This window comes from Falco rusticolus, chromosome 3 (assembly GCF_015220075.1).
Source record: "Falco rusticolus isolate bFalRus1 chromosome 3, bFalRus1.pri, whole genome shotgun sequence".
Taxonomy (NCBI): Eukaryota; Metazoa; Chordata; class Aves; order Falconiformes; family Falconidae; genus Falco; species Falco rusticolus.
Genome location: NC_051189.1, coordinates 39638511 through 39710326, shown reverse-complemented (window position 1 = coordinate 39710326; position 71816 = coordinate 39638511). Strand labels below are relative to the sequence as shown.

Genomic DNA, 71816 nt, shown 5'->3' with positions numbered 1-71816 from the left:
CGGATTTTAACCATGTCCCAGACACAGAGCTGGTGCAATTAAGAGCCAGCCTGTTTCTGGCTGTGCTTACTGGTGCAGCACTCACATGAACTACTACAGTTGTTCAGCTTTCAGCACCATCATGGTTACAGACTAACTGTCCCTGGAGCTGGTTCCATACACAGCCAGAGAAGGATACTGCAGAGGTAGACTGTCAGTGTAGAAGGGTTCTGCATGAGCCTGGTTTGGTTGCATTGAGCTCTAACAAGTCAGTCTCAGCATCAACCCAAGTGAGAGTCATTCTGCGAGAGACCTCTCTGTTCATCATCTTTGGTCTTTAGTTTCCCAGAAAGCTTATTTACTCGTGACCTCCATTGTGTGCATTTCTAAGCCAGCCCTAGTCTGGGATTCTGCATAAACCACTAAATCTTCCCTGAAGTACTGGGGAGCATGAGGAAGAGCCAGCAGGGCTTCTGTATAACATCTACTTCCAAGTAGCAATGTTAAGCCAGAGCCAACGCTAAAAAGATCAGCTCAGCTTGAACCACCTCCATGCAGAACTACACACTATCCATAACCTCTCTCTTGAATACCAAGTTTTCAAAGTTTTTTCTCTTCATGATTTGAAGTAAAGGAGCCCTTATTGCTCTAGAGACTCAGAGGTCATTGTATGTCTCAGCACAAAAACGTCAAATTTTACAATTTTTTAGGAATATTTTGTAAATACTGAACATTTCCTGTGTAAAGTAATGTAGTTTTTAAAAGAAAACACTGAACAAGTAAAAGGAGTTAACCTGATTCCGCTGAGGGAGAATATGCCTGTGAGAAATCTCTACAGCAGACTGAAATCTAGCTGCTGTTAGTTTATTTGCTGGATGAAAACCAGACCAAGATTTTGCCCACTTCCCAGAAGAGACTGTCTGTGGGTGTTCTCTTTTCTTTCTTACCAGTAATAGATGAAATCTTGCAACAAGACCTGACTGCTAGAAAGACTACCTCAAGAAAACTATTGTCATGGGAAACACTGACATCAGCCCAAGATCTCTGTTGTTGCTCTTGCACTCTTCCTGTGGTGCAACATCAGTAAAGAATCAGTTGTTTATTTCTTGGAACAGGAAATACAGCAAGAATTACCAAAGTTAGCTCTAAGGTTTTGCTGGATTGTTTTGCTTGCTAGAGCCTTCTTTATCCTAACTTCTAATTAAATTTCTTCTGTGTAAATATGGATAAGGGAAAAAAATGTTTACAAATACTGAGATCTCCAGGAGCATGTGGTGTAAGATGATGGGAAGTGGCTCCTCTTACTTGCAATTGTGTGCCCCAAAATACTAGGTTTTGGAAAAAGACAATTACAATGTATATTATTCCTTTATCCATAGGACAGGGAGCCAGCAGAAACCCCACAGCACTGTGATCCTGAGTGCTAAAGGAAACCTGGATTCATGAGTCTTTGTAACACTCACTATAGTAGCTGGATACCTGACATTAGCAGGTAAATGCATTCAGTTCCTGTCTTTGGATTGTTATGAATCCATTAAGAAAGAACACACAGTCTAAACTGGTTTTCTATTCCCTGTACAGTTTATTCTGCTTCCTACCAGTAGAAAGGGCCATCTTTAAAAGATCATTGCTATAAATCCTTAGAAAAATGCCCATTTTCAGCTCTAGTGGTAGTGCCCTTTGGTGCATCACTGACCACCATCTGAAGGTTACTACCTCTACAGGTTCCTGCAAAAGTAAGTGTAAGCCCTATTCCCCTGGCAAACTTAAGTAGGTTAGTTGAAACCACCACCACTGACAGATTAAACTGAACCGGTCCACTTTGCTTGAAGTGATAAAGGATTGATTACATGCTTCCTTGCATCAGCAGACTTAGGTTGATGACATGGAAAAAGAACAAGGTCTTAAAAAAGAAAGATTAGTCAGGATGACTTTGGTACAATGCTCTGAGTGATGCTCTGTTTGTGTTGAGAAAGGAATATACTCTGAATAATTAGAAAAGGTTCCACTGAATGGACTCTGAATAATTAGAAAAGATAAGGTGGGCACCTGAAGGAGATAAGGAGACCATCAAGTCAGGAAATCATTGAACAAAGAAAATTGAAAGGTCTACCCCACCTAGATCCCCCCTATTGTGAATGGAATGATTAGGTGTCAAAATCAAATGAGCATGCATGTAAAGATGTTGCGTAACCTCTCCCGAAAACTGTATAAAATACCTGACTTTTCACTGAAACTTTGGAGCTAGTTTGTCCGGTGTGAATCGGCTAGCTCCCCAACGCTACGCGAAATGAATACCTTTGCTGCTTGGAGACAGAATTGGTCTCTGAGCAGTTACTCTGTGCCGGTTTGGCATCAATTGGGCGAGCCAGGCAGGAGAACTCTCCTCCGGTGCTGGAATCCAGGGGCCTGGGGACCCTCGGGGCCACCGACTGGATCTTCTGTCGGTGAGACTCGCCTGCCCCTCGGCTTCGCACACAGGTGGACAGGGACTTCTGTACAACATAAAAGGTATTTATATTTATTCTCTGGTTTGAATATTTGATTGTCTTAAGATTTGGGAAGCCAAAAACTTCCTTTAGGGTGTCTTCAGATTTGGTTTTACCCCATAAGACAAAACATGGGACCCGTCTTGCAGGGCTGAGAGAAGGGACATCTTCTGAAAAGGGTAATAGCCCTTTTTGATTGTCTTAAGATTTGGGAAGCCAAAAACTTCCTTTAGGGTGTCTTAAGATTTGGGGAATTCCTAGAACGTAACAACTGAAATAGCGCTCTGTGTCTTGTTTGTTTTATGTGTTGTCTTGTTACATATTCAAAATTAAGAGTTGTGAATCGTGTGTAAAAAAAAAAGAGAGAAAAAAATATTCTGGTAATTCTAGGCAAATAACTGAAAACTTAACATGCTGCTTAAGGCCAGAAAAAAATTAGAATTTGGGTTTTGGCAATTGTTCATTGAAATACGTACTTTGTGTGATAACACGAACTGTCAGCGTTACTAGAGCTGTATGTAAGTGCACGGTACCGTGTAACACCACCTGTGACCGGGGGCTGCCCGGAGGGTGCGGTGGGTCTCAGAGACGCGGTGTCACTGCCAAGAGTGGGGAGCCCCGCTCTGCGTGTCCGTGTTCCCCGCGAGGGGCCAGCCAGAGACGGACGGAGTGATTGAAAAATCCATTTATGAAGTGTTGGAATGCATAATTAGAAATTAGAGCGGGAGACTGTGGACAAATCATTAGAACTAACATCATTTGGGAAAAGCATGAACTAGCCTCTGCCCTTAGTGTCGTAGGTGCTGTCTGTGTATTCAAGCAAAGGGTGGCAAGTGTCTAAGATATATTATCTCCTTCCTCACCCCCCCCCAAAAAAAAACCCCCAAAACCCACAACCCCAAACAAAACCCAAAAAGACCAAGAAATAAGGTTAAATCGAGGTCTTGAACTGTGGTGTATGTTCTGATATAAGTACGGTGTCTCCAGTAATAACATTGTAGACAAAAATAACAGACTTATTAGGGAGATGGGGGGGCGGACCGAGCAAAGAAATAAATACCTAAACACCCCTGGGATGTATTTTGAAGCACTGAAAAGAATTTGGCAGAATTACCAGTGGAATTTTGAACAAAAAGACATTTTTAAAATATTGTCAGATTTGGTGGCCTCTGTATACATTAGGTGATGGTGAAAAAGGTGGCTGCCCGAAGGAAGTCTTAATTACAACACAATTTTACAGCTTATGCGGTTTCTCTGTAGAGAACAAAAGTGGGATGAAGTAATGCGTGCAGATATGTTTGTGTGGCAGAAGGAGTGAGGGATTAACACCACCTGATCCTTTGATTATGGCTCTAGAAAAGGATAGGGGAAAACTGAGACCTAAACTAGAAAGATGTTCTTGTTGAAATTTTTGTGTAATGTATGATTGCTATGTATTGTAAAAAAAAAAGAGCTGAGGTTGTGGTTCCTCCTGTGGAGCAACCAGAATGAAGCACGTTGTAAGACAAAAACTTGCACTAATGTAGGACCTGAAGCGGAGGGCTGGGAGTCAAGGACCCTGTGAAAGTGTGAAAGTATTGGGGTGAGTTTGTACAAACCCCCGCACCCGCTCGAAGTGCGACTGGGTCCTGCTGGACAGACGGCAGGGTGTTTGCTGGTTGCCTGCAAAGGCATCATATGCAAGAGCACAGGCTTAAAGCAACAAGTAGCAGATTTGCATTCAGGGTAAGAAAGAGTTAAAGCAGAAGTGCTGTTGCAGAGGCAGGCATTTGTAACCAGCAGAGCAGGAAGAGCATCTCCTGCCCTGAATCCTTCTGGTGGTGAGGAGGAGGGGGTTGCTGTTGCTGACAATGGAACAGAAGGACCTGAAAATATCACCCCAATTGCTGCACGAATTTGCAGTACAACAGGACAGGTAACTGGCCCCTTTAGGGCAGGCAATGGGGCCGGGGGTCAGACATCTTTGATGGGGAAATTTAGATGCTTGGAAGTTGGTTGTGAAAGACTATAAGGATGATCTAATAAGACTAGAAAAAGGTTTGAGTTGCTTTGCCTGTTACAGTAAAAATGAAAAGGGGGAGGCCTGCCTAGCTTGGATAAAACAATATCCCTTGGTCAGCAGGGCTGTGGGGGATATTGGCACAAAAACTCTGTAGTAGTTCTACTACTAATGTAAATCTGTGTTTTGCCATGACAGTGACTTGTTATGGGATGCACAGATGAAACTCTGCATTGACAACGAAGTACAAGGAATAATGGTCAAGTGCCTCCTACCATAGTCAAGGGCAAGACTGGGTTGGCCTCTGTGTTTGCCACCAAGAAGAATCTTCAGCTCTGCTGTTGGCTGCAACCCAGTAGGTGTTGAGCGGTGGGAACATATGCCATGCCAGACCTTGATGTGAGGAATGACCCCCTCTGTTATAAGAGGGTCATCCAGGAAGGAAGAACATTATAAGACCCACTGGGGCACTGAGTCATAGTATAAATATTTAGACTGACAAAATTGTAGGGAGTGAATCAACTGGGACAATTGGAAAAGGAAATTAACCAGGAGCAAAGCCAGTGGCCAAGAAACAATATCCATTGAGGTTAGAAGATAGAAAAGGAATTGAACCAATAATTGAAAACTTCTTGAAATTGGGACTTAGAATGTGAATCAGACTTTAACACCCCTATTCTCCTGGTCAAAAAAAAAAAAACAAAACAAACAAAAAGAAATGGAACTTATAGACTAGTCCAAGATTTAAGGGCAGTAAATGAAATAACTAAAACTTTGCACTCCATAGCAGCAAACACATACAGGCTTTTAACAAAACGAAGGGATAACTTGATTTGGTTTACAGTGTTAGACTTAAAAGATGCCTTTTTCTGTCTACCCCTAGCTCAGGAAAGTCAAAATATTTTTGCTTTTGAATGGGAATCTGTCAATAGAGGAAGAAAGATGCAACTAAGCTGGATGGTTTTACCACAGGGGTTTAAAAATAGTCCCACTTTGTTTGGTAACCAACTAGCCAAAGAATTGGAACAATGGGAACAACTATTGGGACATGGCATTCTTCTACAATATGTAGATGACTTAATAGCAACCGAAACAGAAGAAGAATGTGTACAATGAACAATCTCTCTTTTAAACTTCTTGGGTTTAAGTGGTTATAGAGTCTCCCAACAGAAAGCACAACTGGTGCAAGAAAAAGTGGTATACCTGGGATATGAAGTCTCTGGTGGACAACATTCCCTGGGAATGAGAAGGAAGGAAGCTATCTGCCAGACACCCAGACCAGAAATGGTGAGAGATCTACGAACCTTTCTAGGAATGACAGTTGATGGCATTTGCAATTAGGACCATACAAAAGAGCCGTAGCATACTTCTCCGTGCAGTTGGATGAAGTAAGCAAAGGATGGCCTACCTGCCCGAGGGCAGTGGCTGCAGTAGTAAAGAATATAGAAGAAGCTAGGGAACTTACGATGGGACAGAAAATGACTGTATTGGTGTCCCATACTGTATCAGCAGTATTGGAGCAAAAAGGCAACCACTGGTTGTCACCTTCCCGGTTCCTAATCAGATGACGTGACCATACAGGTAACTAACATTGTCAAACCAGCTTCATTCCTAGAAGGAAGAATTCCAGCTAAACCGGTTGTCCATGACTGCTTGGAGACCATTGAAGCAGTATACTCCAGGCACCCACACCTTAAAGAAGAACCATTCAAGGATACAGACAACTGGTTCTCAGATAGCAGCAGCTTTGTAAGACAAGGTATAAGGATGGCTGGCTACGCTGTAACCACCACCAAACAGGTAATTGAATAAAATCCTTTGCCTCCTGGGACTTCAGCTCAGAAAGAAGAACTGATAGCCCTCACCCGAGCTCTTGAACTGGCAAAGGGAAGACAAATAAATATATGGACTGATTCCAAGTATGCCTTCACTATCATCCATGCCCATGAAGCAATCTGGAAAGAATGAGGACTATTGACTGCCCAAGGAAAAGCTATAAAACATGCAAAGGAAATCCTACAGTTGTTAGAAGCCGTCCAACTCCCAACGCAAGTGGCTATAATGCATTGTAAGGGACACCTGAAGGGTAACACCATTCCAGAAATAGGTAACAGGAAAGCTGATGGAGAAGGTAAACTAGCTGCTGCAAGAAGCAAAGAATTATCAATAGCAGCTCTAGTACCAGAAAAACTAGACATAAATTTCCAGCCAGGATATCAAGAAACAGACTATAAGTGGATACGTGAAAATGAAGGTAAGCTATTGGACAATGGGTGGGGTCAACTGAAAACGGGACAATTAGTATTGCCAGGAAAACTAGTATGGCAATTTGTAAAAGCAGAACACGATAAGACTCATTGGGGCTTAGACCCACTTTATCAGCATTTAAGAGTCAGAGTGGCAGGACCAAACCCATTTACCACAACTAAACAGGTCACATCTCGATGCGAACTCTGTCTGAAAAATAACCCAAATATTGGAACCAAAATACAACAAGGGGCAATAAGCAAGGGACAACTCACAGGTGAAATTTGGCAAATTGATTTCTCTGAACTTCCAAGAAAAGGGGGGTACCGTTATCCCTTGGTTTTAACTGATACATTTTCTGGATGGCCTGAAGCTTTCCAAATAAGTCAAGGGAAGTCATTAAAGTTCTGTTGAACAAAATCATACCACAATTTGGGGTACCTAAGAGCATCTCTTCAGACAGGGGCTCACATTTTTGTGCACAAGTTGTACGAGCAATAAGTAAAGCATTAAAAATAATTGGCAACTGCATACACCCTACAGACCCCAAGCAAGTGGGCAAGTAGAAAAAATGAACCATCTTATTAAAACAACAAATTGCCAAAATATGCCAAGAAACAAATTTATATTGGTATCAAGCTTTACCTATTGCTCTAGTCAGACTGAGGGTCAAACCAAGATCAAAAGAGAAGCTAAGCCCATTTGAAATCTTGTATGGCAGACCCTATGTGATACAAGTTATAAATAGTGAAGTTCTAGATCATATAGGTAACCAGTATGTGTATGATTATGTTGTAACTGTAGGGAAACAATTAAATAAAAATGCTACAGTAGTATTAGAACACCAGCCTAAGCAACCTGATTATAAAATACATCCATTTAGTCCTGGTGATTTGGTATATATTAAGAATTTTTCAGGAGACCCTCTGCAAGAAAAGTGGGACAGACCCTTCCAGGTGTTACTGACTACCTTCACAGCAGTACGGATAAAAGAGTGACTCACTTGGATTCACTATTCCTGAGCCAAGAAGGCTCCTGAGAAACCACGGACTTCTGAATGAGGAGCACCTGTTCTCAAGCCTTCCCAATGCTGATTCTTGGACTTTTGATAAGTATAACTTCATCTCAAGCTCCCATTTTAGAATGGCCGTGGTCTGATGCACAAATTATCGAATCACTTCCATGAGTTGGCACGCTGCTCTCAATGAACCTAGAGCCTAACCCAGGTCTAGCCATTTATGTTTTATCTAATAACAAATCGTATATGCAACAAGACTGGAATAAGACTTAGAATACATTAAATACCATAATAGGAAAAATGGAAGATGAGATTCAGGCGGGGTGTAAAGGTGTTAATTTAATAGGACAAGAGACAAAACATGTCAAGCATTTAATAGTAACATCTATGAAGAACCGGTCACTTACATTTAGTCATATGGAAGATATAGACAATAATGTTTGGCAAAAAAGGGAAGGACCAGTTTAAACAAAGCCCAGTGTGAGCTTAAACTATTGCTAGATCAATCAGTTTCAATTATCATTAAACTGAAAGAAAGTCCTACTACTAAGCCACCTATTAAAACAACTGTCAAACCATTTATTGGGACAACTGACACACCTACAACTCATTACATAAGACGTGAAATTATCCATAATCTAACCTTCATTGGACCTTATGAGCAAAAGCTACTATTGAATCCTACTTCACCTACAACCCACAACATGAACAAATTGAGGCGTATGTGCTCACAATTAGTGCAGCAAAAGAACAGACAATCTTTCCTGTATTGACATTAGGAGCCATACACCAAAAAGTCATTGTCAGACCCATGGACCATAATGTTTGGGCAAGTTATGATCAGACCAAAGGCAAATGGCAATCAATTAGCACTGAGGCATGTATCCCCAGAGAACAACTGGGATACAACTGTGAAAATGCAGTAATAGAGAATGAAGATCCATGTCTAGAAATTAAAAAGGGTACGTGTACTTTTGAAATGTTTCCACATATTGAAGCCCAATCACAAGTGTTTTACGTAGGAAATGGATGTGCATGTGTTAGAACTTCTTGTGTTAACATTACTATCGATAATTATCATGAAAAAGCCAAAGGTACTAATTTTTGTGTATGTAATTTTACTAGAATTGTAGGCCGTGACTGATTATGTTGTTCCTGTAACTACTAGACAGTTAATTGAAGCTGATTATACCCTGTATCATGATGTACCTAAATTACAGATAGGCATGAACATTAGTCTCTTTAAAGCAATGCTCAGACACCCTGACATAGAAAAACTGGTCCAAGAAGTAAACAGAACAGCTCAATGCATGCTTTGGCAGGTAAAACATGACTCTGAAATAAAAAAAATCTATCGTAGCCAATGTAGAACAAGTAAAAGAACATTATTGGTGGGGCATCTTCGCAGGACATTGCCCTAAAGCAACACAAGTATTCCACTATTTAATACATCCCATACTAATCACATTGGGAGGAATGATCCTATTATCCCTCTTGAACGTCTGTCTGTGGTATAAACTAAATGCCATAGTTAAAAGAACACAAATAATATGGACAATGACACATGTCTACCAAAGCCCTCTGTCTTTGAAACTTGACGAAAGAATTCATAAGTCTTAAGAAAAGGGGGGAATGAAACAGAACAAGGTCTTAAAAAAAAAAAAAAAAAGATTAGTCAGGATGACTTTGGTACAATGCTCTGAGTGATGCTCTGTTTGTGTTGAGAAAGGAATATACTCTGAATAATTAGAAAAGGTTCTACTGAATGGACTCTGAATAATTAGAAAAGATAAGGTGGGCACCTGAAGGAGATAAGGAGACCATCAAGTTAGGAAATCATTGAACAAAGAAAATTGAAAGGTCTACCCCACCTAGATCCCCCCTATTGTAAATGGAATGATTAGGTGTCAAAATCAAATGAGCATGTATGTAAAGATGTTGCGTAACCTCTCCCGAAAACTGTATAAAATACCTGACTTTTCACTGAAACTTTGGAGCTAGTTTGTCCGGTGTGAATCGGCTAGCTCCCCAACGCTGCGCGAAATGAATACCTTTGCTGCTTAAAGACAAAATTGGCCTCTGAGCAGTTACTCTGTGCCGGTTTGGCATCAACATATACTAGTGTAACACTATTTTAATCTACCATGCAATGTCACACAGCAGTTACCTTTGTGGGTACTTTGATACAACATTATGCCTCCATCCATGAAGGCTGCATTCCTAAAAAGTGCAGTGATTAGCAAATCAGCAGACAGCAAAGCAGTTTTTCCCGTAAGAATGAATGTAATAGAAGGGAGATGCATACAGGGAGTAAGTGCAATTTAAATACATGAGTACAGTGTATATGGTATGGAAGGTGAAGAGTCAGAAGCTGGACCATCAACTGAGGGAGATGCTGGCTGTTTGACAGCTGAGATGTTTCAGTATGATCTGTCACAGATTGCCAACTGTCATCATTACCTCCTTTCTCCACCCTTCATCCTTGATAGAAAACTCAAATTCATTCAAGTTAGAGAAAGATTATGACAATGATGAAAATATAACCATTCAGAAATAGGCAGCAAGAAGGCAGAAAAGATTAAGGTCAGGCTTTTGGCCTCATAAAGCGACCAAATTTGACAGACACAAAGCCACAGATGCTAGCCCCCAAAAAGCCAGCATCTCCTCCAGCTGACAAGCCTGATAATCTCACTGCCTCCTTTTGAATAGTTATGTTTTCATCACTGTCATCATCTTCCTCAGACAAATTAAGGTGACTAAAGCATGAAGGCTGGAAAAACAAATGGGGAAATGGTGGTGAGCTGGGGAGGCTGGTAAACAATTAGTGATGTAACTCTGAAATGATAACTAAAAAAGTGACAGTGCAGAGTATTGTTGCGCTGTATATAGAGTAGGTGGTATGAGACATTATGAGGTTGGTCTGCATTCAGCAAAAAGGTAAACCGTTTCCTGATGGTAACTGTGATGGGAAGTTCATGTCTAGCTTAAGCTCTCCATAATGTGCTAATACTAGAGTTCATACCACAGAAGTCATGCTCTTCCTTCACTGACCCTTAGAATAAGCTGTAGCATCATTATATAGTCAACGGACTTTTTATTCAGCAGCCCCCCTGCCTCCTTTGGTGCATCAGATGAATGATGCTCACTTAACGAACAACAGTTCAGTATTGTTTTCCCTTTGTTATTCAGTGTGTGGCCCTCAAGATGATGTATTACATATTATTCTGAAGCCAGAGCTACGAATTCTCTTAGGAGTTTTCCTCAATACAGTGCACACATCTCAAAAAGTTTCACAAAGCAAGTTATTTTACTGTTGTTGTAGAAGACGGGCTGCTCCACACAGAGAGTACATTTCAAAACACTTGCTGATTTTGGTTGCCTTATCTGAGGCGTTCTGGATCTGGTTTGTTCAAGGTACTTCTAATGAATAACACTTCATATACAAAAATGCAAATCCCACTGCTCTTACTGTGAGTTCTCAAGGCTTTTGCAAGTAATAGACTGAGATTTCTGGCCAGGCACAGAAAATTGGGAAACATACAGTTGCAACCATTTAAATGCAGTGGAATTCAATTATTCACAGTAGTATGAACCTCTCTTCTCCCAGCATCCCCTTATCTCACTCATTGTCATTAAGCTTCAGCAATAAACCACATAGTGATTCTGAAAACAAAATTCTCTTTGTCTACACAAACTTGATTCATTCCTAGAGGCAAGGGCTAGGGCTTAGAACAAAATAGAAGGATGAGAAGAGAAGACATGAGGAAAAAGAGCAGGAGGCCACACAGCAGAAATCTGAGGTCCCTTTGACACACAATGGCAAGCCACTGCATGTAGTGCTGGGTGCTCCTCCCTGAGAACATAGGTGGGGCTACAGCAGTGTCACCTGCTGGAAATGGGCCCTGGTCAAGTCACCAGGTAAGCAAGCAGTTGAAGGAACAACAGAGGAGCTGAGCATTCAGTAGTATCAGAGAGGATGAAGAGAAGATGGGACCTTTGCAGAGAGAGACAAGAGCCCAAGCTCCACAGTGTGCATGAGGAGGAACAGTAAGACCAGTTGTTCTTTGGGTACCCAGCCTCCTGAGCAGGAAGACAGGGACAAGAAGAATGAAGCCCCAGTAATCCAAGGGGAAATGGTCAGCGACCTGCTACACCACTTAGACACACAGAAGTCTATGGAGCCAGATAGGATCCACCCAAGGGTGCTGAGGGAGCCGGGGGAAGTGCTCATCGAGCCACTTCCCATCATTTATCAACAGTCCTGGCTCACTGGGGAAGCCCCTGTTGACTAGATGTTTGCCACTGTGATGCCCACCTACAAGGGGTTTTATGGAGCAGATCATCATGAGTTCCATCAAGCAGCACATACAAGAAAACCAGGTGGTCAGGCCCAGCCAGCATGGGTTTATGAAAGGCAGGCTCTAATTGACTCACCTGATCTCCTTCTATGACAAGGTGACCTGCCTAGTGGATGAGGGAAAGGCTGTGGATGTTGTCTACCTTGACTTTATTAAAGCCTTTGACGCCGTTCCCCACAACATTCTCCTGGAGAAACTGGCTGCTCATGGCTTGGATGGGTGTACTCTACGCTGGGTAAGAAAGCTGGCTGGATGGCCAAGCCCAGAGAGTGGTGGTGACTGGAGTCACATCCAGCTGGTGACCAGTCACAGGTGGTGTTCCCAGGGCCCAGTGTCAGGGCCAGTCCTGTTTAATATTTTTATCAATGATCTGGATGGGGGGATTGAGTGCACTCTCAACGAGTTTGCAGGTGACACCAAGCTGGGTGGGAATGTCGATCTGCTTGAGGGCAGGAGGCTCTGCAGAGGGATCTGGACAGGCTGGACCGATGGGCCGAGGCCGAGTGTGTGAGGTTCAACAAGGCTCAGTGCCGGGTCCTGCACTTGGGTCACACCAACCCCACGCAGCGCTACAGGCTGGGGCAGAGCGGCTGGGAAGCTGCCCAGAGGAAAAGGACCTGGGAGTGCTGGTCGGCAGCCGGCTGAACGTGAGCCAGCAGTGTGCCCAGGTGGCCAGGAAGGCCAACAGCCCCCTGGCTTCTGTCAGAAACAGTGTGGCCAGCAGGACCAGGGCAGTGACCGTCCCCCTGCACTGGTGAGGCCGCCCCTCGAATGCCGTGTTCAGGTTCGGGCCCCTCACTGCAGGAGGGACATTGAGGGGCTGGAGCGTGTCCAGAGACGGGCAGCGAAGCTGGTGGAGGGGCTGGAGCACAAGGCTTATGAGAAGCCGCTGAGGGAACTGGGGTGGTTTAGTCTGGAGAAAAGAAGGTCGAGGGGAGACCTTTTCGCTCTCTACAACTACCTGCAAGGTGACTGTACAAAGTGGCTGTTGGTCTCTTCTCCCAAGTAACAGGTGATAGCACAAGAGGAAGCAGCCTCAAGTCACATCAGGGGAGGTTTAGAGTGGGTATTGGGGAAAAAATTCTTCACCAAAAGGGCTGTCAAGCACTGGAACAGGCTGCCCAGGGAAGTGGTTGTGTCACCATCCCTGGAGGTATTTAAAAGATGTGAAGATGTGGCACTTAGGGACATGGTTTAGTGGTGGACTTGGCAGTGCTGGGTTAGTGGCTGTACTCAATGATCTTAAAGGCCTTTTCCAACTTGAATGATTCTATGATTCGCCATGCTTCTAGTAGAAGACAGGATGGATACTGGTGACTTCCACAACCAGATAGAGCTCTTTTTCCAACTGCAGCTATTCAGCTGGAGAGCAATGACAGGGCCCTGACAAGAGGAGGAGCAATGTCTGGCAGAAGGGGCATCCAGGCCAGCCATGCCTGACTGGCAGATGGGAACCAGGGCTAAAAATGGAAGCAATGGATGATAGTGCTTCTGTGGGAGACAGAAGCACCCATCTGTTGCATGAAGCTGCTGTCTCTAAGAGAGTTGCTGCTTGCCCAGGGCCTGGATTTGGGACACTGTGGGTAAATTGCTGAGTAAATCTAGTCTTTGATGTTCTTCTACATGGGCACTAATGGTACTATACTACTAGTGCAGGCCTTGAGAAGACTACTGCTGTCCTCTGGGGACAAGGGTGAAGGGTATGGAGCTCCAGATGGTATTCCTTGCAACCCTGCTGATCAAGGGGAACAGTTCAGGCCCAAGTAAAAGTACAGCTCAGTATCCATCTGCTTGTTTAGCGTCATCAGAAGGAATTTGGCCTCTATGAGCATGGGAGTCTGAAGAATGAGAAATGCCAAGGAAAGACAGGATCCATCTGAAAAAGTAGCGCAAAGGCATATTTGCCAACAGATGGGCTAACCAATCGAGGAGGGCTTTAAACTGGATTTAAGAAGCATTTCTTCAGAAAAAGATGTGAGGATCCTGGTAGACATAAGCCCGTCAATGTGGCCTTGCAACGGTAAAGGCTAATTGCATACTGACCTATGTTAGCTAGAGCATGATAAGCTCTACCTAGCACTGGTAAACCTACATCTGGCATACTGTGTCCAGTTTGGGGCTTTCCAAGAGATATGTCAACAAAACACAAAATCTAGAGGGCTATTAAGGTGTTCGGGGAGAAGGGATATACATGATGAGAGGCTGAAGGAACTGGGTTTGTTTAGCCCAGAGAAAGAACAGAAGGCTAAAGGACAAGAGAGAAGGGGACTCTTAACTGCAGTCTTGAATTACCTAAATGGAGGTTACAGAGAGTAGAACCTGACTCCATCATCATGGAGGCACACAGCAAAAGGAACAAGAGGCAACTGCCATAATCTCCAAGAGAGAAAATTAGTTACATAAGAGTAATTAGGTATCACGGAGAAATGACTGTAGCATCTCCAGCCCTGTAGAATTTCAAAACTCAAGGGACTGAGCAACTGCTGCTCTGAGCAACCCAACCTAACTTTGAAGTTAGGGTACTTTAAGCAGGTGACTGACTTCAAGATCTTCCTTCTAACCTGGTTTTTTTCATGATTCATCTCTCTTACCAAAGTTCTCATTTACTTCAAAGCTAGCTCCTTGTCACAACAGAGCACACTTTTCTGTTCACATAAATCACATTTCGTTGTTGCTCTGGGGCTAGAGATACAGTTCTACTATTTTGACATTTCACTATGAATGTTTATCTGGCTCTTGGTGCTTTGCCAGGGATCACAGAGGAATATCGTGCTAGAACTATACTGCCATATCACTGCTATCCACATTCAACAGCAGATAGTGGCAAAGATGTTTTCTACATACATTAACCAGATCTACATCATTCTCTCTTTGCAGGTCACTAGGAAAAGTGTAAATCACTGAAAACAGAGTGTGGTTTTATTACCTTAACAAAGCCAGAGTGGTTTTATTACCTTGACAAAGTTCCCATAGTTGCTTTCACATTTTTTGTCTAATGGACACCCTTCATCAACAACACACTGAGCAAAGGCAGGTACTTCCCTGCAACTGAGTCCACAGAGAGATGGATGCACTTGCGGTTCTTCCACCAGTCACATGGTTTGAGTAAAGATCACCTACTAAATGGTGCAAAAAGTTTCTGGGTCACTCAACATATGAGTGCTGCTGTCTGAAAAGAGAGTTATCTCATTCAGTGAAATCAAAAATAAAATGAGGTGGCGTGGAACTTTTAGCTGAGCAACTAAGGGTTACTTGCAGTCTTTGTAAGAGCTCTTGCTGAGGACCAGTTGCAACATCCACAGGCAATTACTGTGAACTAGTACCAGCTGAGTTCCATGCCACACAATGCTCATGGTTCTCACCTTGCTTCACTGCATATTCTGCAGGATCTGTGAGCACAGTCACTGCTGGGATCTTATTTTTTTGCCAAGGTAGAAAGCAATCGCGACGCTGGGAACATCCACCCAAGATCATGTAGTCTAAGCAGCTGTTCAGGGAGAACAGTGCAGAAAACTCAGATGTAGTTTTCTCCTAGTCTTCACATAATATGGCACAAACTCACCATGTTTTGTTACAAGATTGTCTGGAAACGGGCTGTCCCATGGTGCAGCTAACTTCGGCTCCAGTGAGACAGCAGGATAGAGGATGTTCTGTGCCAAAAAGGACCTTGATAACTCACAAAGCTGGTTATAATTTGGTCACTTTTAACATACATGCTTTCCTACTCTTCCAGGTATAGCAGTTACCACTGAGAGCCTGTGAAACCACGCTTTCCTATAAACAGGAAAAATGAAAGCAAAATGAAAAAAAAATGTATGCGGGAAAAATGAAAGCAAAAGCAACTTCAAACAGTCTCTTTATTCTGATATGGTCTACATTATGGAAATAATAAAAAGTAATATATAAAACTAACCAAGGGTTATTTTTACTTAGGGTTACATTTCACTCTGCAAATTTTTTTCTCAATGACAAGAAGGATTTCAAGCATTGGTCTATCCTAAACTACCAATAGGCACTTCAGGCAACAACAGTTAGGATTCTTAAGCCTGTGCATACAACATGGCTGGTATATGCTTCTCTAGAGCAGTTGGCAAGTAAATGACTGGCAAACCAGACATCACACCACAAATACAGCACCAAAAGGGAACATGTGTGACAGGCACTTATCAGTGCTGACAATTCAGGAAATCATTAACGTGGAGGCAGATACTGGAGGACACACCACAAGATTGTCATACTGATTTTGTAAAGTAATTGATGCATAGGTGCAGAATTACTGTGAGATTAATGGATTCGAGCATTACATTAGCCATTAATGTGTAGTAAAATGCCCTGATACGCAATTATTTAGACTACAAGCACTGCAACTCTTTAGACTTTAAATCCTAAAAAGATCAGTAAGAAACCTCAGTATTTTTGAGGTGGATATAAAAACCTGTTTTGGAATTAGATGTCTTCTCAGAGCTGTAGGCCTTCAGTAGAAAATCCTAAGGTCATTTCTTTGTCTGGAAAACTCATACATTAGATCTGTTTTGGCTCCATCTAGAGATTCATTTACAAATTGACCTGCCATGTCCCTACAGGCTTTGTTTAAGAGACCAAAAAGTGCATGGAGTTGAGTACCTACAACTATTTGTAATGCTTAATTACCACTGGTTGTAAACCATGTCCCGTCTTTCCCAGCCATTCCTAGGATGTGGACCCCACGAAACGTGCATGCTTAAAAGGCCTCTCTTTGCCTAAGCGAACTTTCAGAAAGTGACCAAAACTTTTTGCAGAGGTTATAGCTTGACATGTGCTCTGATACATCCTACCTCATAGGTATTCAGCAGCATGCAAAACCATACATTGATTACAGGAACTGTACTTCACTTGTGAAGGCTCCAGCTAGATAATGGGCAGCTTTTGGACTGGGGGCTATTTTTTCTTCCCAACCAAAGCCTGCTCTGGATGTAATTTTAATGAAATTTCATGTAACTAATAGTAGTATTGTTGGGTTCCAGTCTAAGCACAATTGCTTGAAACAAAATAGCTTCAACACACTAGAGCAATTGCCTCTCTATAGCCTTCAGCTATGTGTAGCTTTGTAAAGGGACGTTACCAGGAGGAACATTTCCACAGGATGTTACTGCAAAAGGAGCCTTTCTGTCTGATAGAGCTGTCAGCACCATTAAATTTGGCATCTCAATAGGATCTGAAGGTCCTAAAGACCCAAAAGCTACTAATGGTACTTCCGTACTACAAATATACAGGTTTAAGCTCAGAATCTCAAGAAGAGACATTGCAAATGGTCAAGTAACAGGAGTCCTTGGGAAAAAGGAGTTCTCTTCCTATGGAGGGAGAACATCATCCTGATTCCTAGCTGGAGAAAAGTCCTGCTTTTCTTCAGGGATACACAGACTTTTCCTACAGATTTCCTTCCATTTCCCATGCATACCAACTGTAACCCACACACTTATACTGTTAAAACATGTCATATAACAAATAGGAAGAAAAATTTAGTATTTTTACTGTTTTTTTTCAGAATTGTCAGCTTATCGTTAAAAAAAAAAGTATTATATTCACGTCAGAAGCTCAGCTTCTGAGCAAAAGTTAAGAGAAGTTTATTCCCATTGCAAAATCTTGGTTTGGAACACTCAGATTGAAAACATGGTAAGAAACTAAATACTAGAATCAAGATCTGCATTCTGAAAAGCATAACTCAGGCAGAAATAGCCCCTTTTGCTCAAGCATGCATGTTTTGTGAGAGAAGGCAAAAAAGCAACAAGTGAACAAAAAACCCCAGTAATAATTTAGGCATTTAACAAAAAGTGAATTTAAATTTAACTATATATCAGTGTTTTTAATGTAACATGATTCACTGAGATCATATTTGAAAGATCACATGTATATACCATCACTTGAATTACAAACTTCATTCATTTTAGTTTATAGTTTCCTCAGTACAACAAAAGTCTTCTGCGAAGTGCTAGTACAGCATCCAGAACAAAAACTCTGCAAATTTATCTCAGGTCTTGGCTTGCTACTCCAACACAACCAATTACTAATCTAGATTGCTTGTGTAGTGGAGAATGAATGGGCTTGGTGAAAAGCAGCACACTAAGGGAAGAGATAGAAATTAAAGTGTTATTGCATTCCCATTCCCTGTTTTTTCACAGCTTAAGCTTTCACAGCACCCAAGGGTAAATATGGTAAGAAAAGAAGCAAGTAGTGAGTGACTTTCAGAAGAAGGCCTTGCTCATTTGAATACATGAAAAAGAGCAGACCTAAGGGAGTAGTCCATGGATATTGCCCCTCTGACCGCCCAGCCCAGCCCTCACTCCAGCTGAAAACTGCTGGTTCAAGACCTGGCTCTGGACCCAGTTCCCTTTGCAGATAGGTACCTGAACTGGTATTTAAAGTGTGCCTACAAGCTTAGTCCTGCAGGAGCCAAAACTGTCTCCTAAAATTTTCCTACTGTGGCTGTCCAGAGTAATGAACATTTTGGCAGGGCAAAGAAATCTCTGTAATTATATCAAGTCTAGATTTATTTAACATCCATGATAGATGTATATAGATTAAAAGATACTCGAGCCAGTAGGATAACTCAGACCATATGTCATGCAGAGTTCAAAAGAAAGCGTAGCCATTACTCAGAAAAACTCAATTTCTAAGAAGTGTAGGTTGCCATTTTTGCTGCAGACTGATATACATGAATTTGAACCTGTCTGTGTCACCAAAAATTACTGAGTACACACAGGCAACCTCTTTAGAGGTAAGTGTGCTAGACTAATCTGCTAACAAGAGCAATGAGCATTACCACCTTTCCCGAGTCAGGGATTCAAGTTCAGGAAGACTAAATCCAGGACAGGATTCTGGAGGGTAAGTCCCAAGCCTGTCTGCAAGGATCGCTCAGCTGGGGAGTTGTGGGGAGGACGACAGCAATCACGGTTTTATAATGGTAGTTTCTCAGGTACACCTTCCCCAATTTGTGATCACAAAGACCTGGCTTCAGAGCCCTACCTGGTCACAGTACAGTGGCTGGCACAAATCCCATTCCCAGCCACAGCCACTGGCTCCCGACACCGCTCAGAGGCTTCCTTCCAGGCTGTAGATTCCCCTCCTGTTCCTGTGGGCTGAGTCTTGGCTCAGCTACCAGTTTGCTAGGTAAACCTTGGCACGTCATGTCTCCGTAGGTCTGTTCTTCCAGCAGAAAGAAAAGTGTAGCACTGATGTCAATGGTGAAGTACTTCAAAGTCTACTAAGAATGCTGTCACACTAAACCTTTAGAAATGGAAGCTGTAGAACAGTAGTTAGAAATATTTACCCTTCATTTGGGAAAGCCAGGGACTGCGATCCAGCAGAGCAGAAATGAATACCGTGACAGAAAGCCAGATGTTAGTACTGTGAGGCTAGAAGGTAATTAACTCAGTCCTTCATAAGGTATCCGATACAAGCTAGACTGGAAGTACAGTTTAAAATACATATTCTCTGGAGTCACTCACTTCATTCTACATTGAGCCAGCTAATTTTTAGCTTTACACAGTAAGTAAAAGCAAATAAAAGGATTAAAGGAGTATTGTGGGTTTTTTTCCAGAACTTTTGTCTACCAAGTTTCATGTCCTCAAAACACTTACTTGAGATAGTCATAAAAAGTGGAAGAGCAAAGATCATGTAGAAGCTTCAAAGAACCACCAGGCTCTAAACTGAAATAAACCACAATAATAATAATAATAATAAAAGTAACATCGTCTACCAGTTAACACTGTACTCAGGTTGAGCTAAACCCCCTTACCTTCAACAATTTTGGTTACAAATGCAACATTTATATCCTGGCTCCTTTTGTCTTCTAGAGTAAAGAATGTTACATAGACACTACCATTTAATTAGTTTAATTTCTTCTTAACACAATTAACACTTCCTATGCCTAACTAAACCCAACTGAACTGTCACCCACTGTTTATGCTGCCTTCAATCCTGACAGCTTTTCCCACAAAGGGGTGCATGTGTGCGTGTGTATTAGTAGACCATTTGTATGAAGAAAAGCCTCAACCAATTTTTCTTTCTCCTTTCACAAACAAAAAAAATTAATTTATTTCATAGCCGGAAGGAACAGGAAAAACCCACAAAAAATTAATTCCAGGTTAAAAATAGTTAAAATAAGACTGGGATTGGCACAAAGTGCCAGTATTACAGTATTAAGTTAAACTTGTTCTCTTACAGTTCAGTTGTGTTACGTAAAAACTGGCAAAAAGTTAAAGAAAAAAAAAAGTCTGTCTTTCAAACTAAAACTAGAGATGTTTAGAGACTTCCTTGAATCCCATTTTCCTAATTGTTTTAGCTCACTGTATCTTATTTTTTTCTATCATGGAAATCTTGTTATAATGATGTGTAATATACAGTATTAGTATCAAAAATTTAAACATGCATTGTGCTGAAATTATTAGGTGCTACTGTGTTATTCTATACACAAGATATTCAGTGATCAGGACTTGAAAACTTCAATTGGATTTTATTGTGCAATGAAAAAAAAAAAGAGCATAATATTGTGGATAACAGAAGCCATCAGATATGGCCGGGTGCAGTAATCCTTGCAAAACTCCTAACAAAGTGCAGCAGGAGTGGAAATGTGCCGTGAGTACAGCTTCATGACACCACTGCAGGGCCTGGGCAGCACACATTCAGCATGAGACGGCTGGTGCTCCAGCCAGGCTCCAAAGACTAGTTAAGTCGTACAAAAACACCTCTGACTGCCAGCACAACTCGGGATGGGAAACATGTAAAGCATGTGGCATGCTGGCTAGTTAAACTGGATTTACAGCCTCCTTGCACTGCCAAAACAGTACTAAGCAAGCAAAGAGTAATACTGCTGCTTACACCTCCCTCTGCTCCCTTTTCCTCCTCTGCCCTAGATTTTTTCATGTGGCTTCTTCCCTATATATATTCTATGGCCCTGTGACTGTACACTCCCTTATTTCTTATTGTTTTCCTCCAAGTACCTACTCATTAAATAATGAAAGATATTTGGTACAATGAGTAGTTTATATAAAGAAATACTTAGCAGATAAAAGCTGCTTTTGTGGAGTTTTTTTTATCTTTAGAAAAATAATTAAGGGAAAATTGCTTACAGCTCTAAAGTTTGAAAATTTGCTTTTACTTGCACCATGACTAAGGTCACAAGTACTCCTCGTTTTCATGGATCAGGCTAGAAATGACAGATGTGATCACATACAGACTGAAAAATGATCTAAGCTTTGTGTAGAAAATAATTTCTGAACATCCTTATTTTTCTTTGTACTTGCAAGTCATGAGCTCAGTACTCAATTTGTCAGACTTTTCAGTCATGAAAAATGGCACCATGTAAGATCCTGCTTATATCTAAACCTGTATTTAGGCAGGGCAAATACATTTTTGGCACCCTAGATGCCTGAAGTAGTCTGGTATGGTACAAAAGCTTTTAGAAAAAACAAGTATGCCAAGAACGTGAACTTCACAAAAGAGACCTTGGCACAATCACATTAAAGATCCCAGAAGACAAAGAAATTCCCACTACAACTTACACCTAACAAAACTAGCTGAGCAGAACATTTCTCCTGGGATTTGGGACAATAAAATTTTGTTCCCTTTCAAGCTAGTGTGTTTTCAGATTTGTAACTCTGTCTGCAATGCAGTTTCCTAATGTAAGCTAAAATCCATGATCTTCTCCCCACTTTAGACTTTGGCACAGCTTCAATAAGGTGCAACACAGTTATTTTCTCACGTACAGTCCTGTGGAAAGGACAGTCTTGTGGAAACTGGGAGATGGAAGGAATGTTTAAACAAAATCCATGCATCTAGTTTTCTAAGTGTGAGCAAATCAGTTTTATGAAGCAGGGGAACCACTTTGCTGGGGAACTCAGAACTGACAAGCCCTGCTTAATTCTCTTAACACACATGGGTCCCAGTCCTCAGGAGAGAGCAGAGATCTGGATTCCAAATGGGCAGAAGCAGCAAAGCCATAAAAGGTACATGACGTCCTACCATACCTCTCCTGAGCACTATTTATGCTAAGGTGTGGGTAACTTGCTACTTCACACATTGCATTATTCCAAGTTCCCTTGTGAAGCGTGTAACACCCACCACCATCATTCTGAATTTCACTCTGGGTGGCCAGACATCTTACAACAAGGCTCTAACTTGTATCCTTCGGGTACCTGAAGAGCCTACATTTAGTAACCTCTGTGAGTAAGAGAAGCTCTGGGAGTGCCCTGAACAAATCTCTTAGAAGCATAGCATGTACTTTAAAGGAAGAAAAAAACCACCCAAATCTCAATTTAGAAATGACCAGTGACAAAGAATCTGGCAGACCACTGGTTAAGCTTTGCAGTGTCTAATTATGTTCCATTAAAATTGTTTGCTTAAAGCTAAAATTTATCTGGCTTCAATTTCAAGACATTTCATCCTATTATAGCTTTTTTAGATCAAAGAATTCTCTATTATCAAACTACTTTTCTCCATGAAGGTAATTATAGGTAGATGCTCACTGACTAACCACGTCGGCCTTTGAGAGCTTACTTCGGAGTATTGTAAAGCATGTGCTTGATTTTTGGCACAAGAGCTGGATACTGCATTTGGCACTAGTGTAAGCACTACTGGAACAAAAGTAGTATTACCTCCCCCATACCATCTGATATTCCCTTTTGAATGCATCCAAGAATTGCATTTGGCCAAGTGGGAGCTTATGTTCAGCTGACTATCCATCACATCTCCCAACTTTCTCTCAAAAGACTGATTCTTGGGATGGGCTCCCATTCTGTTTCCAGATGTATGACTTTATACTTGGTGATAGTGAAACAGGCTGTGAGCTGGACACCAGAAAAAAAAAAAAAGTGTATCAATTAACTGTAGAGCCTATAAACCTTACCATGCCTGAAAAAACTGTGAATTGTTAGCATTTCAAACAGTATCCTGTTGCTTCTCCAACAGCTATTAAGTAAAGCATCTGGCTTCAGTTCTGAGGAAAAAAAAAGGAAGATGTTGGTCATTCTGAAAGAGGACGAATTAATAGAAATTTTATTCCAGAATGTGTTAGCAGCTGGCACTTACAGACAGTGAGAAAATAACAGCATGTTTGCAAGAACCTGAACTTTATCATAGAATGTTGACAAAGGATCTGCATTACTTATTGTTTAGGGACCGAGTGACTGTCTTTATCAACTACGTTTTCAACTCAAATGCTCTGAAATGCACTATTCATGCACTCGGTAAGTGGATCATGCTTCATTTCCAGCGCAAATCCTGACCTTACTATTAGATCATGAGTTGTTTCTGTAATTGCCTACTATGGGACATGCCTGAAGAGCAACACTAAAAATCTTTAAAGCTTGAAAGGCGACCAACTACACAGGATTACCGGCTTAAACACAGCTATGCTTTAATATTTGGTTCCCACACGATGTATTAACATTTTGCAGCTGTTATCTGAAAGTGCATTTCAGAGGCAGGTAATAAAAATTGAGTTGCTGGAGTACAAGGCAAACCAAATTAGCTTTCTCCTCACTAATGCTTTAGTGTAGGTATTTCTTAAGCAAAGTTTGGGACCCACAGGGCATTCTTATCAGACAAAGTCCTACAGCTCTGATTAACTTCATTAGTTTATATTTTATCCTCTATACTTATCATCCAAAGTTTGCTATTCATTTGTATGGCTTCATTACATCCACGAAAAGCTTTTCTATTAAGAATATACTACAGCACGCATACCGTCAAAGGGAAGTAATTGAAAACCTTGTAGCAAAGTCACAGATTAACTACAATTGACAGGAAGAAACAAGGATGCTGAAGTCAACAAAACTCTCCTCAGGTATATCCCCTGGGGTCATTGCCCAATGGTGCAGTTTTAAACTGAAAGGAGCCAGATTGAGACTGATCAAGATGAGAACAGAGGTTTCCCATTAACAGTGCAAGTGATTAATTTTCACAAGACTTTTTCCCTTCATCCAGCAACTTTAAGAAAACGTTTTTTTCCTTGTAAATCATACTGCTTATCATGATGCTTAAACTTCCATGGTTTTCACCTCATCAACTTATTAAACCCATTTCAAGCATGTATCAGTAGTCTAATTACTTGCACTGAGTATCTGTAAGGAATTGTTAAGCTCTTCTGATTTAGTGCAGTTACTAGCTTAAATGGACAAAGGTGTTGGTATTTTCATATTTAGACACAAGAAGCTGTATTTCAAGATTTTGGAGCTTGTCTCACAACAGGGGAATTGTCACTTTAGGTTTTAGAACTCAGTTTTCAAGTATCTGGTAACACTGATCAATCTGACACGCAGCTCTTTTGCCAATGTTCTAACACATTAACAAACAAAAGCAGACAACTACTTCAGTTAAGCCACTAATTCCCCAAGTTATTTAAAAACAAAACTAGATTTTGACAAGCTTTAATAAACTAGCATTGCTGTTAAAGAGTTTTACTGAAAGTGCATAAATCAGCTTTTGCACAAATTAGGAAAACAAAATCAATGCCACTGAATTTTAGTTGATGTAAATACAACCCACCTGCAGCTGACAAAAGCATTTCAGTTGGAGCAGACACGACTTGATCTGTCCTACCAAATGTCTCAGCAGGCTAAGGCTCCTTCAGTGAACTGCTTGCAAGAGACAAGTCAGTTTTGAATGTAAGCAGAATTAGGCACTTTAATCCCGGGTTTCTAATCTCTCCTCTACTAGACCTACGCATTATCAAAAGCTGTTCACATCCTCATTAATTCTGGTCTCCGCTTCTATAGTATCTGAAATAAAACACTGCGAACCAACTATGTAAAGCTAATTATCTAGAATGTAGAAAATAATTTTTGATTTAAGTATTCCATGTTTCCATTGGTAAAAATAAATCATCTGAAGGTGTTCAGAGCTGGAAGTAATTATAATAACATTAAAAACAGGATCTTTACATGTTAAGAACTGATTTAGCCTTTCCCCTTCTTTACATAGAAGAATTTTCTCACAAAGCTTTCTGGTGCACTACAACTAAGTAGAAATCCTGTCCAACAGCATCCAGCTCAGTTTGTCATTTACTGTACCTTTAATTACAAACAAAATAATTCTTGCCACTCAAAAAACAATCCATTACCTTCACAAATCCTTCCAAACCTTCTTCCTCCAGAAGGTGGTGAAACTGTATTATCTATGTACTGCGAATTCAAACCACACATGGCTTTTTGAAAAAGGTTACACCAAAGTTAACTTAGCAACCACTACCCACTAGAGAAGACGATCATGAAGAGAGACCATTTGAGAGAACACACTGTTTTGTGCAAGATGGTTTTATTAACAGACCAGAGTTTGAAAGATTGCAGCTGGGCATCTGAATCTGGAAGGGGAAGAAAAAAAAGTTATCATTAGAAAGATGTAGATCTGAATCTACTTTGGCCACCCAAAGAATTAATTTATTTCTTTGGTATATACATTAGCTTTGGTATAAGCTAATACATAATCAGCTTGTAATTTAGGCTGAAAATACTAATTTTATTACACTGGATTTAAGACTACAATAGTCTTGCACACCACAACTAACTCCTAGATTAACATCTCCTCACTCAAAACAGATTTCAAGTGCCAGAACTAACAATATAAACATTTCTACCTTGAACTACTAGTACCTGATTTACTGTATGTGTAAAAGCATAGCAGGGAGGAATCACACTGAGGCATTGCGGACATTCTAACTTTTGCCACAGTAACTATCTTCAGCACATTTCAGGGGCTGTTTACATACAAAAATGAAAGCAAAAAGCAGACTTGAGACCAGGTCCTCTAAAGCTGCTTGAGAGCTAGTGAAACTCAGTATCTTGCCAATACTGAACTGTCTAAATTCAGTATCAAGTACTATGCTCTTTTCCCCCAGTCTGTATGAAGAAATCGGTACTGAAAGTCTTAATTTTGAGACTACCACTGAAGTAAAAAGACAAATAGCAGGAAACCATTTACATATAGGGAAGCGGAATAAATGCTCATCTTCAGATACAAGTATTGTCATTCAGAAAGGCCAGGTATCTCATCTGAACCTACTGCTCTAGTTGCTCTAGAAACTACAACATTCATCTATTTTCTACATGTACATTACTTGCATTTTCAACATGCACTCTATTCAAAACAGTAGGAGAAGAGCAGGAATAGGAAGTGCAGGAGATGATAACAATCAGTTATCTCAGCTTTACATCAGCGGCAAGTATGTTTGGTGTCCAAGCAGAACTAACTGTTTACAACCATAAAAAAGGAACTGCATGGTCACTTCCTAAATTGAAAGATGGCGTAAAACCTGATGTCTGCTATTTACATCGGATGCTGAGCTAGAAGTCCACTGAAAACCACAAGCAACCAGCTGAATATCCCTCGTTTTCGTGCCAATATACTGCTCCTCAGGCATGCACAGCCACCGCAACAGTACTAGAAGCTTCCTTCCTGTAGGAAAGCTCCTGAAAACAAGACCACCAGTATACTTCTGATGTCTGTCAGAGAAGATGGGGAAAGGATCTACACTGACAGAAAAGCTGCAGGGTTTTGATTAAAAATAGCAGCTTCCATCTTTTGCTCAGAAACCAGTTTCACAAAGTGAAAGTAGTTTTGCTCAATCTTGGTTATGAAGCCTCATGCACTAATTAAGTGAAACATCTGCCAGTACTGAACTTTTAAGTTTGTACCACCAGCAGCAAAACTTCCTCCCACAGTTGAACCAAAAAGCTTTACAATAACACTTTCCCCAGGAAGCAATTGTTTTCCTAAAGCTCAAGTCTCCACATGCTATGTAACTAGTGCTTTAGAACTGCTGCTTTGCAGATGGAGACAGCAAAGCAACATGCAAGCAGCTTGAGGGAGCAGAAACTGAGGATGAACAAAAAAGCTTCAAGAAAAAAAAAAGCTATCACATGGAAAGGTATTTCATAGGTCTCCTTTAGTTCCTTGGACAGATGGCAGACCTCTATGAGCTCAACTTTCTAGAAATGTTTTCACAGCCAACAAGGCATAAAAGGCTTAAACAAACAAACCAAAACAACAAAAAAAGACCTACCTCCCTTCAGAAAAAATTCTGAGAACTCATCCAAACCGCAACTGCTCCCATTTTAAGCTTTAAAGTCACAACACTACCCACTATTTTTTTTATTAACCAACCTCTGGAAGTTAGAAATTCCCAAGTAAACTGCACATCTGATGTCTAAAAAAACCAAACCCAAACATAACAATCAAAAAAACTTCTTGTCTTTGGAGGAATCAGTTTCAGAAACACTGGGTCCCTGCTTGTTATTCTTTCCAAGCATCCTAACAAATGAAGTTTTCCTAAATTCCAGCATATTCATCACACCAAAAAGTCATTTTATCTTTGACTGACAATAAGCGATGGGTAACATCAAAGCTAGTTTAGTGTGTAAAAAAGGTGGAAGTACAAGAATTCTGAAAACACAGTTTTGGCTTTTGGCTCTGAATGGCAAAAGAGTTCTCATCAAAGCAGGAAAAGCAGAGTGACAACAATAATGGTATGACAGATTGTTTGAGCTAGATACTATAACTTCAGGACTCAGCTGTCACTGTTAAACTGCTTTAAGTGTTAATAAACCTTCCTACTTCTAAATGACAAGACTATTCAAATGGGCAAGTTAGTCTCTCAAAATTAACACCCTGGACATGTTAACATGAAAGCTTAAACTGAATCATTTTTAAGCTTGAACAAGCTGAAAATTTAGAAGACTAAAATGGTGTCAATTGATAATTTAATTTCTCCTAGTCCTAAACAGGCTCTTATAGCAGAAATCGCACAATCTGAAAGAACACTGTACTTGCAATTGCAAGACTTTGATCATAACACAAATTCATTAATGAGGGCTGAAATTTTTAGGCAAGATCTCAAGGCTTCCCATCAAAAAACTCAAATAAGGTTTTAAAACAAGTTATTGGTAAATGAAAAAGTTATTGGTAATGCTTATACTTTCTAAACATATCTCCTATAATGAATACCTAATTTCTTCACAAATGTTTATGCTTTATTAAGATTTAAAAGATAAAATCAGAATACTGTATTGTCCAAGAAGCTTTATACTGTAGTTGCCACACAAACATGAGTGAATATATACTAAATCTGAATGTTCAACCAATTATGGCAGCAACCTACACAGCAGAGATGGAACAGTGGTTAGTATTAACCTTTGGTAGTATCTCACCATTAGTTCATTCTCCTTATGAGTCTGTTGATCTGGTCTTCTCTGTTACCAGCATCCCCACCTTCCACGAAGTGGATTGTTTTCTTCTTCATTCCACCCCGAGGAGAGGATAACTTGAAGGGCCAAAGGAAGTTGTTCACAACTTTGAAGTTCTTGCCAACAGTGTAAATTTCATGGATCACATCTTCCATGCAAATGATGCCAAGCTTTCCTAAAATTCAGAAATATCATTTTCAAAAAGTAGGGTTACAGAGCCACTGGTCAATAACAAGCAAAAAATTATCAATTTATTATTGTCATACCTATTTATTTGATAAACTTCAAGAAGTCAGAAAGCACCTGCTCTACCACAACACCTAATGACTGACTTTTCCAGTTAAAACTGATTAGCTGCAGCCAACTCAACATTATTGTTCCATGTGGAAGAGGTATCAGTTTTAAGGGCTGAATATTTGTAGCCAGAAATGAACAAAAAAATTCAAACCTCACTTCGTGAATCTTAGGAAAAGAGACTCTGTTCTTAGAAGAAAAGCTAGATTACATACACTTAAACCGTAGTTCTGTGTAGCTCAAGGGAAATTCACTGAACTACTCACACTGTTGAATAATGCAATAGCATGTTTTCTTAACACCTTTCCAGAGTCCTCAGTGACATGTTTCAAGTTAACTGCTCAGAAAATATAATGCTAAAAAGGCAAGTAATTATAGTATAATACTTGTAGCTTTATAATCTAATTGTCTATTGCACTGCAACAGGAACAAACATGACAGTCCAATTTGAAGTGATACACAAATCAAATGACATCAGTGTTTGCTTTCATTCATGGCATGACTGGAAAATAAGAAGCCTCCTACTTCAGTCTACTTCCTGACAAATGACAGCCACACTTCGTTTTTACTAAACACACTAATCACTTTTACTAGCTAGTTCTTCTGACAAGAAGTTTAAAAAGTCTGCTTAGCAGATCATGAAGGTCTAAGACACAAATAACATCCAATACTGAAGTCTGAAACTTCAAAGCTTTGTATAGTATTTTTCCTGCTGCAGACCCTCTTCCTTACTGGAAGATCTACCCACCCACTAAAGGTCAAGGAGTTTGCATTTACAATTACAAATTCAAAATGCTAGTATTTGATTCTTTACACTGGTTTTCAATATTTCCTAACAAAATTTACTTCCAGCTTGCTTTGTATTAAGCTGTTAAGACAGAAGTAGATATTATTAATCAATCGCTACTGTTCTCCAGAGATACCGTCCAGCTCTGCATTAATCACCCAAATGCAACAAGTTTGTTTCTTGTTAAGTGAACCGGTATTTACCAAGGCGTTTCTGAATCAGGGAATTATCAGTAAGAGCAATGCGCTGCTTGTTGATCTTGCCATAACCACGCTTGTAGATCAATTCATGCACAGACTTCAGATTGGGATAACTGAAAACAGTCATGAAAAAAAAAACACCTTAAGTCTTTCCGAGCCACATTCCAAGTCACCATCCCCCCATTTAAGATCATTTCAGCATGTCCCAAAAGTAAATACAAAGGCAACAGAGGAGCAAGTCTTCCTTATACCAAGTTCCCAGGAACACTAGTATGACAGTGTAAACATATCTAGCAGGCGCTACCTTTTAAAGCACTGCCTTAAATCACATTTTCAATTCAAAGCAGGCAGAGTATGCAGGCTATACAAAAAGATTTTAAATACACGGGAAACCTGCAAATCTAGCATAGCAAAATGCAAAAGGCACTCAACATTTGCATGCTGATTTGCTAGAAGTGGCCCCTTAACTCACCCCCATGCAATATAGGGTTCAACAATCCGCAACATGTTGATAGAAGCTTTGTTGAGTTTTACAAACGTGCCATTAAAAATCTGACGCAGGCGAAGAAGTTGCAATACCTTGCGGACCTTAGGGCTGACACCATTGGTGCTAGAGAACGTAAGAAAAAAGCCTCAGTTATCTACATCCCAGAAGATACTAAGTATTAGGTTAAAAAACCCCACAATAGCATTGTTTCCGTATGGAATGCATCACTATTTTACCAATCACACAAACCAAGCTTAGTAAATTATGCACTATCTCTATATATTTCAGTATGAAGGTAAAACATACCTTCCATGAAAACCGAAATACACATTCTACTGAAACAATTTAGAACTATCTTGTGCTCTCCTGAACATAATTCTTTCAGTCACACCTTGTTAGTTTTTTGTAACACTTTACCAAAGGAGACTTGAAACACTTCAAACAAAGCTTAGCAGAATGTTAGGGAATACTGGCATGTAATTTTTCGACATTAAGGTGAAACAGAACTATCTGCACGTATTTGTAGCCTTGCCTTCTTAAAATTCAGGGATGCCTGAAGATCATAGACACAGCCAGCATAATGATTTTACATTTAATTAAATAAGCCTTTAGTGCATGTACAACATACTGCCAACAACTTTTCAAGCCACAAGAGGAAGGCTTGATTTTATTTACATACTTAAGCCCTCAAAACAGACAGAAATGTACGTAGAACTGTTTACATCTGTACTTAATCTTACCCTCTTATCCTGATCACGAATGCCAGTTTTGGTTCCGCTGGAACATAGTAATTGCCAGCTTTTCGGGCCATCCTGGCCATACGGATCTCCTGCCTATACATGTGCCTGTACTCCTTGTGGTAAGCTTGGGCTCTTGCATAGATGAGTTTTCTTTGTGCTTTACGGTGCTGAAATCAATTGAAAATTACTTAAGATTATACAATGCTTTTTAACACGTGAAAATCACCTTCAAATAATGTAACATGTTCTAGAACTTCCCACAAGTAACACAGATTAAAGGAACAACTGCCCACATCACAGAGCTAAGAATCACTCTGGGGGATACTGAGTCAGGGAAGACTCAACAAATCAGTGCTGCTTTAACAACGTTATCTTGCATCAAGCTTACCCTCAAAGGCCATAACCCTTGCCTTGTAGAGGACTAACTTTCATCTTACAGATAACTCCATACCTTGCCCTTACTCTGTCCAGAAGTGGCTTCTTATTGACCAAAAGAGATAAAGCACATGAATCCAAAAAATTAAAGAAATATTAAGGTGCTAAACCTAAACACTGTAAATTTATGTACTGCATTAGATCAGCACTAACAGCTGATAGAACAACAGATAAGCAATCCTAGTTAAGGACTTGTGAAACACTCACCTTTTTAATAGCCAACATCTTCTTCTGACGTTTGACTTTTATAGCTGCATAAGCCTGCCGCTTTTTCAGCAGGCTTTCCGGTACAGATGGCACCTTCTTTGCTCTAAACAAAAAGAGAAAAAACCCCTTTTTAGCTGATATGTAAAAACCGTACTTTAAAGTTACACATGACGATCAATGCAAGCTCTTAACATTGCCTCGAGCCAGTTCATTGAGGCATCTTCCTTGTTCCCACATTTCCCAGGACTTGACCCCGCCTGAGCAGATCATCTTTTACACGAGGAAATCTGACAGACTAGCTGTTGAGCTGCACACACTCTACATACACAACAATAAAAACGGAGACCACTTGAGGGAGAGGAAGTTTTTACCCTACTTCGCTACAATCTAACGTTTCAAGCACATCTGTTTTAGGTTAATACACGTTTAAACGGATACTTTGACTGAAAATAGTTTGGCAATATTCTGAAATTTCTTCTGCAAGACTTCACACTTACTTAAACTCTTAGACGTGACACAACTACCGAGATCGGTGTTTACAGAGCCACAAATACCCGGTCGAGCTCTTACCCTCAGCCTACCCGGGTACGCCTCCCTAACGCACGACACGCACCACTTCGCGCACCGCAGCGCGGCACTGACCGCCCAGCCAGGGAGAAGGGCCGCCCCACCAGGGAGAAGGGCCGCCCCACGGCCCCCCAGGAAAGCGGCGCCGGGCGGCCAGCTCTCCTTCCCCGCCTCACCGAGGGCCGGCGGGGCAGCAACCCCCGCCTGCGGGACGGACAGGACAGTACAGGACCATCGGCGCCTGCATCCCCGCCGGGCCGGGCCCTATCCCCCCACCGCTGCCAGCCCCAGGCCATTTATGCTTCTTCCCGCGCCACCGGCGGAGGCCTAGCGACAGAGGGGCTGCGCGCCGCGTCCCAGCGGCGGAAGCAGAGAGCTAGCACCACCACAGCCGCCGATGGCGGCGGATTATCACGGGGCGGGACGGCCACTTACTCCTTCTCCGCCATGATCAACGCCGGAAGGGAAAGGGCGGGCGCATGCGCAGAGCCGACTTAACCCATCGGCCTGCGCGGGCTGGGCCCTAGTGCCGGCAGGACCCCGCGTTTGTGCGTCCGCTGCGGTGCCCGCCCGCGGTGCGGCGCCGGGCTGTCCGGCGAGCGCCTGACGTAAGAGCACCCGGGAGCCGCCCCCCGCCCGGCCGGGCCGGCACTGGCTGTATCCGGGGCCGGGCGGGGAGCGGCTGCGCCGCCTAACCGTGCAGCGCAGGGTTTCCCCCTATTCCAGCCTTCCAGCCTGCATCGAAAGCGTGTGGGACGCCACCTCCCGCCCCGCGCTGTCAGCACCGAGGCGGCGATGGAGGCTGACGCCAGGGAAGTGCCGCTCCCGCCGCCCCCCTCCTCGGCCGCCTCCACACCGGCAAGCTGGCAGCGCGGAGAGCCAGGGAAGTGGGGGCAAGACCGAAGCAAGGCCGGGCCCCGCTCGTGATTTGTAACTGCGCTCGACCCCGGGCCCCGAAGAGCTTCCAGCGGGAGGCCCCGGGTTTCCCGGGCGGTGTGTCCGGCCCCGCACCGGGCACGCCGCGCCTGCAGCACCACGCAGCGGGGCGCACCGGGGATTGGGAACCGCGGGCGCAGTTTCCGATCTCATTAAAGTATCGCTTGATTTCGTTAGACCTATTACAAAAGAAAGCAACTAAAGTCAGCACGGAAACGTGCGACGGGACACCTGCTGAAGGAAAAAGTCGCTTGCGCGTTCTCCCGAAACTTTTGCGCGCCAATTTCTGCTAAATCGCAGAGGCAGCGTTCGCAAATACAAAGTCCCAGCAGCTTTTCTGAAAAGTGGCGGCCGCGCAGAGAAGGACGCGCAGCGCAGCGCTCCGGTACATGCCTGCCGGCGGGGTGAGTCCTGCCCGCCTGCGTCTGGCGAAGCCCCTCCGGCTGCGAGCGCCCGGCCCCCGCCGCTCCCGGCCCCCCCTGCCCGCTGGTGTGTATATATTGTATGCAGGAAGCGGCAGCTGTTGTCTGACGGGAGATAACGCTTTCTGCGTGCCGGCACCCCAGAGTCCCCATTTCACTCGGTGGCTGGTTAGACATTAATAGTGTCTGTATTTGGCTGACTGACATTCCCCTCCCCCCCCCCAAAACCAACAACCAAAACACTGGGGTTTTGTTAAGCGGCTCCTCGTTGCACAGCAGGGAAACCCTAGGCCCCCAGGCCTCCACGGAACCCGCGGGGACCCCGGCAGCTCGCCGCTTCCGTGCGTCTCTAGCCGTGAGCGCGAGCCCTTTACGTTCGTTCGTACTCTTTTCACCCACGCTCCGGCGCCGTAAGGGCCGCCGCGGGCCTGCCTGACACGCCGTTTCCCCCCCACCAGCCACCGCCGCTCCTCCCCGGCCCCGGCCGAACCGCCCGCTGGCACGGTCGCTGCCTCGAGATGGCGCTACGGCGGGGGCCCGCGGGGCGCTGCGCACCCTGGGACTTGTAGTCCCCGCGTCCCGCCGCGGGGGGCGGGCGTCTGCCGAGCCCCGGCCGCTGGCAGTTGCCGGGGCGCCCGCACCCGAGCGGCGCGGAGAACCGGCCGGGCCTGTTCCGGCCGGGCGAGGGCCTGGCGCTGCCGCGGGACCCGCCCCCGGCGGCGGGGCGGAGCGGGGCAGGGAGGAGCGGGGGGTCCCGGGAATGTGGGGCGGGCCGGGCCGGGCCGGGGGAGGGCTGGGGAGCCCGGAGGAGGGGCTCGGCTGCCCGGCCCGCCCTATATAGGGGGCCGAGCGAGCAAGATGCTCACTGCCAGTAGCGGGGCCGCGGGGGGTAGGGGAGCGGGAGGCGGCGGCTGGCGGTACGGCGCAGTGTCCGGGCTCCCTCCTTGGTGTGTGTGGCTGAGGCAGGGCGCGGGACCGCGGTGGCGCCTGGTCCGAGTGCGAGCGGCGCGGAGAGGGGGAGCCCGGCCCCGGGCGGTGCGGTGGGACCCTCAGCGACGGGAGCGGAGTCGCGCTCCTCGCCTGCAGCGGGAGGGTCCCGAACAGGGGCGGCCCCAGGTGGGGGAGCCGGGTGGCGGTGAGGAGGAGCCGTCTCGGCCGCGTAGAGTGTCCGCGCCGCCAGCGTCCGTCCGTGCCCTGCGGCTCCGCGGGCGGCCGTGCCGGGACGCGTGGGTCACCCCGCGGCGCTGGGGTCCGGCAGCATGAACATCCTGCTGGAGCTCTTCGTGGTGACTTTCAGAGTGCTGTGGGCTTTCGTGCTGGCCGCGGCCAAGTGGCTGGTGCGGCCCAAGGAGAAGAGCGTGGCGGGGCAGGTGTGCCTGATCACCGGGGCGGGCAGCGGCCTGGGCCGCCTCTTCGCCCTGGAGTTTGCCCGGCGCCGGGCGCTGCTGGTGCTGTGGGACATCAACACGCAGAGCAACGAGGAGACGGCGGGCATGGTGCGCCACATCTACCGGGAGATGGCCGAGGCGGCCGCCGCCGCCCCCAGAGGTAAGCGGCGACCTGCCGGAGCGGGTTCCCCGCGCTGTCCCGCGGCCCGGGCGCTGCCCCCCGCCTCCCACCTGCCCAGCCGCCGGCCTTGCCCCGGCCCGGGGCGGGGAGCAGTTAGCCGGGGCGGCGTGCCCGGCGGCTCCAGCCCGCAGCCGCGCTCACCTGCGGCGGGCAGGGCAGGTGGGAGCGGCTCCGGAGCGGAGCCCGGCGGGCGTGGGGTCGGCAGACGTGCCGCCGGTGCCCCCGCCAGCCGGGGCGGCCTGGGGCCCGGGCCCCGCGGTGCGGAGCAGAGACTGGCCCGGGACCCGGCAGCGGCTCTGAAACCTGCAGCTCTTCTTACAGCGCTTTGGCAGCAGTAGTAAATAGATGAGTCCTTGTGTACTGTGGTGATACCGAAGTAAAGAAAAGTTTTCTGTAACGGGAGTGCGTGTGCTGCTCCCACTCGACTACTTGCCTGAGTGTCAAAGTACAAGTAAGAACTTTATCTTCCCCCTCCCCGTCCCTGTTCTCTTGTCTGTATTCCCTAGGAGATGGAGAAAAAGATGCGCTGCCCCCTTGCAGCTTGCAGGTCTACACATACACCTGTGATGTGGGCAAAAGAGAGAATGTCTACTCGACAGCTGAGAGGGTCCGCAAGGAGGTTGGTGAGGTGTCTGTCCTGGTTAACAACGCTGGTGTGGTCTCTGGGCACCATCTGCTGGAGTGTCCTGATGAGCTTATTGAGAGGACCATGATGGTCAACTGTCACGCACACTTCTGGGTAACTATAAACTGCTTTCTGCTGCCCTTTTTGTTAGTTAACCTTGAAAAATTAGCTGCTGTTGCTTAACTCCTGTCTCCTTGAGTTTTGCACTTCCTTTCATTTGCAAGCTCACCACTTTAGGGGTTTCTTATTTTTAAGTTACTGTTCTAACAGGAATGGTGGGTATTAAAATGATTAACAAATAGTCTGAAATCAACTATATCCTGAGTTCTAAGTCTTGTGCTCTTTTCTGTAGCCTTGGATATGAAATCCTTTGCAAGCATAACCTCTGAATCTGCTTAAAGGTTGTTACTGTTAATGAACGCCTTTTCAGCCTTCCTGCCATAGTTTTCTGCCAGTGTGTTAGCAGCCTTAAGATGCTGTTTTAATGATGGTTACAATAGCAAACTTTCACATTTCTGGGGGAAAAAAAAAATACTGAAAACCCCTGCTGGAAATGTTGTTTGAATTGCCTTGGAGGCAAATTGTTCCTTTTGAGGGCTGGGAGGAAAGGCAAAAAAGATTTCTCAAGAAATCAAGCCAAGAACACTTTTTCAGGAATCTTGTGTATTTGTCCTCATAGCTTTCTCTGGGAGCTGCTGGTAGAAGTAAGAAAATCTTTAATGTGGTTTCTGGGGTGATATTGTCTCCATAACTAGCAGATCCTAATAAAGGAGAACAAACTGTGATATTATTCTCTTTGTCTATCTAAATCTTGTTTCACTGTATGATTTATTTTTAAACCCACGATAGTATGAAGTTACATAAATTTGAGTGTTGAAGGAGGGCATGATGCACACTTGGGTTAGCATTAGCTGTCAGACTGAGCCCATTGTTAGTATTAAAACTTCTTTGGTCCTTCAAATAAGGTTATGAAATACACTTGCATAACAATCAAAGGATTAAGCAATCCGAAATATACTTCAACTTAAGCCCTTTTTGGCTAGTCTTACCTTTTCATAACAAAATTTTGTAAAATGCTTCATCCTCAAAACTTAGGAGGCCCTCCCAAACCTAACTTTTTTAATATGGAAGCGAAATGCTGTTTCATAACCCTAAAGGAGCCCCTTCAAGTCTGCGCTGTGAAACACTTAATGGCAGAGCAGTCTTTTCCCAATGTATAGTAAAGCTTGCAGAGAGAGTGCTTAAACTTAAGTGCACATGGGACGGTGTGTTTAGAAACTCTTTTAAACTCCAAAAGTATTTTTTTCAGGCAATTTGAAAAGTTCCGAGAAAGTTCATACAGCTTCTTACAACTAAGAGCTCTGCATGTTCCCCTTCATAAAAGTTAAACTGACGCTTAAGCAAACAAGAGATGTACACTAGATTTAATGACTGTTATTGATGTGGTTTAAATGCTGAATTGACAAAGTTTCCAAGAACTCTAAATTATGACATCACCATGAATTAAAATATGGGAGGATCCTAAATCCTCCAGCTGTTCTTCCTTCAGGCCCAAGTCATACAATTATTTATAAAATTGTTTCAGAGACCTTTTTAAAGCACCCTCTGTGTGTTCAGAGTCTCTTACAGTAATAGAAAGCTATACTTAGAGTCTAGTATTGCTGTGATTTGGTTTCCATAACAGTTTCATTCATCTTTAAATGTTACATTGTGAAGTGACTTTAAAATAAAAAAAAAAAGACTCCAAGAAGGTATAGTTAGATCTGAACTGTGGAACTTGAGATCTTGGCTTAAGCTTCTAAGGAGCAGTCAACACCCTTTATATTTAACTGAGGATCTGTTCATATGTATGCTTCCTGCAGATCCTGTGTTCTGCTTTGCTTCTCTTATTTTTTGCTGTTGGCAAAGCTTTTTTCCTTGTCTTCCCCTTCATGATCCCAGAAAAGATTGGCTTGACCAACAGTGGGTGGACTTCTGTTAAAAGTAATAGTACTTAATTCATAAGATATCATCTGAATCAGCTGATTTGAAGCCAACTTTTTTGATGCAAGTCAATGCTAACTTAAATAGAACAATGTGTCTAGATGTGTGAAGTCTTATGCAGCTAGTCTTTTCCATGTCAGCTAAACTGGTGGTCCAAAAGCAAAGCTAATACTCTGGAGCATTATGTAGGCTTTTAACTATTCTTGGAGGGTGTTTCGTCCAAAAAGCTGTAAATGGATTTTATAAAGACATGGATCTTCCATGTAATATTGCTTCAGTAGTTAAGTGTCTGTACTTTCTGGGGTTTTGTTGGGGGTTGGTTTTTTAATGTGTTACAGGGGAAATTCATCCTCAGCCCTTGATTGTTAATCAAGCCTCAAGGTGCTTCTATATAAAAACAAAAAATGGGGCTCTAGTACTGTCTCATTGAAACATCTGAAATAAGATTGATTGCCTGCTGTCCATGCAGAATGCAGGTGATCTGAACTTGCTTTGCTAGTGACTATGATCTGAGGGCTGCCTAACTTCTGTAGCAGGCAGTGACGTGGGAGTCTTGTCACTGGTTTTCTGTTGTGACCCCAACTGGGCTGTGTACCATATCACAAACTGGCAGTCAGGAGAGCCTTAGCAGCATGCCACAGCCTAAACAGATGCTTTCCATTTTGCTGACATTCATGATTTGTATAATCCTTCCTGCGAGTGTTCTATATAAACATGTCACCACTGCATCATGTAGCAATTTCCACAGCATAAAATCCACTGCAGTATTAAAAACCTGTTATTTCATGCTGTGATAACTTGAATGCTTCTGATATTGAAAACACAGGGACAAAATCCATTCCTGGTTTGAAACAAGCCAGCTCTGGTTTACTATAATTTGCAGATGCATAAAGCTGTACCAGGAGTGTAACACTATCTTTCCTGCCAGTCTGTTGTGAGAATAATAACTTACTTGGCTGCAATTGTCAATTACTGGAACAGAACTTCTGCAGGCAAGGAAATTTTCTTGTGGTATGTCACGATTCAGATTTGAAAAACATTAAACCACAGTGTAAGATAAAGCTGTTTAATCAGTTTTAAGCAAATATAGGAATAACAGTTTTTCTTTCTTGTGGTTTTACAATAAAGCTTAACTGAAGTATCAAAATACTGTGTTTTAAACTGTAGAAGTGTATTTAATAAAACTACTGTGCGAACTCAGGATAATTTTGGATATTTCAGGATAATTTTGGATTTTTGTACCTATGCTAAGCCTTTTTTCTTTTTTACTGGAAGAATAAAGCTGTTGCTGGTGAAATGGGTATTATTGTACATCAGCATAGTACCTGGGAAATCCTTTTAGATTTGGCCATTGAATGGGACTCATGGAGGGACAGGGACAAGGCAATGATCAGGATCTGTGAGGTTGTGTGACATGAAGGCCCTTCTGTAGGACAGACTTTCAGTATTAAGCTCTGGGAACAGTGATGTTTCCCCGTTGTGTGGATCCTCCACAAAACTTTCAGCTTAAAGCTCTCCTAGAGTTCTCTTCAACTTACCAAAAGGGGGAAGCAAAAGCATTCAGCTCCAGTTCTGCATATTTATTAAAATAAAAAAAAGTCCACATAGTAAGAGACTAGGGCCAAGAGTTTGAAGACTTGTGAACTGATAACTTAACCAAAGTAATTATTTTAATTTGCTTAAACTTGATTTTTGATGTTATGTGGGCATATTTGTCTTTGTAAGAATTGAATAAATCTTTTAGGTGGCCTGACATTGGTACAGGAAGAAATAAATACTGAGTAAAGAGGGAAATATTACTCGGGTAATTAGGGCATTCGTAAACAGGCTAAAACTTAAATGTACCTTGGAAAGAAAGTTAATTCAGAGTTAATAAGTCAAATGCTTATTTATGCAGCTGCTAAAGCCTTGGAAAATAACAGTAGTTTATAGGTATCTATATTTTATCAATACTTATACATTGTTGTTCTGGTCTCTTCAAGCTCCCTGGTATTAAATAAAGCTCACTCATGCCTATAGTTTGTTTAGTTTAAATATGGAAGTATTGCACTTAGTGTGCACACAGAACTTTCTGCAGATGAAAAGACTGCTTAAGTCATGTTGTTTGAAACTACCATGCTGAGTCTTGTGGCTTGTTGGCATAGCAGTTTCATTTTTGTCTTCGTTTTTAGGATTCTAACATCTATGATCAAATATAGACGCTATTTCACTGACAGGGTAGCTAGCTATATTTAGCATTTTGCATGAATGGAATTACCTGCTTTAATTTATTATTTTTTTAAAAAAATTTATAATGTATCTGAAGATGCAGAAGTTTACTTGAAAGTTTAATCTACAACTTTCTTGACTTTTGAAAAATGAGTTGGATCAGATTCAGGAAGAACATGTGCATGTAATTCAAAAAGTGTCATCAAAACTAACTCTTCCCTTGCAAAATGATTCCAACTACATGCAACTAGTAAATTACCCTGGACAGCACATGTGTTTCATATACTGTGGTACCATGCTGGGTAGTGGATATGAAGGAAAAAGCAGTCATACTCTTAGCTATGGAAATAGTCATATTAGTTGTGCTTAAAACTTGTAAGTGCTTTAGTATGGTTCTGCAGTTGGTATGTTCTTGGGTTCATTTCTTAAGAAAATAGAGGGAATCTATCAATTGAGAAAATACTGTCTTCCAGATGCATGCTCTAGAAAACTGCACTTTCACATTTGATAAAGAAATGTACTTAACACAAGTTTTAGGAAACAAATGGGTGGAGATATATATTTCTGGAGCTTGAGTGGGCCTAGGACTACTGGCCCAGAGCTTTCCTCACAGATTTATTCTGTGATCTACCAGGAGCTCGTGTCCAGCACTGTTATCACTAGCATACAGTCTTGTAACCTGTATCTTGCAATCTGTAATCTAGCCTTGTAGTCACATTTTAGTTGCTGTGATAATTTAAAAAAAAAAACAAAAACAAAAAACCAAAATATTGGAAATTTTCCAGTTTTCTGATCCTTCTTTGGGGGGTGGGGAGGGTGGGCCACCAATGCAAACCATTTAAAACAATTTAGTTAGGTATCTGAATTCTAAGCCAGGGGTCCTCAAACTTTTTAACCAGGGGGCCGGCATGAATGAAGTGGCAGGCAGTCATCTGCGGCTGCTTGGTTCACCCCCCCAACCCAAGGGGTTGGGGGGGGGGGCAGGGTTTGAGGACCCCGGTCTAAGCTTTGGCTGTAGAAGTGATGATCTTATATCAGTTTCAGAGTAGACATGGGTGAAGATAAAAATGATTCTTCAGACAATGTACTCACCTGAAGAGTCGGCAAGTTGGGATGGGGTGGTAGGAGGGTCTGTCTTAAGCAAAACGCCCTTTCATTTGCCTTGTGTAGGAATCACATGAGTTCAGGTACCTATAACTGGGATTCCAGAGTGCTGCCCTCTGAACTGTAGCTGTTCTACAGGTTACTCAGTGCTTGTTCCCCGAGGTCTATTGAGGTTCTTCAGTTGTGGTTCTCCATTGTCTACTGTATCATGATGATAAATGAGTAGTTACGTATCAAGGAGTCTGAGCAAAACAACTTACAGTATTCTTGTTTAATTAGCAACACTTCCATCAGGGCAGTGGGAAAATCATATCAAAGATCCTTTGAAAATGTTAGAACACCAGCCTTCCTACACATACTTTCTGTGCTACAGTATCTTATTTGTGTGGTGAAGAATGCTGACTTCTTGATCAAACAGCATCTGAATTCATGCATTTCCCTTCCTTCTCTTTAATGATATAAAGTATTTGGGTTTCATCCCAGTCAGTTAAATATGAAATGACCATTCCCTTAAACTGCTTTGATCACATCGGTGCTTTTGTGACAGCTTCTCGTAGGCATACTTTGCAAATTAATTTGCCACACTATTGGAAAGGTGGATGGATCTTAGACTCTGAAACGATAGAAAATAGAGATTCTCAGATTGTGACCTGTGGATTGTTTGTGCCTGTAGATTGGTGTCCAAGATGGTAGCATAAGGTGTGATCAGCTAGTTACTTCCATGTACTAAACTGTATGAAACTTGAAGAGTTTAGGTGAAAACAGTAATATATTTAACAGAAAAGCAATGTGAAAGTTCCATTAAGGAAAAGGAAAGTTGTCCTGAAGAGACCATGCCAGGACTTCTCAAACTACTTGAAACATATTTGAAGTATCAGTCAGATTTTAGTGGCTTGCAATTCTGTTGCCATCTAAAATAAAGCTGGCATTGCAGTATAGCTCACAGAGGTAAGACTCTGGGATAATCTCACTCTTCAGTCTTCTGTGACTGTTTCTGAGGGTCGGAGACTTCTCAGCAAACTGTATGAACGCTTTCAGGATTGCTAATCTACTCCGAAGAAATGGTCTTGGATGAGCTATTAGTGCAATAATTTAATTCCCCCTTCTTATAGAATGGGGCAGGTCAGCTGAAAAAGCAGACTTCGAAGACTGACTTTCGTCTGATATTATGTTGATACTTGTGAAGGATTTGGGGACACAGGCAAACCTTGAATGGAATGATAGTCTTTGCCAGCACAGGGCCTAACCTTGCTGGAAGTGGAGAGAGCGGCTCTTCTCTGTTTCAGTGAAATAGTCTAAAAGATTGCATGTATGCCTTTCTTGTCCTGTGGAGGTTAAGAGAGCAATGGAGTTTAAAGTTCCATAAAGTTCCAGATTCTTCTTTCTAGAAGTAATCTTATGAAAAGCAGCTAAATTAATGAAATCTCATTATGTTATTAAATTTCTGTAATAACCAAGCAACAATAGCAGACTTCTAGAAGACAGGAATGTTCATGTGCTGAATGGTGGAGAAAAGCAAGCCTAATTATGGTGTGGCTAAGTGTCCTGCTAACCCAGCGTTTGCATCACTGCCTAAGACCTGTCTTGACTGATCTGTGTGGGTAAGCAATCCTTTTCTGTAGCTCTCAGTGTCATCAATTACTCTGACTAGACAAGTTGAGGAAGGATGAATGGAATGTTTTCTAGCACCATCCCTTCCACTTTAGCACTGAACTTTTAAAAACTTTTCTACTTTTATCTGTATCAGCTGCAAACTATTATTCTTTCCCAATGCTTGTCGTGCTTTGATTTCACTTCAGGGTTTTTTTTTGGGGGGAGGAGGGAAGGATTTTGTTATGTATCTCTAGTACTAAACCTTTCCACAGTCCTCTGTATGTAAAAGCCAGAGCATCACTCTCTTGATAAATCTTGCTCCCTTGACCTTTGAGGTTTTCTGGCTATTCACACTGATGGTAAAACTGAGTTACTGATACCTGTCTGTCTTCTGTGAAAAATGGTAGAGGTCTTTCTGCCAAGGCAAAGTGAAGCTGATTTATGTGTGATGCTCTATGCTTTTTTCTGTGGTCTTAGACTTCTTAGTCTGTTTAAAAATTTTTCAAAATGCAAATACAGTGTAGTTGAGTAGGCATAGATTTTGAGACTGGTAACATCTCAGTTTCTGAGGGGTTAGTTTGAAAGAAGATGTCACAAACCGGGGAGAGATTTACATCTGTGCTTACACTTCTGAATGAATAGTCTGTTCTTGTAAATAATTATATTAGTGTAATGATTTATATGCCAGCCCAGTCAAATTAACACTTGACACGAGTGAATTATCACAACTGGAATGGGAGGGCATGGTAGGCCAAGGAATGCCAGAACAACTGTGGAGCCAAGGTGGCTGACTTGGTGTGAGCCTTTTGAAATTCAAGTTTGTTTGGCTGTTGAATTCTACACCTAAATGTGCCCTGGTGCTGGTCACTTCTGCCATCTGTTTGAACTTGTGTGACAGCTTCTTGAGCACTCCCTTTTCAGCCTTGGCTTGGAAAAGTGCTTGAGCATAGGCTGAGAAGTAACTTGACCAAAACTTCTGTTGACTTAGGATGAAACTATAAGGCAGCTTAGTGGTGGCAAGCTGCCATGTGGGACCACCCGTTGAATCTGCATCTTACTTTGCACTAGGGTTGGTATTCCTCGGATCCTCGGGTGAGCCAGTTCAGCTCACTAACTTGTCTGGAGGGCAGGGAGGAAAGCTGTTCATTTGCTTGCCCAAGTTGACTAGTTTTTTCATTTAAAGACTAGAATCACTGCATCAACATTTCAGACTTGGACTAGGCAGTGTGTGTGTGAGGTGTTTGGGGAAAGGGTGAGGAGGGATAGGATAAAACCATGTAGCTGTGTACACAGGATATCTGCGGCTGTCTAATGAAGTGTCATTCTTGGAGACATTTTTCTGGAATAGAATTTACAGGCTCTAAATAGTTAAGTAGTCATAAATGGGTCCAAGGTCTAGTAAATCTGACACTGGCTTAACAGTCTGAATGTAACAACTTGACTAATAAAGAGACTGCAATATTTTAATTACACACTATTAAAAACCCTTAGATAAAGGTAAGTTTTCTGAACACATCAGATAACGTTGTGTTAACAGCTCTAGCTTCTTTGCCTTGCACTATTACTATGATTGCTGTTATGTACCATCAAGAGTAACTATCTCTGTGCCTACTGCACTGTGCAACTTCTCTGGAAATCAGTTGTACTAACGTGGTTTGAATGTGGAAAAACCAGGCCAGAGCCACGTTTCAGCTTGTGGGAAATGAGCATAGATTCTACAGGCAGGCACAGGAAGGAAGTACCTCTCTGTCTTTGAAAACTCACCCCCTAAGAAAGCGAGCAGTTTGCTGGTGTTTGGTTAAAATGCCTGTGCAAGTAGAATTCTTGAAAATTGTATTAGTTGCTGTTTAGCTGTATTAGCTGGAGGGTTTTGTCATTTTAGCCTTTGTTGGCTTATGAAGCAAAAATTTACCTCCTAAGTCTATTTATTTTCTGTACACCCTTTTTTTGGGAGGGTAGGGATAAGTATGAAACAGAAACACCTTGTTTTTTAAAAACCTCTAAGCTCAATGCATCCTGAAAATGTTACTTCTCATTCAAGGAGTTACATAAGAAGTTGGAGCCTTTTAGGGTCTTACTGTTTCCTAACTAAAATTTGAAGCTACCTTTCCATTCAGCTATAATATTTTCTTTATTTTTGTTTCTGCTAAGAAAGATGGTTATGTAAAAAGGAAAGCTTTCCTTCTAATCTTGTTCCTCTTGTGAGGTGCTCAGTTATGGCATAATCGCTTTCTTTTTATAAAGTAATTGATTCAAAAAAATTACTTAGTGACTGAGTTGGGGAGTAAAGTGACTCAGCTGTCATCTGCATGCATGTACTATAGCAATTGCAGTGCTATGGAGGTACTGGCCTTAAGGTATCCATAAAACATTAGACATTCTTTTTCTCTTTAGCCACTTCTTGAAAAGTCTGTTATATAAATCGTAAAACATGAATGATGACTTCATATTTTCCATAAGTAGTTCTGACAGTACTGTTTTCTAGTAATTTTTTGGAAGCATGCAGTCTAAAATACCAGCTTTTGCTAAATATTCCAGAGGATGACTAAGCTTATGGCAAGCTGAAGAAAAATGTGTATTTAAAAGTTGGATTGGGTTCTTGTTCACTGAACAGAATATTCTGAGCTCGTTATCTAATAATTGTTCTAAAATTAATTTGTTTTGTGGCTTTTTCACTGACTCATAGGGACATGTTTTCATTTTTGTCAAGATTATCAAATAGCTAGCAATAAATAACAGCTCTCCAAATGGCTGGACATTTGCTGCAAACTTGTGCTAATGAAGGTGAAGGACTAATGTGTTTGTTACACTAATGTCAACATAGCTCTGAAACACTACAAATCCTTTGACACGGCCATTTGTCAGTATATAAACAAAGTAGAATTTCTAGTCACTTGACTTCAACAGGGATTAAACCAGCTTTTGTGGAAAGGGGTAGCCAAGTGTTAACTTCTTGAATCAGCAAGATACAAGATATTGACCAGCAAACTCTATAAAGTAACTTCAAATTTGGCATTTGAATAAATGCAGGTTAGGTCATCTTCACTGATAGATCTGCCTGTGGAAGAGTACAGTTGGTGGTGCTGCCTACTGGGATTGTAACTTAAGTTCCTGAATTTACAGGAGTGTAACTGAGCTGTCATGGCTATGTTGGAGCTCTGTGTTGGTCTTGGGTACATGGAAAGCTCAAATGCTGACATGGTAGATCTGAGCAGAAGGATTCACTTTCTTTAAACTGCCTGTTACTTTTCAGTGGCTGCTGCCAACTGTGTAATACTTGCTTTAAATTTAATAGCAGTTGTGGTTTCGTAGCTATGATAGTCTGAGTGTAGCATGAGATTAATATTTACAGAGAATAAATATCAACTTGTCTAATAAGATGCCTTTGGGCAGGAGGGAAGAGATCAGCTTTTGAGCATGAATACTTTGAAAGCTTCAGTTCTCATGCTTTATTATGCCTTAAATTTGTGCTGGCTGGAGAAATCTGCGTGTATACATTTGTTCCCAAGATGCACTTCAGTCTAAACTTGTGTCTTGCTTCTTTTGCAGCATAAGGCAGGCTAAACTCATAGCTGAACCTCCAACAGCCCTCTTACCATGTCATCTTACCTCTTAGTAATCCTTATGAGTTTTTAGATTAGTTTGGCATTTGAAATCCACAACAGACATCATTGGCAACTTGTGTGCTGCGCTTATACACTGTTCAAGCAGAGATACTGTCTTTCTCCCTGTTCATTGCTAGCTGTCGAGAATCCAGTATGATTGCTCTGTCCAAGCTTTAAAAACCGTTAAAATTCAGGGCAGGCAGAATTGTCTGTGAGGGCTCAGAATATCCTTAAGCGGACAAGGTAGTGTAGTTATTGGGTGGCATCTAATAGCTGGGGGGACATCATTAGTTTTTGAAAACAGCATGGTATGTGTATGTTCTGAACTCAGCTGAAAAATGTTAATCCCACAAGAAGTTCATCTAGGTGCTCTGCATGGCTTCATTGGACTCTCTCCAGTTGAAAGGACTTGAGACCGAAGGAGAAGTGGAAGTAAAACAGACAGTTTCAGACAGAGCAGGATAATTTACTACAGGCAAGAGCTTCCGTAGGGGAGATACAGGAAAGATAGGGCAGAAGAATCAGCATCCTTTCCCGTTAAGATTCTGTGTTGATAAGGACATAAGGACAAAGACTGCAAGGTCTGTGCTGGCTTAGGAACTTCTTCCTCTGTGCATGAAAGAGGAATGGGCTGTTGAGCAGGGAGCTGGTATACTGAAGTGGAGAATCACAGAATGGCTGAGGTTGGATTGGACCTCTGGAGGTCATCTGGTCCAATGCTCCTGCTCAAGCACAGCTACCTAGAGCCGGTGGCTCAGGACTATGTCCCAACAGCTTTTGAATATCTCTGAGGATGGAGATTTTCACAGCTTCTCTGGTCAAGCTGTGAGAATGTGCTTCATTTTTCATAGCCATATAAGATCAAAGATTTGCAGACTCTGGAGGGAAGAGGTCTAAATATACAATAGGTGATTTAAACAGTGATACATACTGCTGCATATGTATGAAGCAGTTGTACATCAACAAGGTAATGTCTGCAAGTACAGATGAAAGTAGAAAAGTTGGTGTGCGTTTGTGGCAGTATATATGCAAGAATGTCCATTAAAAGCAGCTGGATGCTTCCACAGAAATGACTGGTGGCCTATGGTCATTAGAAGTATCAGACACTTTACAGGACAGGCCTGATGTTTGAGGGTGGAAATAATTTTAAAACTGCATAAATCTAAAATCTTTTTCCTCTTATGAAGAAAGAACATAAAAGGGAGCACAAAGATGGAGACTGCATACCAATAACATAAAGGCTTTAGTTTCCATTTGCTGGTATAGAAGTCACAAGGGTAGTTCAGCTTGAATACCTGAACTTCTTTCATGCCCCAAAAGCATAAAGTAGTGGATTCTCTAAGCAGAAGTGAAATGTTCTTAAGGACAAATCAGGGCCACCTTTGGCTTTGTTATATGAATCTAAACCCCTGCCCTAGGTAAAGCTCAAATCTCAAAATCTGGACCAGGGGTCCTCAAACTGTTTATCCAGGGGGCCGGCGCAAGGATGCAGTGGCAGGCAGTCATCTGCGGCTGCTTGGTTTCCCCCCCCAGCCCCCGGGGAGGGGGGGGGCAGGGGGGTTCTGTAAATACCGGGGGCCGGATTGAGGACCCTGGGGGGCCGTATCTGGCCCACGGGCTGTAGTTTGAGGACCCCTGCTCTAGAGTGATGCACTGGGTGGGGGATGCAGAAAAGCTCTGTGTAAAAGACCTGGAGTTTAATTAGCAGCAGGCCCCTGTAAAGCTTAGGTAATAATACCTTTCCCACCTTGATTCTCAAGAAATTATCTGAAGCAGGAATTGTATTAGTTTAGGTAGCATTCTTGAGTACTTAACCTACACTTCAGATGAGAAGAACAGAGCTGCTTTCTCTTCCAGTCCTAGTTACCCAATTTGGGGTAAGATAACAGGAAACGAAGCATTTAAGAGAAAGGGAAGGGGGGAGACAATGTAGTGACATGATAAAGCAACAGTAAGAAAAGTTTCTGTTGCAATGTCCTTCCCGAAGCACTTTTCGTATCTCACTCTCTGTGGGCACAACCCTTTTTCAACTAAGCCTTGTTAACAAACTATACAAAAGGCAATTTAGCCAGGCAATGTTCAGTTGCCCTAGGCATGGCATAATTAGTTCTAGTAGTGAAGAGTGGAAATCAATGATTAATGTTTGAGAGATAACTAGTGGTATTAGTTTCCTGTGATTATTTTTTTTTTTAAATAGCATTAGTTATCTTATCTTTACTGTCTACCCATTGTAAACAGCTTTGTGGCACTAAGTTCTGATTAAGGAAACTACTTAATTCAGTTTCAGTTTTCTGCTGATATACTCAACATGGGTTGACTCCATGTAAGAGGAACCACTACAATAACTGAACCATTCACAGCAAACAGTTAACTATTGGCTTTGAAAATTGAAGGAATTTTTGAACTGGACCCTAAATAACTACAAATGCTAAACAAGGTAGTAAAGTAAATGTGGACTGTAGCATACTTGTTCTTTAGCAAATGGCATGACAGATGTTTGTTATTATTAATAAACCCACTTACAAACTTCAGTAACCAGTAAGTTCAAACTTCAAAAACTAGTAAGATTTAACCTAGTTTTGCACAACTTTGGTGCTTCTCAGCTGATTAAATATGTCTGTTGAGAAGCAGGGCATTTTATTTTTATGGATCAGTCATGAGGGTGGAAAAAACAGGAATGTTAATTACTGACATGAATTAATAATGAATTAAAAAAACCAAGTGATTCAAGTAATAGTTTGTTTTTACTAAGCTAAGACTTCATGTACTTCAAAGCAGTATTTCATACAGAGCTGAAGAAAGGAAAAAAGATGCTTATTTCTCTGTAAATCAAATACAGTTTTAAATTAACTTTGTTGCTTTTCATTGTGGCTTAATTCTTCATGGTATTATTTATTTTGTTACCTTCACCTCTTAACCTGGGTAGATCTTATCTGTAGTTTCACTCTGCAAATGTAGGCTATCCAAAGTGGGTGGGGGTGGGGGGGTGGCTTTGCTTCCTTGTTACTTGTCATCATTACAGACTTCTGTTTAAGTCTATCTTGTTCTTTCATGAGCTTCTGGTTGCAAGGCAACTGTAACATTATTACTGTGCATGTATGTTAAGCATTAACTGCTGTTGCAGTTCAATATTAAAGGAATCCCCATGGCCCCAAAACAGTGGGTTTTTATGTGAAGGACAAATAAAGCTTTAGTGGGAAATTGAAGATTGTGTTGCCTGCCAGGAGCTAAATAACTAAGGGACTCCTTTTGAGATGAAATATTGGAAGGTCTAGCTTTTTTGTTTTGAGCAGAGGGCCTGTTCAAGCCACACTTGAGGGCAATCCTTGAATAGTTTCCTTTCGTGCTTTGAATCCAACTGACTATGGAAGCTTGGCTTGAGGACATCACGTTTATATCATGATCCTTTTTGCTCCAAAAGGATCTGGGTAGACCCATCAAAAATCCAGAGAAATGTGTGACTTTTAATTCATTACTTTAGGAAGACTGGGTAATTCTGGCCTATTTTTCATTATCATTTCTTGAGAATAGAAACTGAAGATCAAAAATAGTACTAATTTCCACAGCTATTCAAATATTTACTTAGACAGTGGCTAATTATCCAAAAGGGACCCAGCACTTCTTGAAAACAGTCAGCAGAAACATCTGAGATCCTTTAAAGTATGGCTTTGGTCCCTTATGTTAGCAAGGTCAACAGTAGTTGTAGACTTCTGTCTACCTTCTGCATTCAGCCTGTTACTGGCAAAGCCGTGTCCTTTGTGCTGTGTGGTCTCCCTAGTCTTCAAACTTGGCATTTTCATGTAGCCTTAGCACAGTTTCTAATCTTACCTTAAGCTGTTATTTTGGAGATGTTTGTATAATGGAATTTAAGAAGGATGTGGAGATAATGTGGGGAAAGTTATTGAAATGACAGTGCAAATGACAAGCAATTATTCTCAGTTCTCATTGAAACCAAGTAAAAAAGCTAGGAGGAAAATAAATGGTTAAACCCAGGCTTGTAACTGAATGGTTTGATGCATGAGAAGGAATTTTGAATATTATAGCCTTTAACTTGAATAAATTCTCCTTTGAGAGTTCTAGGGTGTATTTTCAAGGCCTCTTCTAAAACTGTTTGGCAATGGCTTTCACTGTAATCCTGTCAGTGAAGTTTTACCCTGTGTTTTAAAATGTATTTAAAGTAGCTGTTTTCTGAATAAGCTGAGCTGTACGGCTCTAGCTGAAAATAACTTCAGTATATTTACTGATAAGCTTGCCGTGGGGTTTTTCTGCCTTTCAGGCACCTCTTTCCCTTTTAACATAAAGTAGTGCATTAGTGCTATACTACCAACTTTGGACAAACCTATTTTAAAGCAAGGCTGCCATAGCCTGTCTGCAGAAGAGTTAAGAAGTGCGCTTCTGTCAGACCTTCGTGCATTCCTTCTCAGTTACTGGATTGGAAAGAGAAACCGGGGCATGTGGAAATCTGTATTTCATTCCGTGGTGGAGTGAGTGCTCACATGCTGTCCTACACAGGAGTAGGAGAACCTGCAGCATGTCCTGATGTGGTCTGTGAATAGTGGGAAGAAAAAAAGGCTGAACATCCATGCTGAGGGAGAGAGAGGGTGTAATGTGTATTTTAGATGAAAACTTGGGGCAACATTTTCTTGTCACCAGCTCTGTTGCTTCGTGATAGTAGTTATAAGATTAGCTAACACACATGGCAGCAGGCTGTTAATTATCTCTGGTACCTTAGTTCCCAGAGTTGGCTGGATGAGTCCTTAACTAATCACACCAGTTTTGCGTCTTGGGTCTGACTGAATAGTGTTTAACATGAAGATGAAACAATACCCAAATGCTGCACTTGTTTGCACTGTTATGCAGCTGTGCTGGCAGTCAGGAGTAGCTGTGGCTTGGGAGGAAATGTCGTATCTGTTATACCAGTACACCACTGCTGTGGGTAACTATAGCAAAAAATAACCATGCTCCATTCTCCTTACCTGAAGGGCCTGTATGGAAAATGAGTTGTTCTTGGGCATAAAGGAATTTCTGCCTTACAGTAAAGCAGCTTGTTTACACCATCAAAATAGTTTAAAAGAGCTGTTGAACATTGACAGAAGGTAGAAGGTATGAAAAAAATTACTGTAGTGAAAAATACATACTTAAAGGACCTTACATGTTGGTATGTGCTTTATTTCCGTCTTTGATATAAAGACAACTCTCTAAACATGAGGTAGCAAGCACTTTTCTACTGTGGTGTGCTTTCTGCATTCAGTATCCATTGTCTTGAGCTGCATACAGCTAACATTGTTTTCTATGGATGCTTGCTTTCTTCTTTAAGAATAATTAATCCAAAATTTAATTAAAAAAATCACTTTCCCAAACACAGTGTTTCTTCATATTCTCATTTGCTGTATTTAGACTAATTTGTCTTGACATTGCAGCTGTGCTGTTCTTTGTGTTGCACAATCTTTTGAGTTTCATTAAGAATGGAACTAAAGAATTTGGGGAAGGGGAGGGAAGAAGTGCTAGACTGTTAGAAGTTAATTTGCCGTAAACCAAAATGTTGAGAACAGATTACAAAAGCTATGAAGTGACATGTAAATGCTTGTTCAGTTTCACACTTGTGAGAAATAAGTCAAAGCTGTGTGCACATGAAATAGATGTTTGATTACAGCTACTGGGAATAGTTTGTTCTTACTGGTATATTCAGAAGCATAGAGGAAAATGCTTAGAAGATTAGGGATTGATCTCTAGACTCCAAAAAGCTTAAAGATTATACTAGCTCAAAAAACTAGCTCTACTCTCTATTCAGAACACTTTTGTGTGTTCTACCTATCCTGTCTAGTTGCTGTAGCTAAACCATACTGCAGGTTAGAAAATGCATATTTGTACTAGGCCTTTGGGGTCTTTCATTTTTTCTAAAGAAAAAAAGAAAGAAAGAAAAAGCTAATTCTGAGTAAAGAAGATGCATAACTTACATTTCTTGATGTTGAACACTGCATAACTTCCCTGATTCCTCACTCTGCATCAGAACACAATTCTTTTCATCCACCATATTCTACTTAACGGTTTCTCCTCAGCGTTGAAAACTGTTAATGTTTGTCATTAATAAAAGACCTAGTTCTGACTTTAAGTACTTAAAAATTTTGGTTAAATGTCTTCCTCTGCAGCTGTGAGAGGTAAAACTGAAACCTAAAGGATCATACCAGAAGGCAGATAGTTTGATTAAATCACTTGATTTGAATTATTTTTGGGGGCCTGGTTCATGACCTCTAATGTCATGGTCAAAACGTATTTCTTGGTATCTTCTAATACTTTTGGGTTTTTAAATGGAGGATTATCATGTCCATGCATCACCTTGGAAGGCTGTGCTACCTGTTCAGACAAACTCCAGATGGGAAGGCCACCCAGGAAGCATCTTGCCCTGAACCAGTCAAGCTCTTAACTAGTTTCTCAGCAGCACAAACAGCACACAGAAGACTTCAGGTCTGGTAGGCAGATGTAGCTGAAGCTGAAAGAAACTAGAAACAAGAAACTAGGTTGATCTGGTTTATGTAACAGGCAGAAAAAACGGGGACCAGAGTATGGAGGAAGCTGCTTTGATGAAGGAAGTGAGCTGTGCCAAAAGCTCAGTAAGAGCACTGATTTATTTGGGGATTGCTTATACCACGAAAGAGAATAACTTCACTTTGGGATTGTTTTTCCCAGCAAGAGAAGGCTGGGAGGAGCAGCGGGCAAGCCTTTACTCTGAGACTGGAAATGTGTCCCCCCATAGGGTGTGTCTGCCTCTGACAGTGCTTGTTTTCAAGTACTGACTCCCAGCTGTTGCAGATGGCTGGAGGATGGCAGCAACCGAGATGACTTTCTCAGATATCCATTTAGCTGAGATGTTGATAGTTGACTGCTGAGTTTTCAACGTGTGATGGTTGTGCTGTCTTTATAGACTGCCTCAGCTTCAGGTTTTAAATGGATTTGCAGGATGATGTCCCATGATGACATACAGGGGCCTGCTCTGAACAGGCTGTTTCAGAACAAGGTCTCGCGCAAAGATTTCCATGAATTGCTAATTGTCTTCAGAGCAGAGGAGCTGTGTTTTTTCCTATGTGGCCATAAACGGCCTTTTAAGAGATGACTTACATGAAGTGACTGTAGTTCTGCTGCTGGAGTTGTTTGGTCTTCACTTGAATTCCTGAAGACGTCACCCAAAAGTGTCCTCAGCAGGGTTTATTCGTCATCTGCCAATTTCCTCTTGGTTGGAAATGAGTTACTTTAGCCACAAGCTCTGAAAATTCAGTCTTTGTAATCTTTACGCTTTGAAGTAGTGTTGCTTAGTTGAGCAGGCTTTCTGAAATTTACTGCTCTGCAGTTGTTCTGGTTATTTCCCATATCTATCTGTCTATCTATCTGCCTGTGAAAATTCTCTTCTTCAGCCATAGATATAGACGCTTATGGACACCTTGTTATAGTTCATCATGTTTAAAAAAAGAGAAAAGGGGAAAAAGCAGTGCCATAGTAAAGATAATAGAAACAAAGCCTGGTGCACTTGGCTGTTGTTTATCTCTTGGAAGAAAACATTGATTCATGCCTTGAAAGTGGTAGGGGAAAAAAAAAAAATCTATTACTACTACTTTCCCTTCTTTCTTTCCCCCAAGACAAACTCCAAGGCGAGTGCCCCTTCATTTCTGTAGTTGCTGTGGTTTGCAGGCAGAGCTTCAGTCTGCATTATCAAGCTTTCTGGCAATGTGAGGTGGCAATCAGTCATTCCAATGTGATGTGGACAGATAACTGAGATGTAAGTGGAAACTGCTGACGGAGCTGACTAATGCTCTGGAGGGAACTAAATTGTTAGCAGGACGGAGTTGGGAGCATGGATCTCTTACAGGGATATCACGGAGCATCAGGGCTAGCATACACACCGTCGGTGTTGGGGTGCATAAGGCAGGCTACAGATTAATAACATACTGTAAAACTTCAGTGCTGCCCAAGTGAAGCCTCTTACCTTTTCAGACTGCGCTGCCCTGTGATGGCTGGGCTTTGTTGCCATGCAACATGGGAAGAGAGGCTGAAACTTTGTGTGCCTGGCACAGATTAGTTTGAACAGCAAACTAAATTCTTGTCTGAGGCTCTATATAAGAGGTTTAGAGATCCCTGCCATGAGGAAAGAAAGAAATGCAAGGCAGCTTGCTCACAGATTATTTTTTATAATTAGCTTCGTTATGCAGTTATGACAAAATCTAGGAGTTGTATGAATCAACAGTAGAAAAGGCAAGGAGTCAGGAGGTCTGTTAATCTTCTATCATCTGCCAGCTGTCCAGTGAAAACACTCTTTTGTGTGATGTTAGGAGGTCTGGATTAGTCATTTAACACCTGCAGGCAAAAATGTTGTACAAGAACATGTGAAAATCATTAGAGCAAAACTGTCCTGACGTCTGTGATTGGAAAATGCAGACAGCATAAGAATGGAATTAGATGGATTCAGCTGTAGTTTGCATGTCGTTTTAAGAATGCAGCTGACACAACTCAAACCAACAATTAGGCAAGTAGCAAATATTTAAGGGGTGTTTGCATGTTCTGAGTTTGGATCCAAATTACACAGGAAGACCAGGTTTCTGGGAGGATTAAGCACTTGTGGTACTGACTAAATTAGAATAGAATAATAGCACTGTCATTAATAGATTTATATTTTAACTAGGGTTGTTTATGATTAAAAAGTGTTGTCTGAAGATCTTTGGCAATTTGAAAGTGATCTCATAGTATACTGACAGCCTAGAAGCTGAAGTAAATCATAACTACACATACCATTTTACTCTTTCATTTTTTTTTTTAAGCATATATGGTGGTCAGCTTAGCACTTATTTCAGAAATGAGTGTTGAGTCAGCTTCAGAAAACAGGCATGACAAGGTAGGTATTCATTCTAGCAGGGGTGATCTTCTAGCAACCCGCTTCAATTTATTGCTTAAAATTTAGTATTTTAAAGGTGTTAACTCTGACTTGGGTTTTTAAAACAGAAATTAACTTTGTTATAACAGAAGCATAAAAATTGAAGGTTAAAATCAAAATTTCATCTTGAGACTTGCTTTTGGTTTATTTTACTTTGTTTTATTTTGAAACTCTTAAAATAAGGAATTGATAATAGAAAATGTGGGGTTTGTATTTTTATTTAAAGCAATGATGATGGATACTAATAAAGTTGGAAAGTAATTTACATTAGCAGATGTTTACTGTATTATATATAAAAAGTAACATCAGCAAAAGCTCTGCCTGAAGTATTTCTTTAATGTAAAATGCCCAAGATAAGTTAATTGGATAAAACTAGCTCATATCTAACTTAAAAACACTGTCAATAATTAAAACTGATAATAGGCACTGGTCTTAACACAGATGTGCTGGATGGTGTAATTAAACACTTTGCATTCCTTTTTTTGTCTTAAAAAAATGTGACTTCCATTTTAGGGTCAAATTATCTCTTTCTGATAACTAGTCTCTTGCAGAAAAATAAACATGTCTGAGCTCAATTGATCCTTTAACCTTAGGATTTCTGGAGATACAGTCCTTGCTGCCTTGCTGTCTGAATTCACAAACAAGGTGTAGATTTTCTGTTGGCATTTTTCACTAACTGAGAAGTTAAAAATCCGTGCAGTGTTCGTACTCTAAATTCTTGATAATAAACTGAGATAGAGGTTTTGAACAATTGTCACTAATGTAGTATGTTTGCGGTGTGGGATTGATTTTTTTTTTTTATTTTGAGGGGTTTTGTTGGCTTACTTTTTTCTTTTTTACTTTATAGACCACTAAAGCGTTCCTTCCCAAGATGCTGGAAATGAATCATGGACACATCGTGACAGTTGCAAGTTCCTTGGGATTGTTCAGTACTGCTGGAGTGGAGGTTTGTTAAAGTACAGCTAACAATAAATTTAGCACTTCTGGCTTAAGATAAGATCTTTTGTATTATCAGCTAGAGAAAATAAAGTCAACTTTTCAAAGATACTTGGAAACTATGGTGCTGAGTACCATATCAAGGCATGGCTCCCTGTGGGTGGGATCCACAGGACTCAGGCAGCCACTGTATTCACCTGCTTTGCAGGTGGACTTGCCACTTAGCGTGAAAGCCTGGGATGGCTAAGGATTTCAGAATGCTAAATATCTTTGAATTACCTGATAAATTTAGGAACCTTAAAGGTGCCCACCTACCGACTCCTGTCAAGATCTTCAGTCTTAAGCTTGAAGCCAGAGGCAATGGTTTTCAAAAGTATTGCTTTCAGTCTGCCGCTTCTGTGAGGAAACAGCTGCCAGCGTTCCTTCTAGAATATATGGCTCACCTGGTTTAATAGGCTCCTAGTTATAACCATTAGGTTGTCTAGTGGCTAGCAGCTGAGAACACCAGTTTGTGAGGCTTGTTTGGTATATAAAACTAGGTTAGGATTAGAGCCTATTATCTTGCTTTTGAGGTCATTAGCACAAACGCAAGTGTTGAACAAAAGGTATTCAGTTAGTGAAAATTAATGTGTGTAACGGAATAATGGTCATATTACCCTGTTAGTACAGGTTTCTTTCTATATAGGTAAGACTCAGTCCAGGACCTTCAACTGCAGCGTTTCATAACAGAAATGAATGGATCTGGTGTAACTTAAGGCTTTTTAGAGTATTTACTGTCTTGAGAAAACTACAAAGAATTTCCTAGACTGTGGGTGTGACCACCAGCAGAGGTGGACACATCCAACAGAAAACTCAAATGCTGCTGCTGCCTATGCAATTATTTTTTAAACGTTGCTGAACTTAGTATTTTTATGAGATATAAAAGCTATATCCTCTGCTGAAAATTAAATAACACACTCAAATCTCCATTATATCTTCTGTTGAAACTATCTTTAAAACTAAAGTATTTAACTGTGTTACACCTATGCCCTGCCAACTCTCCAAGCTTTTTCAAATGTGACCCAAGGTAGTATTAGGTATCTCAGTCTTTTGTTGTAACGTTTAATATTAAGCAAACTGGTAATCAGAGTAACTTGCCATGTGAGCCTGCCTGATTCAAAGACTTGATTCCAAGGTAATATCCTCCTACATTCGGCTTTCCTGCTTTCATGATTCTATGCTAATTGCCTTAAAAGTATGATGATAAATGAGTTCACATCATTCAGTGGGTGTCTTTTGTTGTTGTTTTGAAAATCTGTGCAGAATCACCTCAGATATGCTTTGGCTTTGGACATGATTTGTATCTGTCCTTTTTAAGTTGCCTTTTTTTTTTCTTTGTTCATTGCCAACACAGGATTATTGTGCCAGCAAATTTGGAGCTGTAGGTTTCCACGAGTCTTTGAGCCATGAATTGAAGGCTGCTGAAAAGGATGGAATCAAAACAACTTTAGTCTGCCCTTATCTTGTAGATACAGGAATGTTTAGAGGGTGCAGGATCAGGTGAGTAAAATTTCCGTTCTGCTCTGTGTTTGTACTGTCATAAAAGTACTTGAAGGTAATGAAACTGTTACCATAAAATATTAAAATATGTATTGTATCTGCTTTAATATATGTTAGTGTGAGACTCAAAAAAGAGACTATCTAAATTCATTGTCTTCTTTTGTACTTGGGCAACACAAGTTTGAGCTATGATCTTTGTAACTTAACAGTGAATATAAAAAATTGTCCCTGCTGAGGCATTCCAAAGAAAGTGAGTTAATGAACTCTTCACTGAGATCTGCGGTCCTTTATGTATCTTATTAATCGGTCTTAATCAAATATTTCAGAAAAGAAATTGAGCCTTTCCTTCCACCCTTGAAGCCAGAATACTGTGTGAAGCAGGCTATGAGAGCTATCCTTACAGACCAGCCAATGATCTGCACGCCTCGCCTCATGTATATGGTCACCTTCATGAAAAGGTAAGAGCAGAAGTGCCAGTTAGTTGGCAATACAATCTGCAAAATACTACTAAAATACATAAGCATGTCTACTTTCTGGATGTAAACACCCTCCCACCCATGCAGACCATAGGTGCTGTTTTGTTAGAATTCATGTCTCTCTTGGCTTGCATGAATGTAGGTTGTTTGCTTGGGAAGCTCTGTAAAACTGAGATTCCATTTATTATGCATCCTTCTTTTACAATTCTGGTATCTCCTATTCTCCTGAATTTCCTATTTTCTCTTCAACAGACTTTTATTTCATTGTTTAGGTTCCCACTTAGAAATGGGGCATGAGATAGCTTCCAGCAAAGGAACATCTAGCTGTTTGTCTCTAGAACCAGCACGTAGGAGGCACTCCTGCACATTCTCTAGGACTTGCATAGATATGGTAGATAAACCGAAAATCTGTGTGTTTAGAACCAATTTTCAGAGTCAAAGTTTGGAGAAAGTGCTATTTAAAGGAATTACCTCCTTTGTTCTGTCTAACACACTGCAGTTTTTGGATGGGAACCCTGTTTAATCTGTTACCAAACTGACGATTCAGTGATGCAGAGTAATACAGAAGTTGGCTCAATTCCACTAATGCAACATCACTTGCATTCTAGTTTACAGAGAACAGCTTCACAGCTGTCTGTGTTTTTGTTTTAAATCTGTAGTGTGTAGCAGGAGCCTTTAAAATACAGCATTTTCTTATTTTTGTTCTGCAAGGGATGGTTTGGAACTGAGGACCTTGGTGACTTTTATTCCACTTGCAAGTCAGTGGTTCTCCTCTGCCACAAGTTTTTATGGTGGACAGGCTCACCAAAGACTAGCGGAGCCTTCACCGCTCACCTCTTTCTTGGATACGTGTCTCTTCTGCCAACAAACCAAGGCCATTGTCAGCATCTTTAAGAACTAGCTTCTTCAACCAGAAGCTCAGAGGATGCTTCAGTGCTCTCTGCACAAGCAGTGCCTTGTGCTGCAAGTCACATCAAAGGCCCTCCCAGTTTTCTTGGTTCAACACTTCAGCTTCCAACAGGGAGATCAAAGGTTCGGCATAATCCATGCCCCAGGCAGCAGGACTTAGATCAAAGGCCCTCCAGTCACTACTGCACAAGCAGTACTTCTGGCAGTGAGGACACCTGTACCAGTGACATCTACTTCTCAGTGCTTCAGTGGTCATAACTCCTAATGGCCAGGTTCTGTGCACTGCTTTCCACTGAGTGAGTGCTTGCCACTGTTTCCAGGGTCTGAGGAAATCCCATCGTAGGCCTTCACTAGAGCCCCTGAGTACTACACTTGAAATAAAAGTAACGTTTCGTAAACGTGGGAAGGAGGGGAGGGGTCTGTAGCCAGGTATCCATCACATAGTCATCTCTTGGAATTTTATCTGGAGGGGAAAAAGGAAATTGCTCTCTTTACTCCGGACCTCTCTTTTTGAGGATGGATGATTGAGTTTAGAATATAAATCAAGGTTGCTAGACATCTGGTGATCAAAGAATGGCATTAACTAACACTAATCCCACATTAAAGAATATCTTAAATGTCTGATGACCTCTGCTGATGTGGCTTTGAACAGATGCTTTGCTTTTAGGCCTTCTGTGATGCCCTTGCCCCCCACCTCTTTAAAACAAGCTATCATGCTGCTTATGAGGAAGCAGCAGAAAATCTGGTGTAAGCTGGAGGCATGCAAATAAGTAGCTGCTTCCTCCTTTTTGCTTGCCTGTGTGGTTGGGGCTCTGGAGTTTCCATTCACTCTGTAAGTATCCCTGTGAATTAAAAATGCTTTTAGAGTCTTAGAAGCCTCTCCAGTAGCTAGTATGGTGCTTCTAAGGTGACCAAATACATAGTGTAAGCATAGGTTTTGGTTTATGCTGTCTTCTAACAATTTTATAATCTCTTTTTCACAGTATTCTGCCCTTTGAAGCAGTTGTATGCATGTACCGATTTTTGGGAGCAGACAAGTGTATGTACCCTTTCATCGCTCAAAGGAAACAGGCTACAAACAACAATGAAGCAAAAAATGGAATTTAACGCTGTTTGTGATGGACTAACATTTATAGGTGAATGCGATAATGTTACATGACTGAATTGCGAAGTGCACTTGCATCTAACAGATGCAAATGTCAACATCTTACTGTGGCATTCTCTTGGGTCCTAAACCTGTGTATTGAACTCTAAAAATCAATGGTTTTTTTATATACTGTAAATAAAACTGACTAGAGTACTTGGAAAATGTGATAGGTAAGCGAAGTGAATTTACAATGTAGCTGCCACGATTGTCCTTTAGAATATCACTGTATGTACAGTAAACTAGTCATACTACTTGTAGGGATGCACTGTGTGATATCTCTTCCTCAGCCTGCCAAGGCTTACACGAGCTGTCTCCCAACTAGAAGGTGAAACGTTTCAGAAATTGTTTGTCTTTCCCTATGTTATTTGGGAAGGGGAGCAAGGGTAATCTTGCAATTTAAGCTACTGCTCATGACCTTTTAGCAAATTCAAGGACAGTTTCTGAATGCATCTCTTCACTTGTTCACCCAAGCTCTCTAAAGGACACATGGCCAAATTGTGGTGTAATTCTGTTTTGTAGCAACTGTGTGTGTTCTATTTAAACAAAGATAAAAAGAAATTTGCAAATCTCTGCCAATTCAAAGTCAAGTGAATGTCTCAAATACTCTCAGAGCAAACTTCTACTGGGCATCTGGTTTTCTAGGAATGCAGTCAATGATTTAAACTGACTTTTTTCAAGTCACTTGATTTGAAATATGCTCTGTTCTGTTTCCCTCTATATCAGAGTCCAATCTACTTTTATGACTATATGTTTCTTTTCTTCCTCCTCATTCTCACTTCTGACAGACTTCTCCCACCCCCCAAGGAAGCTGTTGTATTAAATTTCTGCAACTGGACTTGTGCCTAAAAGACAAAGCAACTCAGCTGAGATACAAACTGTTTATGTAAGTGCCGGTCATATGCCAGTTATTAGCAAAGGAAAAATAGAACAATGCCTAATGCAACTAACTCTACATACAGAATATGGAAGGGTGTAAAGATTTTTTTGAGTTGTACTCACATTGTAGAACAGCAGATGACCTTTTTACAGTATTTTTTGTAAAGCGAACAATTTTGTGCCTTGAATTTGGTAATCTGTATTAGTGAAGCATTGTAAAAGTGAACTACTACCTCTGTATCTTAATGTACACCATCCACTTGTAAACTACTATCAGACAAATTGTGATTACTTTTTTAGAATGTCTTGTTAAATAGTGACCAATGCTGTGGTTATTAAAGCGAGCCACCTTTTCCTTAAAACACTGATTGGAATTCTTCCTTTAAAGACTAAACTAATGCAAACTAATTATGCCTGTTCCATAGCTCTCTGGTATCAACACAGTTTCACTAGTTATTGCTCAATTCCTGTATCCACTTTGTCAGCTACATGGTTTACAGTGTAATCTATCTCTCAAGTCTATCAGTAAATATTGTTTCTCTAGTTTCTAAACTCATCGATGAAGTAACTGGTGAAAGAGCTTTTGAAGAATATTCATTTGTTTTCCATGGAGCTTCATTTAGATCTACATGAAAATGACCTGGTGTGGGTGAAGTTTTAGTGAAATAAAAAGCAAATGTAGTTTCAGTACAGCTGTAGTTATCACTGCATTTACATATATATAGCACATATGTATAAAATAATAAAAAAATATCTTTGTGGAGAATAGTGGTGTTAACTGAGCCTGTTTAGAAATTAATCTAAAGTAGAAGAAATTGTTTACATGAACCCTTACTTCGAATTCCATGCTCTTTTGAAAAATCCTCTTAATGACATCCCCAGGGCCAAATTAACTCGCATGTTCTTCTAGCAAAGTCACTAAGGCAAGTACAGCAAATTTCATTCTATTACACAGCATCATTTTAATGCATATTTGTTTTTCTAAGAAGTCTGAATCTATAATACTTTGTTGCAATCTATATTGCTCAGAGTAAGAAGCAACTTTTAAAGTTTGATATATTGATACTCAAGATACTTATTAGCATGACAGAAAAAGGAAAAATAAGCTGGCCTAATACCAAGTTTCTATAAAGCATCATGCCGATGTACAATGGTTGCAGACTTACTTAAAAAGAAACTTTCAGGGCTTATAGAATTCTACTTCAATCATTGTATATGTTGTCATCCTTGTTGCTCTGAATTTACTACCATTCCAGAAACATCATGATTCATCTGAGTTCTTGAAATGTGTGGCTGAGGGATGCAGCTTGTGACTGGTATGCTCTGCGAGCATATTTCTAAAACTTGTTCAGACCCTTAACTTTTAATCTTCTATAAAAAAGTAAGTTAGATACATATAGAGAAAGGTGATACAGATACCTTGTAGATCTGGTGAAAATTGCTTAAGTCCTTGTGGGGAGGATCTTTGAGGCTAATTTTATGTTATTCTAAATTGTCAAGTAACTTCTGTCACTTCTAGTCACACCTTAAAAAAACAACACATAAAGAAGGTGGTCACCTGTCCAAGAGAGTTTTCTGTTGACTTGATGGCTTCCCAGTTGCATGGGTGACTACTGCAAAGTAGGAAGAGGAGACTTGTGACTGAGGATGGAGTGGGAACTGGGGTTTCCCCTATTTAAATTGACCTAAACTGCTGCATAGACCACATGATGCTGTGAGCTTCCTTTAACACTATGATCAGAAACTATGAGAATTAGGGTGTCTCTTCAGGGTTATGGCTAACCGATAGCACTGCGTTATTTCAGCACAAAGCCAATGTAGGTTGATTAGCTCAGGTGAAAGTTTTAAATCAATACTTTAAACCAGTAACATGGTGTAGGAATGTTTTCCTTCATTCTGTAGAATGATGCCACAAAAGTTCACTGTTGAACCCAGATGAGCCAGTATAGGTGCACCTCTTGGTATCTTCCCGTCTCTCTTGCTGTAACAACCAGGTGGGATAGTCATGTAAACAAGATGCTTGAAGATTGTTCTATGGCACTGTACTTCCCAGCAAGCAGGATAAATCACACCCTTGATGCGTCTGCAGTGGTGCTCTAGGGTTAACAGTCAGTGGAGAGAAGTAGGAGCTACCTGATTTATGGACTTGGGGGTTTTTGGCAAGTTTTAGTTGTGTTCCTATCTGATGATTAGATACTTGCACAACACAGGAGCTGGCTGCTTCCTCGCTACAGAAGGTATCTGGATGACTAGTTCAGATGTTACCACCTGTGCTTGGTCACAGGAATGGCACCTTAAGGGTTTACGTATGTTCCAAAGCTCAGAAGGTGTGAGATAACTTTTTCTTTTCTGAGGAATAAAATTCTTCACGCTTGCCCTGTGGTAAATATACATGCACAGGCAATATAACTGGTCTATCAGAAGTGTGTTCACAACCAGACTTACCCTGTGGTAGCTTACTCCCGGGCTTACACTTCGAGGATTTGTCTGTGTAGTTCCCAAGGAAACGTCTACACAGTCTTTTAGAGCCAGGCTTTTCCCAGTGGTGCTCAGTGACTGGACCAGAGGCAATGGGCACACAACGAAACACAGCAGGATCCCTCTGTATGTCAGGAAACAGGTTTTCACTGTGGTGGTGACTGAGCACCGACACAGGTTTCCCGGAGAGGCTGTGGAGTCTCTATCCTTGGAGATACTCAAAAGCCACCTGGACACGGTCCTGGGCAGCTGGCTTTAGGTGGCCCTGCTTGAGCAGGGAAGTTGGACCAGGTGACATCCAGAGGTCTCTTCCCACTTCAGCCATTCTGTGATTGTGTGATGAAGAAAAGCAGGCACACTACGAAAGTGAATTAGCATCTCTTTAACAGCTAGAATGCATAGGAAGGAAATGTAGAGTAATCTGAATTCGTATCTTCTATGTCAACCTCGTATATGGAAAGTTCCAACAGGTGGTAGAGCCTGGATTAATCTCATTGTATAGCTAAGTAGGAGCCTATAAACATAGACTTTACCTCTGTTTCATATAACAGAGGTGTCTGGGGAAACAAACTTGTCTCCGTAAAATCTAAGCTGTTTTTAAAGTAAGTCTTCCTTCTCTTCCATCCCCCAGTCTTTAAAAGGAATCTGGGATTGCCAGGTGTCTACACTGCGTGTACCCATTAAGTAACCGGTGTGAGATAAGACAAGTCTGGGCTTCAAGTATCTTTGCTTTTGGTATTAGGAGTTTCCTGGACTATGTACTTGTTGGTTATTTTATGTATTAATGTAGTTGCAGCTTGGAGCACCTAAGCTAGATGTCCAATATAGTATAAATTGTTCTTTCCCCTCACCCCGTTAGGCCGGTTCGGGTGGTGTACGTAGAGCTGTTAGCACACAGCAAGTGTGTACTTTAGCTTGCATCAGGATGACCTGTCCAGAAGACCTCTAAGTGAGGTAAGCTGATCAGGAACAATACCCCTTTTCTTCATAATGAATAAATAATTCAGGAGCAAGCATTATTCTTTACATTCAAACACCATCATAGTCTGTTGTAACTTTTGTGTGTAGACAAACTTTGATGAACCTTATCTTCAGGAGCAACTCCGGAAAATTCAGAGGAATCAAAGCTGTGTAGTGAACACACATAAATAAAAGGATTAAGTTATGGACCACTATGGTTCTAAAAGTGTGCACCTGTGCAAGAATTTAATGTATATAAAAGCATTAACTTAACCTCTGAATCTGATTTCTAATTTTTCTCCGTGTCTCTGAGTAGAGTAGTCCTAAGCACCTGTTGAACAAAAACAGATGATCATAATGCAAATGGTAATCTGGTAAGTATTCAGAGTCTGTTTCTGTCTGTTAATACTTTAAACCCAAGTTTTCCAAGTACAGAAGCTTTGGGGCTCTGCTCAGTTTTCCATTGCTGCCAAGTTCATACCCCACAAACAGGAAATAAAACTGTCTATGACAGAGACAAGGTCTTCTAACAGCCCCTGAAACAGCAGGTTAGGCTGAACTGGTGGATGAGGGCAACTGATTTAAGGCTTACTTTGTCATGAAGCTCCTAACCCTAAATTCCAGGTGTTTAGTCACACAGCTGCTCCCCTCCCTTGCAAAAAGAGCTGGGAAGTCTAGGGACAGTCCCTGACAAAGTTAGAAACGTAGTTACATAAAGCCCAAAAACCTGGTGTCCTAATTAGCCTGTTATGTTTCAGCCTGGCCATTAAATACCGATGTGTGTAATGACAGAAAGTATGGCTTTATCATGTCATCAAAGAAATTAAGAAATTCATACTAACTTTATTTAAACAAAGTTTAAGTGGACAACCCAAATATTTAAAATAACTTTAGAAATAACATTCCAGCTTACATACTTATCTATCTGCTTAATGCTGACAATACACAAACAATCCATTTCTTCCACACAAAAAAAGCTTTTGAGCTAAATGATGAATGTGCAGAAGTCAGGATAAGTGTTTGTGCGTGTGTTTGTGCCGAAGTTAAATTGGCAGGATGTGTGTTTCCCTCTTCCTAAGCAGGACGATTGCAGCTCTTAGCCAAGGAGCCACAATATATATTGAAAAAATGAATCCTTTAAACACATCCCTGTCCATACAGGCTGACCAAACTGCCTTCAAAATGTTACCTGTTCTGACTGAAAACATTTCGGCAAACAATGTGCCTGGGCCAGTGGCACTGGGATAACTGTAGCCTTTCTTTCCTAATCCAATTACCGATAAAAGCTGCTGTGGCAGTAAACTGTGGGGAATAACTAGAGCTGAGCCATTAGGAAAGCTAGTAGCTCTGTCTTGGGACAGGTTTTCAGCAGGAGAGGAAGAATGGGGTGCAAAGATGGCTCTAGGGATCTCCCCTCCATGCCCCACACTAGCTGTTTCTGTTGCAGTGTGTGCGTGCAGGGTGTCCCACTCGTGTGCTGACATGCAGCCCTCCCTTCTCACTGCAGCTGCAGGCAGCCACAGCCCTCGGCAAAACTGCTAGGGCTCGTCTACGCACATCCCTGCTCAGAAGTTATCCTGGAACAACTGTGCTCAAGTGTGTGCCTCTGTTTGTGTGTGTGTGTGTGTACCCTTATAATCTGCAATAAGCCTAAATTGTTTCAGCCTAACTTAAACAAGAGCAATGGTCTGGAGTAAGAAGTTCAGTGCTCTGGGACTCATTCAGGGCTAGCCGATGCATTTTGGATTCTTGTTGTACTGTCTTCTACATCAACTGTCATGTCTAAACAAGGCCTTAGAAGATAATTACAAACTTTCATTGGGACACATCTGCTTAAATTACTGATAAGCAAGGTTAGTTTAAACCTTTTCTGTTTTCTTAACAGGCAAGAACATTTTGAGCCACTGTTTAGAACAAACCTTACACGATACAAGTTAGGTTTTTACATACGTCAGTAGCTAATGGGCAGGTGGAAGCATGCCAGGGTGAGTAGGATGTGAGGTCTCTCTGCCATGCTGAAAGCCAGAAATATTGACCTTTCCAGCTGCTCTAGAAAGGAGCTCCTGGCTGGTTAAACCTCTGGCATGTAAGTTAAGGAGCTTCATGTCAACAGCAGGATCGGAAGAGAGGGTGGAATTAAGATCTCCCAAATATCCCCAAATCAAGCTAGCATCAGTGCTCTTCATTTTATGGGTGTCTGCACAGAGGCTTCATCACCAGGTCTTGTCTTGTTACTCCTACTAGTTCAACCTCACTTCTGGTAGCAACAGTGGGAGCCCTAATGCAGATACAGCTCTAAGGGACCAGTGTTTCCTCAAGGCCTCTGCTTTCCCAGGGCTTGTCCATGAACTGCAGTGCTTGACATGCTGAGGTTTGCCAGCTTCTCGTCCAGCAAGTGCTCACAGTGGTGGGAAATAAGCATGAAGCAGATGAGACCAAGGCTTCCAGCGGAGGGAGCATAAACTAGAACAGTCCAGCAAAAACACTGATACATGGATTTTTTCATCTGTCACTTGTAGCCACAATCCAAACAACCTGGCAAGAAATGCCAGCTTTTCTCTGCCTGCAGTGGCTCAAAATAAAAATCATTTAAACAATTGCTCTCCATATTTTATTTCTGAACTTACAGAAGTGACTACTTCTCTGGTTGTTAAACTAAAAATTTCGACATTTAAAAATAACATGCGACTCACATAATACATCTGTTGGCATACGTGAAACAAGGCACTTTGTTAGTCCCAGGGCTAAACTGGAAATTTCTGAAGAATACTAGCGTGGTTCTGAAAATGCAGGTTGCTCAAGTGGTAGTTCAGTCTGGTTTAGCATTCTTCCACATTTTTATTTTGTGTAGCAAACTACAGCAAATCAAGCAATTAGAAGATGTTTAATTGTCCTTACTAGATGAGGAACAAACTGAGCTCTCTGCAGTAATGCCAGGTCTACGAAGAAGTTAGAAGCTTTGGGAGTAAGTTTTTAAAAATAATTTGAACTCTACTCCAATATGGAATCTTTATTTATAGGCAGAGCAGTTCTGAGCCACAGCTGTTGGTGAGATGGTGTTTTCTCAAGGAAATAATTTATTTGTCTCTTTCTGAAACTGAGCAGTAGTAACTTTCACCAAGCCACTGTCCAGCTCAGGTTGGGACTGGGACTGGGACAGGAACTGGAAGAAAAATTTTGCCCAAGTTCTCCATTCCTGGAAAAGATTCCAGAATTTAGCTGGAATTAGCAAATACAATAGACTTGGAGGTAAAGTGTTCCCAGAGTATCCAACAAGCATCTTTTAACTTTCTTTGGGCTTTTGATGGTATAAATATTTGCAGTCCCCTGTGAAGGTTCTTGTCTGAAGACCTAGAGCATCTAATAAGAGCAGTCAGGTCAGCCAAGGTAGCCCCTTTTTATTCAAAGGGCAAAACTGTACATGAAATTCCACAAACTTTGAGCTTGTGGGACCCAAGTTTCTTGTTTTCTCAAAAAAATCACATATTTTCATTTTTGCCTTCCTCCTGATGCTTGAATGATCAGATGGGGAGATGCTGTCAGTGGTCCTGGGATTCACCTTGGGAAGCTGAGCCTTTGTTACTGGATATTTGGAATCGGACCTAAAATTATTCTCTCACTGGGGACTCATAACACAATCTGCTGCCTTGAAAATTCTTACACGAAACAGCTTGTGGGACTGGGATGGCTGGGAAGCGGAGAAACTAATACGGCACTCTGGGCCAGAGGGAGCAAGGCAGAGCAAAAGCTAAAGCCCCACTGGGAAATTCATTAACCACAGCTCCTACAGCTGCTGTAACTTCCTGTTCTGTCACTGTCTGGAGTTTTTCCTTGAGTCCCACTCCCTGAAGACAATTCCAGCATCATGGTCAGGACTCTGAGGCTTCTCACCTGCTGAGGTGCTGCATCCTTGCCTCCTCTCCATGCTGGGAATGATGGGTTTGGCCCTGGGGGGGGTGCCAGGAACCAAACCACATGGGCAGTGCGAGAGCTTCCCATCTGTTGTGTTATTCTCACAAGGGAAAAGGGAAGTTATTTACTATCATCTTCATGCTTTTGCTTCTCTCCCAGCCTACACTGGGAAGCTTCAAGTGCCCGCAATGGAACAGCAGAGAGAGTTACTACTTGCAGGCTGACCCATGCACGGGGCCAGCCAAACCTTCTGGGCTGGAGAAGTTGCCCTTTGAGCCACGGTGCTGCACTGTCCACTTACAGCCCTATGAAAGCATCTCTAGCCCCGGTAAAATAAAACACAAAGCCATAGGCGGAGAACACATTTCCTAACACCTATTTCAGCTGGCAGAAAAAGACAGTGTGAGAATGTATGTGCATGAACAGGAGTCTGCATAGATGGTTAGGAAACTCTGACCCCTCAGGCAGAGCAGTGTCTGCAGGTATCTCCAGTGCCCCTGTAGGCAGTTGCTTCTCTCAAGCACTTTTGATTTCTCCTCAGGCGGGAGCCAGTTGCACATGCAACTTTTTCAAACAGAAAGGCACCGCACATGGGTGCACACCTCACTCCTTGAAAAGGACAAAGCAATGCATCAGTTGCTGAAACGTGGTGACAAGCCCTTCCCGGACTCACCAGTACCCTGGCTTCTGGCTGCCGTGTGGTGCCCACGGGTGCTGCCAGCCATGTGCAGTGGTACCCTCAAGGAGTGGCTCCAGATCGAGTTAAGCTGTTCTATATGGCGCCCGTGGTTGAACTGCTTACTTTTCAAGGATCAAGGTTGTTAGGCCAAATCTGTCACTTGAAGCCATCCAGGCAGTCTCCCATTAAAATTACTGGGACACATTGGGAGGTGGAGGCTTTCTCTGTTGAAACAGTCACTGCTTGTTTGGAAGCAGCAGCAGAACAAACCCAAAGAATTTCTTTTTTACTTTATAAATAACCATCTTCTCATTAGGCGGCTTGGCAGCAGTTTGGACTAGACAAATTGTTGACTTTCCACCTGGTGTCCTGTGAAAGGGACCTGCTGCTGTTATGTCATTAGGCTTTGCCTGTCCTGTGCCAGTGCTGAAGTCCCTGGCTCGTGGTAACCCAGCCATGGGTTCAGGCTGCAGCCTCCCATCTGCGCGGAAGAGCTGGAGAAGGACAACTGAGGTGCAAAAAGGAAGGCATAAAGGCTTGCAGGAGACACTCCTCAGGCAGTGCTGTGTAGCATCACTGTGTCTCCAACTGCTAAATCTCACTGCCCACTGTGCCTCTGAGCTTTCCACTGGGTTGTTCAGGCTACAAATTCCTGGCAAAAATTATGTGGATCTCACACGTTACTGAAAAGAAATGCTTTGCGTATCAGCTTAAGTACTGGATCATCTTGCTTCTCTGCAAATCCTGGCTGCATGAGTACCTCTGCCTTTATCCCTAGATAGTCATGCTATGTTAGATCAAACCACAGATTTTCATCCTGGTTTAAGTCTTTGAGTTTGCAGTTTACTTCACTTGGACACTTCATTTAACTACTAAGTCTGCTTCACATGTCAGATCTATAGACGTCTAAGCAGCGAGTGTACTTGCAAAGAGCAGTGGTTATTAGCAAGTGCAGACACAAGGCAAACTGGTATTTTAAAACAAAGCTCAAACACAGCAAAACAGAATTTTATAGCTGTCTACCATGCATGAAAAGCAGATCCAGCACAGGAAAAAAGCCCCCTAGTTCTTAAATCTGTATGTTGAACTGACCTTTCAACCAGGTGTTTCCACTTTAATTTGATCCCAGGCATTCCTAGAGGTGATGTAAGATCCAGATCCACAAGGTAATAATGAAGTCAAGAGTTGAAAAATTATCAAGGCCTAATCTGGCAATTTAGTCCCTTGTAAATCATTGCGGTTAGTTATTGCAGGGCCATTCTTACCAACCAAGTTCTCTTGAGACTTCACATTAACTTCGCCACCTGTTTGACTGTCAAAGAGATAAATTTCCTTGAAGGGGATCCTCCACTCCTGACTTTATTTATGTCGGGGGGAAGAGGATGGATTGACTGGGAAACTTCAATGGCAAGGGTCTGCATGTGCTGAATCAGGGAGTGATGCAATTCATTTAATCTGTTTGATATTACACATAAGGTCCCCAAATGAAACAGATAGGATTAAGAAATTCTCCTGGCCTGTTTGCTGGATGGAAAGCTTTAATGAAATGTAGTCAATTGCTGTTTTTTCTTCTTTATTTTTTTGAACAATCAGACCCAAAAGTCAAAAGACCACATCAGGGCTATTCTGTAACCTAATACTGCGCATCTTTCAGAGCACCTGTGCACCCAGTGTCCCAATGGCTGATACCCAAAAAGTATATCAATGAGTTTAAGAAAGTTCTTCAACTGGGAGATAAACAAAAAAATGCCAGGATAATAAAAATAGCTTAGTGGGATGGATCCTTCAGCTAACTGCCTGGGTTACAGAAGCAAACCATGTGATTACTTGTAGGCTCTGAGATGTGTTAGTGAACTGAGCAGCTTGTGTCTTGAATCAAAATACTTTCACAAGCTCAAGCTTGAGAGTTCTACACAAAGCATAAGCTCAAATTGCTGCTCAGGCTTTTTTTGGCTTTGTTTTCTTTTTTTTTTTTTTTTTTTTCTTTTAGGAAAGCCCTTTGAAACAATTGAAACTTGAGTGGACTAGAAGTAAAGAATAAAAAAGATTTCAGGTTTTAAATCTGTTATTTCCTGCACATATCAGTTGTTTCTTACAACATCTTACAGCATTCTTCTTGGGTTTGCAGTGATGCAGCTTATAGTGTGGGCTTTGTAGAGAGAGATACTGTGTATGGACACACAGATGCGTGTCATGAAACTCTCATCCTCACCTCCTCTCATTCAATACCCTGAATCTGCAAGCAAACCACATGGCTTATTCTGTGTGAAATCTGTCCACGTGGCAAGCAATTTTCTACTGCTTGCAGCAGTATTTTGTCATAAGTGGTACTATATTAAACCCAGCCAAATGATGCTGCCTCTGTCAAAAGGCAAGAAAACAGCTTCCACAGCTTCTCTACCCCATTGGTGTTCCTGACCACACAAAGCGACTAGTGTAAAGAAACCTTTTACCAGAATTTACACAGAGTGTCTCATTTTCTACGCTTTTTAGAGGTACTTGTTTTGTTATTCTGTACTCTTGAAGACCACTGGCAGCAGTGGAGGGGAGGCTGTGCCGCCATTGGTGTGAGGGCAGAAAGCTCCTTGTTCCTCCAGGCTGATTTACCTGTCAGTGCAGTGAGAATAACCAACAAGCTCCTTTTTATCATCAGGGGTTTTTCAAAGATTTATGAGGAGGTGTGGGGGTTTTGGGGGAGGGTACATCCTTTCAGCCACAGAGAAGATCTGTATCGAGAGATGTAAACTAAGGAACAGATCGGTGGAGAGGAACTGGCAGAGCTCTGGAAGATGCCGTGAGCAAAGCTGGGAATAAAAATGCATCTTAAAGAACTGGACAAAGTAAGATGATACAGAGCTAAGGGAATACTCAGGATATGATTTCAGAGATATTTCTCTTCAGGGTGTGAATCTTCCATG

The 71816-nt window shown here is 41.8% G+C and overlaps 2 protein-coding genes across 3 annotated transcripts; one reads left to right on the top strand and one right to left on the bottom strand.

Annotated features, from left to right (window-relative positions):
* Positions 1–25361: 25361 nt before the first annotated feature.
* RPL7 (ribosomal protein L7) lies at positions 25362–32569 on the bottom strand. Its single transcript, XM_037378737.1, has 7 exons — positions 32457–32569; positions 31455–31557; positions 30813–30979; positions 30058–30195; positions 29589–29698; positions 28269–28479; positions 25362–25426 (listed from the first exon to the last, which is right to left on the bottom strand). The coding sequence occupies exons 1-6, from the start codon at positions 32468–32470 to the stop codon at positions 28271–28273; spliced, it is 741 nt and encodes a 246-aa protein (XP_037234634.1). The 5' UTR covers positions 32471–32569; the 3' UTR covers positions 25362–25426; positions 28269–28270.
* Positions 32570–34273: 1704 nt separating this feature from the next.
* On the top strand, positions 34274–61635 carry RDH10 (retinol dehydrogenase 10). 2 transcript variants are annotated; one of them, XM_037378736.1, is made up of 7 exons: positions 34274–34927; positions 35455–35687; positions 55834–55932; positions 57316–57461; positions 57788–57919; positions 59830–59982; positions 60779–61635. In XM_037378736.1, the coding sequence occupies exons 1-6, from the start codon at positions 34639–34641 to the stop codon at positions 59951–59953; spliced, it is 1023 nt and encodes a 340-aa protein (XP_037234633.1). In that variant the 5' UTR covers positions 34274–34638; the 3' UTR covers positions 59954–59982; positions 60779–61635. The 2 variants fall into 2 exon arrangements, with proteins under 2 accessions (XP_037234633.1, XP_037234632.1); XM_037378735.1 differs by having other exon boundaries at positions 34275–34927; positions 59830–61635.
* The last annotated feature ends 10181 nt before the right edge of the window (positions 61636–71816 follow it).

Coding starts and splice junctions, on each gene's coding strand:
- RDH10 (XM_037378736.1), top strand. CDS start 34,639: ATGAACATCCTGCTGGAGCTCTTCGTGGTGACTTTCAGAGTGCTGTGG. Junction 34,928..35,454: donor GGCCGCCGCCGCCCCCAGAG/GTAAGCGGCGAC, acceptor TGTATTCCCTAG/GAGATGGAGAAAAAGATGCG. Junction 57,462..57,787: donor TTTAGAGGGTGCAGGATCAG/GTGAGTAAAATT, acceptor CAAATATTTCAG/AAAAGAAATTGAGCCTTTCC.
- RPL7 (XM_037378737.1), bottom strand. Junction 30,980..31,454: donor AGATGTTGGCTATTAAAAAG/GTGAGTGTTTCA, acceptor AATTGATTTCAG/CACCGTAAAGCACAAAGAAA. Junction 30,196..30,812: donor TTCGTGATCAGGATAAGAGG/GTAAGATTAAGT, acceptor TACGTTCTCTAG/CACCAATGGTGTCAGCCCTA.